The sequence below is a fragment of the Silene latifolia genome, chromosome 3, assembly GCF_048544455.1.
Source record: "Silene latifolia isolate original U9 population chromosome 3, ASM4854445v1, whole genome shotgun sequence".
Classification (NCBI taxonomy): domain Eukaryota; kingdom Viridiplantae; phylum Streptophyta; class Magnoliopsida; order Caryophyllales; family Caryophyllaceae; genus Silene; species Silene latifolia.
Window position 1 is genome coordinate 26,212,638 of NC_133528.1, and position 72,089 is coordinate 26,284,726.

Consider the following 72,089-nt stretch of genomic DNA (forward strand, 5'->3'; position numbering starts at 1 on the left):
CAATAAAGTCAAATACTCCGTTATAGTTAGACCTGTACTCGGATCCGGCTGGCCAGGGGGCAAGCCGGGCTATTTTGGTCAGACCCGTCCCATGTCAGGAGGGAGGGGTGGGATTGGCCGGGCCGGGCTGGCAAGCCTAACCTAAAATTACTTTTTTTTCCTAGAATAGATGGGCCAGGGCGGGTCGGGCTGAGAAAATGGAACCCGGGTCAGTCAGGTCAGGGGAAGGGCGGGTCGGGGGTGGGCCGAGCTGGCCCGTGCTGTTGGCCAACTCTAGTAATAGTTACGCTTATTAGAGTACTAGTGTACTTCCCGCGCAATGCTATATGAAAAGTTTTTACCTTTACAGTATCATTTATACAGACGATCTCCTGAGATATTTCAATAACATGGAAAATATATGAAAAGTTATTGAGAGACCGTCTCCCACTAAATTAGTGGGAGACACAACATGGAAAATAAAAATTAAATAACACCCTCCCCTCATCATGTGAGACGTCTCTCAATAACGCTATTTGATAGAAAGTAAATCGACGTCTTATTTATTTTATATCACCTCATTGCATTTTGATTTCATAAAAAAAAAAAAAAAAAATTAATCGGCAAAAACTAATCGAAAGAATTGGTAATGTCATGAAATGTGTATTTTAATGATTTTATTTTCTAATTCTCAAACCATATTTTAAATCAATTAAAAAAATTATAGTTTATTATAAGGATAATGGCTTAATGAAATAAATACTCCGTATTTGTTTGTTTCCTTATTTAAGTATATATAGGGAGAACTTTTCATAGGTTTTATTCTCTTAGTATATAGGGAGATATTAATGAGCTAATTAAGGAAAGAATTACACCATTAATTCTCTAAGTGTGGTAATTATGAGAAATTAACAATCAATAAACATAAATTTTTGTTTTAAACGTACATATCCGTTTTAAATAATAAAGTCAAATAAGTGGATGACATAAAAATAAAATAAAATAGAAGGCCTAGTAAGTGATAGACTCTTTGTCTAGATGCGATTAAACCCTTCTCATTTTAACACTATTCTTTCAATAAATTTGTTCTCATTTGTATTTTCTTTTCAACTTCCTCCCCCTACCTGCCACCACCGCCAACCACCACCCCTGCCGTCACTACGTCATCACCGTTGCCCCACCTCCTTCTCCGTATCACCGCCCCTTCCCCCCTCTGCCTAGTCCAACCCACCTCTCGCACTACCCCTTTCCTACCGCATTATCCCTATTCTGCCCCCGCTGCTCGCCGACCACCACCCCTCCTCGACCACCATATCGTCGCCCATCGGCCACCGCCCTTCCCTTTGCGTCTCCGCCACCTACCCTCCCCTTTTGCTGCCACCAATTAAAACCCTCTATAAAATATCTCTCAAATTATGTGATGTTATTAAATTGATACAATAAATTGATGTTTACAAAGTTTAAAATGGAATTATGATTTGACTAATATGAGATCTAAGAAGTATAGTTGATGAATTTTACTAAGAATTTATTTGATTAATTTTTGAGAGGGGGTAAAAGAGAGATTTATTTACAAGAGTAAATGATGGAAAACTTATGGAAAAAAGTTCATGAATAAGTAAATCCCGTATATGAAATAGCAACTACGAAAAATAGAATGCCTAGTAAATGATAAACTATTTGTCTAGGTGCTGTTAAACTCGCACTAATGCACTGAATCACATCATAACTCTTCTCATTCACCTATATAAGGTAAAATTAACACGTTTTATACTTAAGACAAATATAACCCATTTAAGAGAGACGAATGCCCTATTCTTTACGGCTTTTTTATAAATGAATCGAATCGAATGTAATGAATCGAATCGAATCGATCGAGTGAATCGAACTAAAGCTGATTGGAGCTTAACTGAACCAAAATAATAATAATAATAATAATAATAATAATAATAATAATAATAATAATAATAATAATATTATTATTATTATTATTATTATTATTATTATTATTATTATTATTATTATTATTATTATTATTATTATTATTATTATTATTATTATTATTATTATTAATACTATTACATTAATATTATTTCTATTATTATTATTATAAGAAGAAGAAGAAGAAGAAGAATATTACTAATAATATATATATATATATATATGTATATATACAAATAATTATACTAGTTTGAGTATTTAGGTAGTCACCACAAACCACCTTCTATCTTAATTAGATGGAATAATGGAGCACCAATTTGCTAAATTGTTGTTCAAAGCCTAGCACGTGTAAGTATCATACTAATTTGAGTGATTCGGTAGCCACAAGAACCACCATCAATCCTAATTTAATTAATTAATTAAATAAAAGTTAGCAAACCCTAATTTTATCTTTAACAAACAAATAAATTTTTAATGATTAATTAAAAATCAACAAATAATATTAATAATTGATAAAAAAGTAAAAAACTTTATTAATTGTTAAATTGGAATCAATCTTTTGAGTCATTTGAGCTGATGGGGCATATTCTGCACCCGCTGACCGAGTCAACATATTGAGCAAGGTCAAAGCTAAATGACAGCAAGTCAACGTATTAAACAGCCTAACCGACCAAGCCTGTCGGCCTGTCACTTGGGTCTCGGTCTCGGCAACTAGCCGGCCGAGAGGCATATCCGCGTACTCACATCCAGTCCCCTCGGCATGGAGTCAACCAGGCCAGCCGGCCTGCCAGGGGTCCCTCGGCCGAGGGTAGAACAGTCTTTCCACCTGCTAGCCACTTGGCCACTACGTGACAAAAGGTGAAAGTCTATAAATACTCCACTTCTCTCATTGAGAAAAGGATCCCAAAAACTAACCGAAAATCTGGTATAAACTTTCTTATCTCTCTACAATATACTTGGCCAAGTTAACACACAACTTAATCTCTTTAAGTTTACTGACTTGAGCGTCGGAGTGAGTACGCTCGGTACCAAGCCGAGCCCTCAGTTTGTTCATCTTTACAGGAGAGACCGAAAGGAAGAGACAAGCAAAAAGACGTCATTCATCAAGCTTACGTGGTCACAAATCCTGCTCCGGAATTACACCCGGAACAATTGGCGCCGTCTGTGGGAATAGATACTAAAAGCTAGTCACCTCCCTTACAAAAAAAAACAAAACAAAACAAAACAAAACCATTCAAAGAGCTAAGAAGATGTCAAAACAACAAGAAATAATTGTGAGTGACGAAACTGCATTCTACCAGGATGACGCGTTCCCTAATTCTGAGATCGGGCAGTCCCCCACCGGCCGAGTCATTGAGCCGGTGAAGTACGGGATGCCAAGAGAGCCAGAAATGCCGCTGCCGACCGGCCAAGTCACTGTCATGGGACATGTGGTCGATGCGGCCAAATTGAAGCTGTTCCTGGACCTGATGGGTGGTACGCCGGTTACCCCTGTCACGATGACAGGGGCGGCAGCGCCTCCACAGGTAACCAGGGCCCATAAAGTGACTCCGAACAACTTGATCGGAGTATTACAAGGAGTTGGGCATGCTAGGACGCCGGCGGAGCCCGTGGTGCCAGTGGCAGACCAAAGTCCTTCCCCCACTCGCGGGAGGACAGCGTCGCCGCGGCAACAACGAGACCCGCCCCGAAGAAATGAAAGAAGTCCGACTCTCCAAAGTCGGACAACAAGAAGCCCTTCCCGCCAGACGGAGAGAAGCCGGACTAAGGTTGCGAGGAGCCGATCGCCGCGTGTCATTCGACACGTGGTCAGACAGCCCCTCAGTGCCTATGTCCTCGAAGTCTCTGTGCCGACTAAACTAAAGCTGCCGCCCCTATCATACAAAGGGGATAGCGACCCAACCGACCATGCCGAGGCTTTCGAGTCGTACATGTCGGTATGGGAACAACTTGATGAGGTATGGTGCCGAGTCTTCCCAACAACCCTTCATGGGATGGCCCAGAGTTGGTACAAGGGGCTACCTAATGGCTCGGTATACTGCTATGCCGACCTGAGAGACAACTTCATAGCCCAGTATGCTTGCAACAAGAGAAAGGCCGTGGAGACATCAGATCTCCTCACTATCCGACAGGGGGAGGACGAGTCCCTCCGGAGCTACGTGAAGAGGTTCGACGCAAAAGTTCAGCAGATCCGTGAGCTGAACACCGAACTGGCGGCCTTCGCACTGATGAAAGGCCTCCCGAAAGGCGAGTTCAAAAACGAGCTGATCAAATGCGAGGACCTCAACCTAGACACCGCCAGAAAAATGGCCGACTGAGCCGTAAAGGTGGAGGACTATCACAAGACCTGGGTAGGCCACAGCGAATCTGGACACCCAGAGAGGAAGAGCCGCCGGGAGAACGTTGATGAAGGTCGCCGTGACATGAATCGGTCACGGCCTGAGAGATTTAATAGGAAACAGAACTTGGTGGGCGCCGGGGGGAGTTCGGGACCATACACCCAGAAGCCGTACAACAGTCTCACCCCCCTGGTCAAATCACCGGCCGAGGTCTTTGCCCTAAGCAAGAATGAAGGGCAGAAATGGGCAAGGCCCCCCAAGGCGAGGGGGGACGGCGACCTTAGCCAGTTTTGCGATTACCACGGCCAAGCCGGCCATAAGACCGACAACTGTCGGCATCTGAGGAACGCCATCGAGGAGCTAATCCGAAAGGGGGCCCTCAGCAAGTATGTAGCTGGAGGCCCAGAAACAAGCTCCGACGGGGCGAATAGAAAATCAGTATTCCAGCGTACGGGAGTGATCCAGGTTGTCATCGGGGGGAACGAGAACGGTGGGTCAGCTAATGGGCACAAACGACACCTGAATGAGCTATACCAAGCCATCAACTTTGTGCCCAAAACAGCGATCCCCGCTTCCACAATCCCCGATATAACCATTGGGAAGAAGGACTACGAGGGAGTCGTCGCTCCGCACAACGACCCGCTTGTAGTCCACCTAGACATAGCCAACCACTTGGTCAAAAGGTGCCTAATTGACACAGGCGCCTACACAAACATCATGTTCAGGGAGTGCTTTCTCAATCTTGGTCTGAAGATTGAAGACCTGAGCCCCTGCACCAACCCGCTATCTGACTTCTCGGGGCCGGCCTGGTACCCCCGGGGTCAATCGGGATCGCCGGTGATGTTTGGCCAAGCCGATGCGCCAAGAATGTTTTATACGAGTTCGTGGTCATTGATGGTTCGTCTCCGCCTACAATGTTCTCATAGGCCGAGTCACTTTGAGCGAGGTCGATGCAGTGATGTCCATCCGGGCCCTGACATTGATGTATGTCTCGGACCGGGGGAAAGCGCAAAAGCTCGTCTCAAAGGACGAAAGAGACGAAATTGTCAATGTCCAAGTATCTGCCAGAGGGTGCAACATGCAATCCCTCAAAGTTGCGAAAAAATCAGAGAAAGGGAAGAGCCCATCCTTACAGCAGGAGGGTGATCCGATACACACCAACGTCGGCATGGTCGAAGGAGCCGAGACCGAGGAAGTGGAAATTGACCCAGGGCGCACCGTAATCGCGTCGGTGTCGGCCGGAGCCAAAATTCGAGCCGATCTCCTAGACCCGCCGAGGAAGAACAAAGATGTCTTCGCCTACTCGGCGGCCGAGATGCCAGGCGTGAGCCGGGAGGTGATCGTTCACAAGCTGAACGTACTCTCCACCGCTCGCCCTGTCAAGCAGAAGATGAGGAACTCCTCGGCTGAGAAGGATGAGGCCATCAAAGCCGAAGTAGACAAACTATTAGAGGCGGGCTTTATCATGCCTTGTACTTACCCTGAGTGGCTAGCAAATGTTGTAATGGTGAGGAAGTCATCAGGGGCGTGGAGGATGTGTGTTGATTTTACCAATCTTAATAAAGCGTGCCCTAAAGATTGTTATCCCTTGCCTCGAATAGATAGTTTAATTGACGCAACGGCAGGCTACACCATGCTAAGCATGCTAGACGCCTTCTCAGGGTATCATCAGGTGTTTATGGCCGAAGAAGACATGCCTAAGTGCGCATTCATCACCGGTAACGTCACATACATGTATAAAATGATGCCGTTCGGTTTGAAGAACGCTGGCGCAACTTACACTAGGCTGGTGGACAAAGTGTTTCAAGATCAAAAAGGGCGAAACATCGAGGCTTACGTCGACGATGCTATTGTAAAAAGCAAGTCTGACAGCGAGAACTTGGCCGATTTGAGCGAGACATTTTGTTCACTAAGGAAATATAAGATGAAGCTTAACCCAATGAAATGCAACTTCGGTGTCCGGGCCGGCAAGTTCCTCGGCGTGCTTGTCAGCGCCAGGGGAATTGATGCCAATCCAGAGAAAGTCCAAGCAATACTAGACCTGCCGGAGCCGAGGAATCGAAAAGAGGTTATGATGCTGACCGGGAGGATGGCGGCTCTCGCCCGCTTCATCTCTCGGTCGGCCGACAAGAGCACCCCATTCTTTAAAGTACTGAAGGGGAATAAAGACTTTAGCTGGGGGGAGAAACAGAGCACGGCTTTCAAGCAACTGAAAGCCCACCTTCTAACTCTCCCGACCCTGTCCAGGCCGACGCTCGGGGAGACGCTATATCTATACTTAGCAATTACCTCGGCCACGGTCAGTGCCGTAATCGTCAGGGAAGAAAACAAGCAGCAACACCCAATTTACTTTATCAGCCATACACTGCTGGCCGCCGAAAGAAATTACCCACTGATCGAAAAAGCAGCCCTCGCCGTAGTCATTGCCGCAAGGAAGCTGAAACCCTACTTCGACGCGCATCCCGTGACGGTCTTAACCGACCAGCCATTGGAGAAAGAAAAATTCGAATTTCTGGCAGACTTATCAAATGGGCAGTGGAGCTCTCCGGCTTTGGCATCCAGTACAAACCGAGGCCTTCGATAAAGGGGCAAGCACTTGCAGACTTCCTAGCCGAGTGCACATATCAAGAAGAATCACATCCCGGGGTGTGGGAAGTATACACCGACGGGTCCTCCACGGCGAACAGCTCAGGAGCCGGCATCCTTATCACCAGCCCTAACGGGGACGCGTTTGAGTACGCCTTGAAGTTTACCTTCCCGACCTCAAACAACGAATCCGAATATGAGGCGTTGATAACTGGAGTCGAGTTAGCTAGAGTTGCCGGGGCGGAACATATTGTGTTGAAGACAGATTCACTCCTAGTGACTAATCAAATCAGAGGAGAGTATGAGGCTCGAGACGACGGGATGGTAAGGTACCTGGAAAGGGTAAAAGCTGACACCGCAAAGTTGAAATCTTTCCAAATACAGTGCATCCCCAGGTATGAGAACAACCGAGCCGACGCTCTCTCAAAACTTTCCAGTTCAAGCATCAAGAATGTCAGTCGAACCGTGCTGGTGGATATCAGGAATGCTAAAAACATCACTGAGACCGTCGGCATGGTGGGCGACATCGAAGCCGAGACGACGTGGATGACTCCGATAATGAAATACAAACTAACAAAAGAGTTACCGGAGGACCGCAGTCTCTCTCAGAAGATAAGAAGGATCGCCGCAAGGTACTTGGTGTTTGAAGGAGAACTATACAGAAGGTCCGTGATAAGACCACTTTTGAAATGTGTCGGCCCAGCCGACGCGGAGCTCATACTGACAGAGATTCACGAAGGCATCTGCGGACATCACATGGGGGCGAGAACGTTAGCCCACAAAGCTCTCCGAGCCGGCTACTTCTGGCCTACTATGCTGAAAGATTCCAGAGCAAGGACCAAAAAGTGCAAGAATTGTCAGATGCATGCTCCGGTAATACATGCACCTTCCCGAGACCTACAACCGGTACTTAGTCCCCTACCATTTGCACAATGGGGGATGGATTTACTAGGACCATTTCCGACGGCCTCCGGAGGAAGGAAGTACCTGATCGTCGCCGTTGACTACTTCACCAAATGGGTCGAGGCTGTCGCGGTACCTGCCAAGACCACGGCGGCCGTAAGAAAGGTGATTTGGGAGAACATCATAACTCGTTTTGGGTTACCCCAAGTCATGGTATTTGACCACGGCCGAGAGTTTTGGAGTGACATGGTGATGAACTGGCTGGAAGAGCTCGGTATCAAATTCGCATACTCCTCCGTCTGCCACCCTCAGAGCAACGGCCAGGCGGAGGCAGCTAATAAAACAATATTGAACGGGCTGAAAAAGAAGGTTGAAGATCTAAAGGGAAGATGGGCTGATGAACTACCCGGCGTCCTGTGGTCCCTTCGAACCACGGAGAAAGAAGCAACGGGGTACAGTCCATTCCACCTAGTCTATGGGGCAAGTCGTCCGCAATTGAAGCGGCGATGCCGACATTCGTAACGCAAACTTTTGACCCGATCGAAAATGAGGAAGGCCGAGAGCCTCCTAGACTGGTCGAAGAAAGTCGAGACACGGCACGGCTCAACTTGGCAGTGTATCAAAACCGAATGAGAAGAGCATACAACCGTAGGGTCCACAAAAGGGAATTAAGAGTAGGAGATCTAGTCCTAAGAAAGTCGGCCGCAACAAACAAAGGGAACATCCATGGTAAAATGACGGCTAACTGGGAAGGACCCTACAAAGTGGTTGAAGAAATGAGGCCGGGGACATACCGGCTAACAGACATGTAGGGAGTGCCTCTAATGAGCCACTGGAACACAAACAACCTTAGAAAATACTTCATATAGCGGCGGAGGTGTCCGAGACCGTTGTGGGCACCCCAACGCGTGATTATATCTAATGAAGAGTGATCCAAGTTTTCCATCAAAATGAAGAGTCCCCTCCGTAGTCGTACCAAGGTAGACGTCACGGCCAAAGCCGGGCAGTCACCGCAATGACAGTTGATACTCGCGAAAGCGACCAACATGCTTAGTAGACGCCAACCGGGCAGTCACTACCAGTGCAGTTGATACTCGCAAAAGCGACCAACATGCTTAGGAACGTATAAGTACAGTTGAGAAACGCAAATCTGACCGCCTCGGCCCATCCGGGAGTGGCAAAGGAAGCGATCAATATGTCTACAGATACGAACGCTGTCGAGCCGTAACCTCGATTGTCTCGGCCAAAGCCGGGAGTGACGGGGATACAACGACCGATACACTAACATGTTCACAACGGCAGTTGGGAAGCGTAAATCTAACCGCCTCGGCTAAGACCGGGAGTGGAGGAGGAAGCGACCGACATGCCAACATGTTTAAAAACATGTTTACAACAGCGGTTGGGAAGCGCAAATCTGACCGCCTCGGCTAAGACCGGGAGTGGAGGAGGAAGCGACCGACATGCCAACATGTTTAAAAAAAAAAAACGTTTAAGTACAGTTGAGATACGCATTCTAACTACCTCGGCCAAGCCGAAGGTAAAAACGAAAAAAAAGCGCTCAATATGTTTAAGAACGTAAGGAGACAACTGAATGGAGGATTGAGATCAAAGCCCCGGCCAAGCCGAGGGCAGATAAACAGACTTTATTAAAAACGTTTACAAGTAAGACAAGAAAAAGTCGACGGCCGTCCCCATAGGGATAGCCTAAACACAACCTACCAAAGTTTAACAAAAACAAAAGGTACAACAAAAGATTACAGACATAAGACTTGAAGCGCCAAAAGGATGGCAGGGAGGAAAGGCTCAATAGTTGGCCCCCGAACAGCTGAAGCTGTCAGAAGGGCCGGGTGAATTTGGTGACGACCGCCCGTCTCCCTATGCTGTTCTTTGCTCGCCACCGGCAGCAGAGCAAGCATCACCAACGGTGGGCGGCCCAGAGGAAAGCTTGGCAGCTTCACTTGCCTTTGCCCTCTCAGCCTCCTCTCTGGCCTCCTTCACCTTAGCATCCCGGGCCGCCTTCTCCGCAGCCTCCTGAGTGGCCTTCGCCGCCTTCGCCTCATCCGCGGCCTTGGCCTCCGCAGCAGCGGCCTTCTCATCCAGAAGCCGATCAAACTCTTGCCATGGGAAGGAGCCTTCAGGAACGAGCTCTTTAATTGCATCCCTGGTACCATCTTCAGCTTGGTCCCGGTACTGGGCACACATATCAGGGATGATGACGGTCTTCAGCGTCTCAATGTCCTTCTCCCTCTGAGTAAGGATAGCCTTGGTGTTCTTATGCTCCTTCGCCTCAGCCGAATGCAGAGTCTTCCATTTCTCCTTCTGCTCAACCACGACCTTATAGCCGCCCTCAAATTTTTCTTTCTCCCCCCGCAGCTTAGCGGCGTCAGCCTCCGCATCCTCAGCCTTAGCTCTCTCGGCCAGGACCGCCTTCTCAGCGTCCTCCCTAAGCTTTCGCTCGGCGAGGAAGTCCTTCATGGCGGCCTGGAAGTCCTCCTTCGACTTCTCGGCCTCCTTCTTAGCAGCGGCAAGCTCGAGCCTAAGCCGTTCAAGCGCAGGGGTAGCTCGAGCCATGACCTTTTCTTGCTCCATAATATGAGCGCCGGCTAGTTCAGCCCACTTCACCAGCCTCTTGGACAACCTTATGCCTTCCGCCGTAAGCTGAGCGGGGGAAACCTTCTGGGATGAGGAGTCGGCGGTGACATTTTTATCGCCCGTCCGCACAGGCTGCTTCTCCAACTGCCGTTCAGTGAGAACGACAGCCGGCGACGGCTGATCTACAAAAAATCCAGACAAAGCATCCATGTCAACATTCATTGACATGTCAGAAAGCCTGTCATCAGGAATGCCCAATGAACCTGCTAAATCCGAGCCGTGGGTTAGATCCGTACCAGTCTTAGCCTTCTTGGGCAGAGGGCCGGCTGGCCCCTTTTCTTTCCCGGCCTCGGTAACAGCAGCAGCGGCAGGCGTTGCCTCTTTTCACTTATTCGAAGGAGGAGGACCCTCCACAACGGTGACCTCCTCTTCAACATCAACGACCACCTGCTCCTTTTGGATTACGGGGATTGAAGATTGAGCTGAAGTTGACGCCGTTGCCGCCGTAGACGTTGTCTTTGGTCTCCGGCGCGGCACGTTACCAGCAATCTGCGCTTGAGCCGCCGCCACATCCATTGCCTTCAACTGATACTCCATAAGTTCGTGAGGGGCCGGTCTGCGATCACGTGGCGCGACCTTAGGATGCAGCTCAACAACTCTCCCGTTCTCGTCAAGTCCCAACCTCTTGAGGACGGAAACAGGCAGTTCCCGGCCAAATCGGTCTGCAAAAGAAATGAAGCAGGAGTTAAGCAAAAGAAATAAACCAAGGCTCAAATACAGAAACATAAAAAACAAAGATGTGCCTCATACCGACCCCACTCACCCTGGCTGAGGGCCGGTATGAGGCCGACGTGGCAAAGCAGCTCATCCTGAAGAACGATATGCGTCGGGGGCATCCATCCCTTCGGCGTGCCATCCTTCTCAGCCTCAAACAGCCTCATTGCCCGCGTTTCGTCCTCATTAAGATAGACCTTCAAGGCGTCCATCTTAAGCTTATTCCGGGAGACATATCTGTCATGCTCCCCTTGATTCTCACACCGCAAATTGACGCGACTCTGAAAGGACCGGGGCAGCGGATAGTCCTCCGGAACCTCGACGTATACCCACCGCCCCTTCCAGTCCTTGCAAGATGTCAACTTGGAAACGGTAACATAACCCGCCTCGGTCTGTATGTTGTACCACCCCGTGCCACCTAGGGTAGTCTGCCGAAGATGGTGGAGCCGACGGAAGAGGTTCACCGTTGGGGCCTCCCCTTTAAAAAGACATAACCATACAAAGCCAACAATCGTCCTGACGGCCAACGGATGCAGTTGAGCCACGACGACATTCATGGCTTTAATTATGGCCACGACGTATTCATTAAGAGGAAATCGGAGCCCATACTCCAGATGTCTGATGTACACGCCGATACAGCCCTCGGGAGGGCAACAGACCGCCTGACCATCCTCAGGGATAACAATTCTATACCCCCTGCCGAAGGAGTAATGGTCTTCAAAAAGATCAGGACCGGAGCAACTAGCGAACTTATTCGACCAAGCACGATCAGGATTGATCGAGCAGGCATCGCCGTGCCACGAGAAGCGCGGCCTCTCTACGCCAGAATGGGTCCTTTCCTCATCATCATCATCATCATCAATACCCTCCATAAATTTCTCATCAATTTCAGGAGAAGGCGACAAGCGCCCCCCAAACCCTATCGGGGTGACAACCAAAGTGGCTCTGTTCATCGGGACGCGACGGTTCGCCCCGGCGCAGAGGTATCTTGGGTTGAGCATCGTGAGAAGACATGGTGACAACAATTAATCAACAAGTAAAAAGTTGGAAAAAAGTTGTTTGTTTACCTTGAAAAAGTGTTACGCCGAGTAACGCTTTGAAGACTAGAGAGAAATTTCTTGAAAAAAAAGCGGAGAGAGGAAATTTTTGAGAAAATGAAGTTTGATGGCCAAAAAAGGGGCACACTGCTCTATTTATAGAGCAAAGCCCATGAAGCGGACCAATCAGGGCAAAGCCCATGAAACGTCCACCAATCAATGCCAAGCCATGTGTCAGGCATGCAGCCACGGAATGTCAATCGACATACAGTTACTAATCTTCTTCGACACGCTCCTTGGTATCTACTTGCCACCGGCCAGCTGATCAACCAAGCTTGGCAGCACCGGCCGGGGACAATCAAAAGCACACGGCACTCTCAACCTTGGTCTCGGCCAGCGCCATTCTTCTTTTCCACATCGGACGTCCATTACACAACCATGTGGAGGGGGGATATGGTACGGCCTGAACAGAACCAAGCCGAGGAAGAAGAAGCCGAGGAAGAGGTTCAACATGCGCAGAATACGCTCAACACTCATTGAAGGTCCATACCACGGCATAGACTACGCTGGGGGCAAATTAATGGGGCATATTCTGCACCCGCTGACCGAGTCAACATATTGAGCAAGGTCAAAGCTAAATGATAGCAAGTCAACGTATTAAACAGCCTAACCGACCAAGCCTGTCGGCCTGTCACTTGGGTCTCGGTCTCGGCAACTAGCTGGCCGAGAGGCATATCCGCGTACTCACATCCAGTCCCCTCGGCATGGAGTCAACCAGGCCAGCCGGCCTGCCAGGGGTCCCTCGGCCGAGGGTAGAACAGTCTTTCCACCTGCTAGCCACTTGGCCACTACGTGACAAAAGGTGAAAGTCTATAAATACTCCACTTCTCTCATTGAGAAAAGGATCCCAAAAACTAACCGAAAATCTGGTATAAACTCCCTTATCTCTCTACAATATACTTGGCCAAGTTAACACACAACTTAATCTCTTTAAGTTTACTGACTTGAGCGTCGGAGTGAGTACGCTCGTTACCAAGCCGAGCCCTCAGTTTGTTCATCTTTACAGGAGAGACCGAAAGGAAGAGACAAGCAAAAAGACGTCATTCATCAAGCTTACGTGGTCACAAATCCTGCTCCGGAATTACACCCGGAACATGAGCAATTAGAATAAGTTTTAGGAAAAATGATGATTTAAGAGTTCATTTGGTTGGGTTTTAGGTAAAAAAAAGGGTACTAAATGAAATGTTTAATAAAAAATGTATGTGAAAAAATAAAGTTCGTATTTGAAAAAAAAATACATATTTATAATAAAAGTAATAATAGTAATATTTTAATAATAATATTAGTTTATTAAAATTAATAGTAGTAATGTTATTAATAATGATATTATAATTAATTAATTTCATATTCATATTAATAAGAGTATTAGTAGTTGTATTATTTATATTAATATCGATATTATTGATTTTAGTAATCACAATATTCAAAATAATAATAATAATAATAATAATAATAATAATAATAATAATAATAATAATAATAATAATAATAATAATAATAATAATAATAATAATAATAATAATAATAATAATTGTGACGATTAATTAATTAATAAAAATATAATAATATTGGTATAATAGTTTTAATCTAATAATAATTAATAAATAAATATTAAAATATTAATAAAATCTATAAATTTAAAATAAGTAGAAATAAAATGTGATGAACTTAGTGGGGCTGAACTGAACTGAATGGAGCTGAGCTAAACTGAATAGAGCTGAGCTGAGCTGAAGTGAGGAGAAAATAAGCCAGAAAGAACAGGGTCGAACTAATTGTTGGAGTAAAGGAAAGCAGTAACAATGTAAAGCAAAGGAGATCAGAAGAATATAACCCGATTTGTAGTGACGTGGTATGAGGGCCACTACGTTGAAAACTATATTCCGGTACGACCGTGGCGGCGATCAGCAATTGACCGGTAGTTCCCCAATGATTTACACTACTGCACTCAGGCACGCCCACTCGAGACTGAGAGCATTGGAACGATGTAATATCTTTAGTTCTTTACCTAGAAATAATATAAGATGAGAAGTAGAGAAAGAAAAGAGGAGAGTGCAAGTGCTCTACTCAAACCCGAGCCCGACCCGGCTCGGTGCGCGCGCGTGTGTTTAAACCCAAACCCAGTGGCCTAATATTCCCAACAAGAACAGGGACAGGGCCGAACTAATTGTTGGAGTAAAGGAATTGCATTAACAATTCCCGATTTGTAAATATCGTCGACGTTTTAGTAAATATCGTCGACTTTTTCATTCCAAAAGACGATAATGCCCTTTGCATAATTACACTATTTTCTCTCTCTAAACAATTTTCTCTCAAATTCTACTAAAAACCAACTACATTTCGATCTCTCATTGCATTAAACCAATTAAAAGATGTTAGAAATTAACGCACATCGACTAGAAAACTTAAATAAATTTAAAAAATCGGCAAATAAACGTATTAAACACGTTTTTTTTTTTATTTATAAAAATGAACTAGCTCATGAACTAAATGTTGAGATTCAACAATCGACCATGAACCAAACGTTGAAAACCAACGTTGGCCGTGGTCCAAACATGGGAAACCAACATTGGCCGTGGTCCAAACGTTGGAATCCCACGTTTGGCCACGAAGATTTTTTTTTTTTTTTTCAAAAAGGTTAAAAAAAAAAAATTCTCCGTGGCAAAACATGGGATTCCAACGTTTGGACCACGGCCAACGTTGGTTTCCCACGTTTGGACCACGACAAACGTTGGTTTCCAATGTTTGGTCCATGGCAGAACGTTAGATCTCAAAGTTTGGTCCATGGTTCAACTTTGGGGGTACAAATTTCAGATTTACGCAGAAAAATTGCAATGTTGTTATTACTAAGTCAATACGTGACGTCAATCAATTATTGAATAAATTTAACGGTGCGCAAACAAAAAATAATTAACCAAATAATAAAGCGATTAAGTTGTTTAAGTATCGGTGATTCAAGATCCGTCGTGTTGTTAATTGTTGTTTTTTTTTTTTAATTTAGTTGAAGTTGAGAGGAAATTATTTAGAGAGAGAAAGTGTTGGATGAGTAAAAGGGCAGTTATCGTCTTTTTTTCTAAAAAAAAAAACGTCATCGATATTTACTAAAACGTCGTCGATATAAATCAGCCCCCTAACAATTTGAAAACCATATCGCCGACTCGAGACTGAGAGCATTGGAACGATGTAATATCTTTACCCAGAAATACTATAAGATGAGAAGTAGAGAAAGAAGAGAGGAGAGTGCAGGTGCTCTACTCAAACCCGAGCTCGGCCCGGCCCGATGCGCGTGCGTGTGTTTAAACCCAAACCCACTGGCCTAATACTCGCAACAAGAACAGGGAACAGGGCCGAACTAATTGTTGGAGTAAAGGAATGACATTAACAATTTGAAAACCATATTCCGTTACGACCGTGGTGGCAATCAGCAATTGACCATAAGTTCCCCAAGAATTTATATGCACTCTGAGAGCATTGAAACGCGCACGTGTTTGAACCCAAACCTACTGGCCTAATACTCCTAATAAAAACCTCCTTAGTCCACACAATTAACCAATGGAAGACACTAGTCAATATAAACTGACCAAGGAAACCAAAACTCACCGATCTTATATATATATATATATATATATATATATATATATATATATATATATATATATATATATATATATATATATATATATATATATATATATATATATATATATATATATATATATATATATATAGGGTCGGGATCCGGTGAGAACCTATAATATAATGAGAACCATGAGAACCAATAAAACATTAAGGACCATTGGATCATACACGATCCAATGACTGGGATTAGTCAAGTATTTGTACAATCAGAGTCATAGAAAACTTTAGACGCTCTCCATTATCACAAACTACACACTTCTCTCTCTCCTCATTCGACCACCGAGCATCTCCAGTTTCTCCGTTGCCGACCACCGCACCTCTACAGTTTAACCGTTGCCGACCACCGCGTTTCTCTAGTTTCTCCGTTGCAGGCCACCGCGTTTCTCCTATTTTGTTGTCATCAACCACTGAAATATTCCTCCTTTACCACCATTGACAGAGGTAAATTTTAGGTCCAAATTTATTCAACTTTGTGCGCTATAAGACATTATTTCCAACATTATTGCAGTATCACAATGATTTTGTGCCAAATTTCTTTGATTGTTTCGATATTAACCTAAGCTGGTGCAATTTTTAATTATTTTGAGTGATATGCAGTAAATTAGGGTTCATAAACAATACAATCTGGATATTAGACCGTATTTAATATTGTTTGTAATTATTAGTCCTCATTTTTTCTTCATGTGATAATGTCTCTGGTTGGGGTGGTGTTGCGGTAAGCAGGCCAATGACGCAAGGTTGTAGCTGTGGAAGATAGATCAGACATATTAGTTATTTTGCTATTCTCTTTGCGGGTTTATACTGAATTTTACGGATTTATTTTGTAGCAAAGAATGTAGATTTTAGAAAGTTGAACCTCTGACCTACTATGTGTGCATAGAATGTACCTGAAGACATTAACTTGTTAGTAATTGCTAATTCACTTTTATTTCGATCTGAATTTTGCATACTAGTTTCCAAAAATTGGTTCCTTTGAATGTTGGACTGTACTGGGAGCAATGAATAACATGCCTATTCCAACCTGAACCCATTCCGGAAAGCTGTAGCTGCCCGCCTTCTCTCCAATTTCCAGGACATCTACTCTTGAACAGTCCATATCAAAACTAAATAAACTAAACCATGATTTAATCTGGAAAAACTAGAGCTAAAAGGAGTATATGGTGAAGAAAAGAAGTATGTGATTAAAGAAATATATCGGTCTGGTGTGGTTGTTGGGGGGCAGTGTGTGGTATGTGGTTAAGTCACTGAGTGGTAGTGGTGGGTTTGGGTTTGGGTTTGGGTTGGGTGTGGGTTGCGTATACATAAAATTTGATGGTAGATACACAATTTAGTATTTCAGATACAAGTTGATTTGTGTACGTGGAGGCCTAACTTGTAAATCTAGAGTATTAAAGTGTGTATGTGCGTGGTTTGTGAAGGTTCGTACCGTAACTTCATGTGATTTTGACTTAGAGTTTTAGCAAGTTATATTTAATTTTTCATTATGTTGACTTAGAGCACCACTGAGCGCACCTACAGGATGAGTAGGCCCATCAAGAGTTGATGTGGGGAGGGACACTTGCTTATTGTCATTTAGTATGACAATCAAATTAGAATCTAGAAATCCTGCATTGTTTAACGCTTCGTATGCTTGTCCTGCACTCATGGCCCCGTCTCCAATTACAGCAACGACCGTGTTATTTCTTCCTAATAGATCTCTACCAACCACCATTCCTGCATATTCAGTTCCTTTGCATTCAATTACCAAGAACGTTGTATTTCGTGATCGAATGTTTTATTATTACTTCGTAGTAGCTTAGCTCGTAAACTTATCAGAGTGATTTTTTTTAGGAATACACAATAGTGCCACAGTTTTACGATAAATTTTTTACTCCGTATTTGATTTTGTGCGGTCTCTAGGATCTATTTTAACGCGAGATGAATAGGGTACAGATATATATAGTTTACCAAGGGCAGCAGAAATGCTAGTAGAGCTATGGTCGGTACCAAAAGCATCATGAATACTTTCATCTCTCTTTGGAAATCCAGCTAGCCCGGACGTCTTCCTTATAGTGTGCATCTTGAATCTTCTTCCAGTAAGAATTTTGTGAGCGTATGCCTGCAATTTTTTTTAATTATCGTCATTACCGCTTCTACATTACGAATACTTACATTTTACTAATTTTGAAAGCCAATTAGCTTAAACGGCAGAGCATTGTGCAATGCACAAGATGTGGGTTCAACTCCCACATTGGCTAGCAAATACCGGTGTTTCTTTTACATTCTTTTACATTGTAATTGCCAAGGACTGGTAGTTTCTATGCATAAGCCTAAAATGCCTTGAAAAGGCCGATAAATATATTAAATCCCCTTCACAGACATTTTCCTTGTTTCATGCACATAGAACCTTATTCCATGCACATAGAACCTTATTTCATGCACATATAATCAAAATTAATGTCCTTAACCAACAATAATTAGTAATATAATATAACCAACTGGTGCAACTGAAGAACTTTTTAATGCACATAGAACCTTATTTCATGCATATAGAACCGTATTTCATACACTTATAATCTTATTTCATACCCATTAAAATTAATGTCCCTAACCAATTGTAATTAGTATCATAATAAGAACTTTTCCATGCACATATAACCTTATTTCATGCACATAGAACCTTATTTCATGCACATATAATGAAAATTAATGTCCTTAACCAACAATAATTAGTAACATAATATAACCAACTAGTGCAACTGAAGAACTTTTTAATGCACATAAAACCTTATTTCATGCATATAGAACCTTATTTCATGCACTTATAATCTTATTTCACGGCCATGTAAAATTAATGTCCTTAACCAACAGTAATTAGTATCATAATAAGAACTTTTTCATGCACATAGAACCTTATTTCATGCACATATAACACTTATTTCATGCATGTACACACGATGACTATCCTAAAATCACGGGATTTTTTATTTATTAGGTTATATGGGATTCGAACCCATACCTTTGTGCAAAATAAGCACATCGCTCTACCATTGAGCTAATAACCTTTACAATACGCTATAAATAAGTTAAGTAGTCAAGTAACCATATCACTATATCAGTATGATGAAAAGACATCAGAGTATCATATGTTGCATGGTCTTCCAAGTCCTGAATTAAGTCCATCCCTGTACTGTCAAAGATTAAATTAGGTAGCGGTTAGCCAGTGAAATGGAGATGTAATCACACAGAAGAGATAAGCGTCACTGCGGAGGGCATCAACAACATAGTTAAGCCAATCTAAAAATGTGATGTCGTAGAGTGAGACAAATATTATAGACAGATTTTTTAGCACAAAATTTACTTGCATAGGGAGCATAACCAGACGAGTTTAAACCCTTTCCCTTATGATGGAAACGAGTTTAAATTAGGGTGAATAACTAAAAAAGACAGAGTCTTCCATCTAGCCATGGAAGCAAGCCAAGAAGCCCAAGAATACAAAAGTCATGCGTCAAACTTAACACGAAATTTAGGAACCATCAAAGACATTACTTACCTCGCAAAGTGAATGCCACGCTTCTCAGTTCTCACCCACAAAGTAGCTTCATAGACCGCTTGGCGAGACTTGATGTGATGCGTGTCAGTCAGTGTACTCCTGGCTTCGCCTAAATGGCAGTGGATTTGTAAAGTTCCTGATTAATTGATTGGAAATGTGGCCTTTGATAGAAACACGTCCGGTAAGGAGTATCAGACAAAAAGCATAACCAGCAGAAAAGAAAATATCTAATTCAGGAGATAGTGAAAGCATGTTTGAGCTTATACAGGTAGTGCCTGTCAGCCCCCAATCCCATACACCACTTCACCTCTCAATCTGTGGTACTAAATCTCAATTTGAGTTTGAGACTTTTGATACTTGGAATTAGAGGTCGCGTCATTCTGTGGCCAATACTGCCTCAAAATTCAATCTTGGTAACCTAAATAACCCAGTTTCAGTATCAAAATTACTGCCTCAAAATTCAATCCCGATGGTCCAACCACTTGTGCCTAAGAAAAATTGGTGAACTAACCAGCTTAAAAGAAAAGTTAAAGTAGCAAATGTATTCATACTACAGAACAAAATAATCCCTCTCTAACCAAACAAAAAAGTTGGTCAACTAAGTTACTAACTATGGCGTTAATCCGTATTACATAACAGGGTTGTCCACTTATCCCAAAGCGAAGAGGTCTTAATTTAACGGTCAAGACAAATATATTGTAGACGAAAGGTTGCGAATATGTATCCTTCATTCAATTTATATTGTATTCTGTTAGCCTTTCATCTCACTTGATAACATATAGCTAGTGGGGAGCTTCACCGAATTACAAGCTCTCCACAGAATAATTGAAAATAAATTAGCATTGAGAATGACTCAGCAAAAGAAAACAGTTCTTTTTCAAAATTACACGCAAGAGAATTGGTTGAGATAAGAACATAGAATGGCGTTGAACAAAACGAAAAACCCAAAGACTTGAGATAGGTCCTTAGGAGTTCGAGGCGGGTGAAACCCCACTTACCTCTCAAATTTTCGCGCAAGTTGGCCGAGGGAAATGAGGTGGTGCCATGGTGCTATCAAACGGTACAGAGACTTGGTGCATCTCACATCCATCGTATAGAGACCATTAAAATTATGGACCGTACATAAAACATGTGAAAGGTGCCCAATAAGACTACGAAACTAAGAATTTGCCATAGAAGAACAATGAAGTAGCTAAATTAGAGAAATTTCTGGAAATTCAATCCCTATTTTCATGATTTCGACCAATTTACGTAATTTCCCAAATTCCTTAACCCTAATTTCTCAGTTTCCTCAATCTAATTCACGAAAACCCTAATTTCACAAACATAATTCATCATTACCAATTTAACACATTAAGCAAGCCTAAATTCAACTAATTTAATCAACAAATAAAAAAATTACAAAGTGAAAAAGCTATAAACCTTAATTTCGGCAAAAATTAATCATCAATCTCGAAAATTTACCTCATAGAATTATCAGGATCCATTGCTGGAAGAAGCGTGGAAGATTTTGATCGGAATATTTTGCGACGATCGAACGCGCAGAGAAAGCAGGAGCTAGATCTTGAAAGATTTGATGTTGAAGAGAGAGAAAAAAATATGAGAGGGAAATAAAATTTGGAAAAATGAACGAGCTTTAAGGTTTGGGGGTGCGACGTGTTTAATCAATGTGCATCTCACCGTGAAATTTTATTTCAGTCTAAGGGCTGTGAGTGGTTCTCATGGTTCTCATTATCTTGATGGTTCTCACAGGATCCCGAATCTATATATATATATATATATATATATATATATATATATATATATATATATATATATATATATATATATATATATATATATATATATATATATATATATATAGAGAGAGAGAGAGAGAGAGAGAGAGAGAGAGAGATAGAGAGAGAGAGAGCAAGGTTCAAATGAGTCCCTAACTTTTTTTGAGTCCATGAGTCCTTCTCTTAGCCACACAGACTTGAAGTTACACGGGATTGCCTTGAAGTTACACGGGATTGTATTGAAGTTCTGAAGGTAGATATGAAGTTAAAGTTACACTTTTCCAAATTGAAGTTACATGGCCAAATTGGAATTATATAATGTGTTTTTGAATATGTTAATTTGAATTGATACAATTTTAAATCAAATTTATATAACTTTAGTCCAATTTCATGTAACTTTAGTCCTTTAGGGTGTAACTTTAACCAATGACGATGTAACCTTATTCTAATATAGTCCATTTGAGCTATTAATTTGAATTGATACAATTTCAAGTGAAATTTATATAACTTTAGTCAAATTTTATGTAACTTTAGTCCTTTAGGGTATAACTTTAACCCTTGAAGATGTAACTTTATTTTAATATAGTCCATCTTAGCAATTAATTTGAATTAATAAAATTTTAGTACAAAATTTATGTAACTTTAATTCTATACAGCTGCAACTTTAATCCTTCAAGGTATAACTTTAATCTCCACAACCACCAACAACCACGCCACCACCACCATTACCGCCACCTCCTCTCTCCTTCACCATTGGCCACCACCACACACCCCCACGTATCACCACCAAGCATCCCCAACCGCACTACCTCCACCCTTTCTCCACCTGACCACCAGCCGAATCCCCCATGTCCACCTCCTTCAACCGCAACAATAAATAATAATAAACACTTTGTTTCTCAGATCTGAGAAAAAAAAGATAAAGGAACAAAAAGGGGAGGGAGGCAGTAAAAAGTGGTCGACAAAAGGTGGTGGATAGGCGGTAGATATGAAAAAAAGGAGAAAAGAAAAGGTGGTGCGCGTGGTGGTGTAAAAAAAAAAAAAAAAAAAAAAAAAAAAAAAAAAAAAGAGAATGGAGGCGGTGGTGCATCGCGGTAGAAGGTGGTGGTTGTTGTTGTCGGTAAAGGTGGTTATTGTTGATGGAGAAGGAGGAAGGAGGTGTTTGCGGTGGTTATTGTTATCGGTGAAAGTGGGTGGTGGGAGTGGTGTTCTCAGGTGGTGATGTCGGGAGGCAAGGTAGTGTTGTCGGGAGGCAGGGGTGTTGGTGGCTAAGAGAAGGATGGCCGGTGGTTGTAGTTGTGGTCGGCGCTGGTGTTGGTGAGTGTGGGGATGTGGCCGGCGCTGGTTTTGGTGAGTGAGGGGAAGTGATTTTTTATTTGGGTTTTTATTATTTTGTTGTGTATGAATGAGAGGAAGTTAGAGAGAATTAGTGAGAGGAGGTGGCCGGCGTTGGTTTCGGTGAGTGAGGGGAGGTGATTTTTTATTTGGGTTTTTTTATTTTGTTGTGTATGAATGAGAGGAAGTTAGAGAGAATTCTGATAGAGAGAGAGGAAAGATGTGAGAATGAGAAAATGGGACTGATTTTTTTTCCTTTTAAAGTCTCATTTTTGGCCACATATTTTGTTGTAATCTTAGCCTTTCATCCTTCTATTTAGATCTAATCTGGACCCTTTATTTCCCTCATCCAAAGGCTTGGATGAGGACTTATGGACTCACATACACTAAGAGGACTCTAATGATCCTTACACTATATATATATATATATATATATATATATATATATATATATATATATATATATATATATATATATATATATATATATATATATATATATATATATAGGCGGGATCTCGTGAGTTTGTTTCTTATGGTGAGTTGTGAGTTTGGAAATCTCAGCCATTGGATAAGTGGAAATAGAAGGCTGAGATTAAATCTCCGTAATAATAATAAATAGAACGCTGTCACTGACCAAAAAAAAATCAAATACCCACTTCTCTCTGACTTATCTCTAAACCAAGAAAAATCCAAAAACAAACCCCAAAATCATGCGATTAAACCATAAGAATTGCAGTTTAATTATTATAGAATCAAATCAATACAAATTCCAATTATGTCAAATTTGTTTTTGATGCATCGGATCAAACAATCAAAGCAAAATCACTAAATCAACACAAAAATAGTTCTAATACTAATTGTAATCCGTATTTATATTAGAGCTCGCATCTGGGCTGCTGCGTTGATTGTTTTATTGGAGGTTAATGAAGTGACGGTGGCAACCATGGTGGGTTGGTTTCGATTCCGACTTAGGTGATTTCCAATTGGGTCGGATCAATTTTCAGTCTAACAAAGCTTTAGTCGGATCGGGTTGTCACTTGGTGTCATATCGGGTTGTCACACGGTGTCATATCTGGGTTTCCAGTTTTTATTACTAAGCATTTAGAGAAAAAAGATGTTGCAGGATTTGGGCCATATCTGATTTTCAGTTTGCATCTTGGTCATTCTGGCTTGGTAAGTTTGCTATGTCTAGGTGTGAGGAGATAATGGGCAATGATAAGCATTTTGCTATTTTACCCTGAATAGTCTTAAATTCATAGTGCGGATGGAAAACAATGGAATTAATGAATTAGTGATTGAATTAATGAATTAATGGAGTTTGATCCGTATTCATCCTACTTTGTTGAGTGGATCCCCAACAATGTGAAATCAAGTGTGTGTGATATCCCGCCAACAGGTCTTAAGATGGCTTCCACATTTGTAGGGAACTCGACATCTATCCAGGAGATGTTCAGGAGGGTGAGCGAACAGTTTACAGCAATGTTCAGGCGTAAGGCTTTCGTGCATTGGTACACTGGAGAAGAAATGGACGAGATGGAGTTCACGGAAGCAAAATAACAGTAGAATAACAGGAGGGTGAGAGTAAAAAAATCAAAGTAGTAAAAAAAAATCAAAGTAGTAAAAAAATCAAAGTGACACCGGAATAGCATCACAATAACAGTAAAATAACAGTAGAATAACAGCACAATAACACGTGGTAAAAAAAAAAGGAAAAAAATCAAAGTGGCGCCGGAATAACATCACAATAACACCATAATAACAGCACAATAAGAGTAAAAAAAATCAAAGTAGTAAAAAAAATTAAAGTAGTAAAAAAAATCAAAGTGATACCGAAATAACATCACAATATGTTGAGAATAAGAAAGTAGAATAACAAAGACAATAACACGTGGTAAAAAAAAAAAAAAAAAATCAAAGTCGTAAAAAAATTCACAAAGAATGAGAGAATAACATCACAATAACAAATGAATAACAATAACAGCACAATAACATGGTAAAAAAAAAAGAGAAAAAAAACATCAAAATCGTTAAAAAAATCAAAGTAACAGCAAAATAACATCACAATAACATCGAAATAACAATAACAGCACAATAACATGGTAAAAAAAAAAAAGAGAAAAAAACATCAAAATCGTTAAAAAAAATCAAAGTAACAGCAGAATAACATCACAATAACATCGGAATAACAATAACAGCATAATAACATGTGGTAAAAAAAAAAGAGAGAAAAAAATCAAAGTCGTAAAAAAAATCTAGGTAAAAAAAAGCACAATAATAGCATAATAACACGAGGTAAAAAATAAGAGTAAAAAAAATTTCAAGTAAAAAAAAAATCCGGTACAAAAAGAAAAAGGAAAAAAGGTAACATAAAGAGTAAATTAAAGAAAAACATAAGAGAAAACAAAAATCAAAGTGGTAAAAAAAAAAGCATAATAACACGAGGTAAAAAAAAGAAAAAAAAAATTAAAGTAAAAAAAAAAGTAACATTAGAAAAAAGAGAAAATAAGTAAATGACAATGGTTTTATATGACATGTAAGATTTGATCTTGGCCACTCATCTCTAATTTAATCTAATGGCTGAGATTCCCCCAACTCACAACTCACCATAAGAACCAAAATCACCAAATCCAATCTCTCTCTCTCTCTCTCTCTCTCTCTCTCTCTCTCTCTCTCTCTCTCTATATATATATATATATATATATATATATATATATATATATATAGGGTCGGGGTCAGGTGCGAACTAAAGTTCAGTACGAACCGTACGAACTAACCCTCCTATAAAACAGTCGACATTCTCATCAGTTCTTCGTTTCTCTTTCCGACATCATTAATGCGATAAAAAATTCTCATCTTGATTTCTTCGTTTCTCTTTCCGACACCATTGCTGCGCATCAATCAAACTCCATTATTGCACCTCTGAATACAAATTCAAGGTTAGTTTTAATTCAGATTTTGAAATAAATCCAATTTAAAAATTTAGGGTTTGCTTAAAAATTTAACTTGATTAGTTTTTTTATTTAAGATGGTATTTTGTCATTTTGATTCTAGATTTGTTGGTTCATTACTTGATTAAGATTATTGTGATCGAAAAATTAGAGTTTATTTGTTGATAGAACCATCTGATTTTAGTAATAATCTAACAAGAACGATTTTTTTATTTCAGATGGTAATAATTGAAGAAGAAGATTCGGTAATGGCAGAAGTTATAGGTAACTACTGCTGCATGTTATTTGTATGAATGTGTATGTATGTAGATGTTTGAATGTGTCTTCAAATCTTGTTTTTTACATATAATTTCAAGGGGGAAAGTATCGTGATACATTATTTTATTGTTGCTGCTAATTGAGACCCAAAATAAGTTGCTTTCAAAAGTTATGTGTATCTAGGTAGTTGAGGATGTGTTTCTGTCAATATTAAAAAATGTATGATTGTAAATTTGGAGGCAGTATTACTTTGATGACGACGCTGTGTTTGCAACATCTGTCAAAAAGAAAAATGTATTCTGAGTTTCCGTATTGATCGACTTAGATATTAAGGCCTTGTTTTGATTTTGAGATTCTGTTTGGAAGATCTGTTGTAGTTGATTTGACGATCCTGGGTTTCTGTTTGTAAGCAATGACTATCAATAATAGTCTAAAAAGTGTATACAGCCACCTGAAGGTGTGTTTGTAGAAGCATTTAAAACTGTATCTAGCTACCCTTAGATACCGTAGAGGGAATGAGATGAAAATAGGGAAATAAACAAAAGGTAACAAAGTGTATATAGCTTCACAAATGAGTGTATATAACTAGGTAAACGGTTGTATGTAACTTGACAAAATAAATTCCGGCTTCCACTACCTAGGATTTTGGGATTATGTTTGATTCCAGAATTCTTTTTGATTCCTATCTTCTTGCTTATAATGTAAACTCAGTTCTTTTCATTAGATCAAAGAAACACCTCGTCTTATTTAAGATACACACACTTTGTGGAGTCACTAGTTACACATCTTCGGGCAGCTACATACACTGTTCTGCTAGCTAGTTAGACTGACCTTAGTTCTGAGATACACGACTTTTGGCAGTTGCATACACTTTTCTAAACTGCTAGACACACATATTTGATCAGCTACATACACTGTTTTGATGTGATAGATCCACACCTACACTTTGTGGAATCACTAGTTACACATCTTCGGGCTGCTACAAACACTGTTCTACTGGCTAGTTAGACTGACCTTAGTTCTGAGATACACGACTTTTGGCAGTTGCATACACTTTTCTAAACTGCTAGACACACATATTTGATCAGCTACATACACTGTTTTGAGTTGCTAGTTAAACATCTCAGTTCCTATTTTCTGTGCAGACATTGTACAAGTTACTAATGTGCAAGCGTCTTCAAGTAATTCACAAGGAAATCAATTACTTGTCACTAATGTACCAGGTATTAAATTGTAGCTTTTAATTAATTAATGTATTGTCTAAGAAGATTGTGTAGGTTGTAACAGATAAAATTAAAATCATTTCCTTTTTTTTTGTTGTAGCCACCCCAGAAGTTGATTTCGATAATCAAATAGTGGGATTGCCAAGATGTTCAGCAGAATTAAAACCAGCATTGTGGATGAAATTTGCAACTTTGGAAGAAGGCATACATTTTTATGAGGAATATGCCAAGGTCTGTGGGTTTCTTACTAGGTTAGACTCAACAAAATTAGTTGATGGGATAGTTACACACAAGTGGTGCGTGTGTAATAAACAAGGCAAAAGTAACTACAAGGGTACAAAAAGGAAGATGACCCTTACGCGAATTGGTTGTCAGGCTAAGGTTAGTTTTAGAAGAATTCAAACGGGTGAATATGAGATTTATGATTTTGTTGAGGTTCACTCACATGCTATGAATACGCCAACAACTATGATACATTTGAAACCATGTAGGGATTTAAACTTGGTTCACAAAAAAATGATAATGGATAATGCCCATGTAAACCATGGTCATGTGCAAACATTTAGGATGTTCAAACAGTATGTGAAGGGATACAAAAATGTGGGTGCTTCTTTACAAGATTTCAAAAAATTTTCAAGGGATGTGAAGAAATACATCAAAGAATATGATGCCCAGATGTTAATAGAGAACTTCATGCAAAAAAAGGCTATGTCTCCATCTTTCTATTTTGACTTTGATGTGGACGATCAAAGCAGAATAACTAAGCTTTTCTGGGCAGATCCAATATCAATTAAAAATTATGCCCTTTTTGGTGATGCTGTTTCTGTTGATGCCACTTATAACTTCAACCAATATAAAATGGTGTTTGTCCCTTTCACGGGTGTTGATAACCATAAAGGTTGCGTTACTTTTGCAGCGGGTTTGATACGAAACGAAAATGCAGAATCATTTTCGTGGTTGTTTCAAAATTTTGTAACGGCTATGGGTGATCGCTATCCTATTACTATAATAACTGATCAATGTAGAGGCATCAAAAAAGCTGTTAAAGGTGTGTTTGGTGACAAAACACGCCACCGACTGTGTATGTGGCATATAATGAAGAAGTTGCCTGACAAGGTTGGTCCATCGATTTCCCAAGCCACGACTTTTTTGAAGGAAATAAACTCAGTTGTTTGGGATGTAGAAATCACTCCAGAAGATTTTGAATCGAAATGGAATTCGATAATTTCCTCATATGAGCTTTGTGATAACAAGTGGTTGAAGAAAATGTTTAAGCACCGTGCTCTTTGGATTCATGCTTACATTAGAGACACATATTTGGGTGGGATTTTGCGCACAACATCAAGGTCAGAGTCTGAAAATAGCTTCTTTGGAAACTTCACCAACCCACATGTCACACTTGTCGAGTTTTGGATGCGTTTCCAAACAGCAATGGATGCTCAGAGATGGAAATATTCTAAGGTAATGGCTGGTGATAAGAACTGTTATCCAAATTTGACAACCCCTCTCCTTTTAGAAAAGCAAGCTTCTGAATTTTACACAATCGTTATATTCTATATTTTCCAAGTAGAAGTCCAAGCAGCATACTACACTTGTGGCCATTTACCATCACCAAATGCAACTGGTGCGAATGGTAATATTTCAATAATTGATCGTGAGAAAGACAAGGAATACAAAATTGATTTAAGTGATAATAAGTTTTCTTGTTCTTGTAAGATGTTTGAAAGAATTGGGATACTCTGTAGGCACATTTTATGGGTGTTGAAAGATAGGGGATTTGATCATATACCTAAAGAGTATTTAGCACTTAGATGGAGCAAATCTGCAACCTCCCACCCTCTTTCTACTGTTGTTGGAAAAATCTGTACTAGCCGATTGTGTGTCAATCGAAAGTCGCTTAACAATATAAGTGAATTATGGTCGGAGGTATTTAATGCAGTCTCACTTGTTGAGGATAATGAGGAACATTCTGATGCGCTATTTCAATTGCTCCGGAGTTTCAATGAAAAGTTGATTATTTCAGTTAAGTCAGGCAAGTCAAAAGATAAGAAAGCTGAGATTGAGATGCTTCTTGGGTCAAAAATTCCAACTGAAGTTACGGTTTTACCACCAGAGAAGTGCAAGAATAAGGGATCGGGGAAGAGGATAACATCAAACAAGGAAAAGGCAGTCTTGGAAAATGCAAAGCCTCTGAGGAAATGCCGTGCTTGCGGTGAAATGAGTAACCATGATAGTAGAAATTGCCCGAGTCGACTCCCTTGAAACTGAATTCAGTGGGTTTTTGGTTTACGTGGCATTTGTAGATATCACTCAAAAAAGTTTATTATGTTTTGTAATGTTATGTACTCACTTAAAACCCGATGTCAGTGGGTTTTTGGTTTATGCGGTTTATGTAAAGACTAGTTTATGTGGTTTATGTAAAGACTGGTTTATGTGGTTTATGTAAAGACTGGTTTTTACGCTGCGATTTTTTCTTGTTTTTATACGACTATGGATTCACGGAGTATAGAGGGTGTTCGTGTATACATTGTATTCAAATAGGGAGGTGGGCTGACTAGAGTGTATGTAGCTAACGGAAGAAGTGTAACTAGCAGTGCAACAAAGTGTATATAGCCAACTGAGAAGGTGAAATTAGCAGTTCAAAACTGCTCGAGTATATGATTTTGAAAAATTGAGAAAGCCAAAAGTTAGGATGCAACATCATTTCAATGAACTCTTGAACATCAAATTACTCCAACCAAATCACTTATTTGTTTTTTTAGGCTGCCGTTTTTTTTTCTTTTCTTTTTTTTTTCTAATTATGGACTCGTGGAGTGTAACTACTAGTCCGGAAAAGTGTATGGTCACAATGCGTCATTGTATACTTGTGTATAAATTTAGTCTTAAATTTAGTCTTAAAATTTTCATATTCTTAGATGAAAAAATGGACAAAAAGTTCTGAATTCTCCTACAAAGATGGCGTTTGTATCGAACGTCCTTTTCTAAACAATTGAAGGAGTGTATCTAGCAGTTCAAACAAGTGTAGCTAGCAGTCCAAGCAAGTGTATCTAACTTCCAAGAGATGTTTAAAATTATTTCCTTTGAATCGTTACAAACTTAGTCAATTAGTATTATGCCATACACTATCAACAAATTATCCATGTTTCAAGTAAGAAATACTAGACATAGTCACCCCGACTTAATCAACCTCTTCAAACTACAAACCACTATTGCAAGGAAAATAAAAAAGTGAACTGATGCCGAATCCTTTGAAATGAGGCTTGATCCAATAATCTTCATCATCATCCATTGTGAAAAATCGCCTGGAGATTAAAAAAAGAATGACATGAGGTTGAATTATTTTAAAGCAACATATGGATGTATAAGGTGTATGTAGTGACAGACTATAGTGTATGTAGCCATCTGAATGAGTGTATCTAGCGGTTCAAAAAACGTAATGTAGCCAATCTGAAGAGGTGTATCTAGAAATTTAAAAAAGTATATGTACCAACCTGAAGGAGTGTATCTAGAAGTTAAAAAAACTGTATCAACCTGAACGACTCCTAAGATGACAAATCAAACATATAAAAATACAGAAAAAGGATACCTGAGAAGTGTTTTTCTCCCATTTTATCAGGCGCAACATAATTTGTCGTCGATAAGCAATCAAGTCCTGCAAAACAAAAAAAAAGGCAGAAATTTAAAATAAAATGGCAGCCCGAAAAGAAGTACGTATCCTCCAACAGGGTCCAAGCATTGTTAAAACATGGGACACAATGGCAGAAATTGAAGATAAAATGGCAGAAATTTAAGATAAAATATATATGAATTATCAAGTCCATTAAACTCACTTTGTAATGTTTCTTGTCCGTCCACAAATCTGTATTGAACATTGCACCTTCCAGAAACTTCATGACATATACTCCGCAGTCAAAACTATTCAAACAACATATGATGTTGAAAAGGATATTAAAATAATTAACATTAAGCAAAAATAACATAAAAATATAGAACAAACTAACGTGTTTGCTTGCTGAGGTACATCCTTGACTTCAGTAGGAAACAAACTGATGGCCTTGACGCGCTTGTAGCCATTGGTGCTGGGTATCTGATTTGCAACATTGACTATCTGTGAACAACAAACAATCAACAAAAATACATGTATGAATATCTTAGATTGTGACTTCTAGACTGAATTAAAATAAAGAATGACGACCATACAATATCCTCCACATAAGTATTATATTCCTCCACAGCTTTCTTATCATTTTTCCTATATTTCTTGAGAGAGTCCAAAATATAGTTCTTCTCCTCCTTGAGATCGGACACACAAGCTAACCAATGGTTATCATCTTTCCCGATTGTGAAAAAAACCTACATAAAAAAAAAAAAAAATGTGAGTTGCTCCATAGGTAAGTAACTAGGATATGCATGGTAATTAGTATTTTATGTATATATTATCACAGTTTGGACATTAGTAAATTTACCTTCTCAACAGTTGCTCCATCTTTTGGCGTGTAGTGCATCTTAAGATGAGGGCACCAAACAAAGTTTACCTCGTTAACCATTAATTGTGGCTTAGCATACTGACAAATTAAAAAAAAAGTTACTAAACTATTATTCCTCACAAAAATGAAGTAAATAAGGGAAAAATAAAAAATAAATTCAAAATGTAGTACTTAAATACCTACCCTCACAGTTGAAGGCAAGTACAAAATATCTGGTCGATTATATGTACACATCACACCAAACATGTCAATCACCTACAAATGTAAATAGTGTTACAAATTTTTGATCACCTATCTGGTCGATTAAATGAAAAATGTTTATATACTAACCGTATCCCTTATCCAATGACGATTTTGCAAACTTTTCATTGCTTTTCGGCAAACATTCATCCATTCTGTGGCCACGATAATCTCATCCAAATACCTACAAACCAATACAATTAGCACAACTTCTAAGAACAAAAATCAAACAAATATGTAAAAAAGTTTAGAAATTACTTGTCATCCTTGCGGGCATTGATTACCCGAGCCAATATTTCTGTGTCTAACAACTGACATTGACGTGTATCCTTGGTGGCACCTCTGGAATTCTTTCTTGGATTTTGGAAGTCTTGATTACCAGCAAAAGACAACAACTCATAGCATGCCCTTGTACCAAAAACCTTAACTTGGTTGTTCTACAAACAAGGAACATGAACATTGATTTATACTACTCCTATACATACAAGTAAATAAATAAGGAAAAGCATTGTAAAGCAGCTTACATCTTGGAGTCCCAAAACACAAGTCCTTCTTTCTCCTTTGTATTTCTCCAACAACCGCATGAGGTAAATTCCTGAATCACTTCCATTACCAAGATTTGATCTCAGAATAATCTCCTCTGGCTTCATGTCACGGACATCTACTATAGACGGCATTTTCTTGAGCAAGCATTTAATAACAAAGTCTTTCTGCATATGACATATAAATTCAAACATTTCTCAAAAATGCAAATAATATTAATATCGTATGATAGCATCAACAAAACAAGTAGGCTGAAATGCGCATACCGTAGGCTCAATACTTGGTGCAAAATTTACCATCTCTGGCCTCATCAAATGCAAGATTTCCAACTTCTTTGTTAGGAAGTTGAAACATATTGCAAATGGCTTCTCAGAAACTATAGGTACAAAGATCTGCAATTGTATAATATTTGTTCTTAAAAAATGTCTATATCAGAAAACCGTACGAGAAGGTTAGCAAAATGTAAATACTTACCAAAGATGCCCCCGTAAAATTGTCATCAATTTGACAACTTACTTCAGTAGATAGTGGGAGATACAACCTAGAAGGTGAAAAATGTGCTCTAATTGTTTCACATTTATTCAACACGCAACACCAGGCATGTATCACTTGTTTAGGCACTATATCACCTGATACTAGCATCTTCAAATTTGCTCGAGTAACTGAAATGTCTGTGCCAATTTTGAATAGGATCTCACTGCATACATAATGGTTCAGTCAAAATGAAATGAGAAAATAAATTAAGAAAAAGTAATGACTGTATCTACCTAACTATAAATATGAATTGAAGAATTGTTTGGAATGTATCTAGCAAGAAATTTGAAGTACCGTACAAACCTGTCATCGGAAAATTCTGAAAATACATAGTCCGGTGCTTCTCTCTCATTTTTATTCACCTTGCCGTCAAGTCTGATACTTCTTTGAAGAAAAGGAGATCGAAAAGCTCATGTCTGAACTCTAACCCTCTTAGCCCTTGTTGGTTCATCTGGGGGCAAAGAAAAAAGTGGTACAACTTCAAGTGGCTCCACATTTACATTTATATTTAAAGCATCATCAACGATCTTTTGCAAAACATCTTCTTGTGATTCTGAGCTAAGAACTAGTGGGAATTCAGGTGGGGTCAAGGGATCAGGTGATGGACACACAGGAGGAGTAAACACTGGTGGGGAGTCGTGTCTAAGCCTTGGCGATCGACGAAATGAGGTTGAAGCTTGTGCTGTTTTCTCAACATTTAACGGTTCAAACTCCTCCTTTTGTGACTCAGATTCCACAAGAATAGGAGAAGTTGACTTTGACAATTTTTCGGACGGAACAGATTCTGCTTTCTTCAGACGCACCATGATGGAATCCACAAGGTTAGCAGATTTTGCTTTCTTTACAACGTTTTCATCTACAATGTGTAAACCATCATCATGTCCTTTTTTAACAACTTCTTCTTCTGATTCTGAGCTTAGTAGTTTGAATGAAGGTGGTGTAAAAGCTGATGGGGAGTGGTGTGTAAACCTTGGTGATCGACGGATTGAGTTTGAAGCTTCTGCTCTTTTCTCAAAATTCAGCGGTTCAAACAACTCCTTTTGTGACTGAGAGTCCAGAAGGATAGGAGAACTTGACTTTGGCAAGTCTGGAGCTGGAGTCTTGGAATCTAAAAGGTTATCTGATTTTGATTTCTTCAGAACATTATTCTCCATATGTTCATCTGCAATGTGTAAACCATCATCGTGTAACTTTTTCTCAACAGCTTGTTGTGGTTCTGAACTTTGAAGTTTGCATGAAGGGGACTGGTGTGTAAACCTTGGTGATCGACGGAACGAAGTTGAAGCTTTAGCTATTTTATCAATATTCAACGGTTGACACAACTCCTCTTGTGACTGGCAGAAACCGATAGGAGATTTCCCTTTCTTGTTAACATTACTTTGAATATTAACCGGCCGTTTTCCCAAGGCAGTTTCTAATTTAACAACAGCTGCCCACAACTCATCTTCAGATTCAAATGACTGGCCATTTAGCTTAGACCATGGATTAGATTTCTGACTGTCATGTTCATCTGAATTAGAAACTGCTTCCTTCTCTTTATCTTTTTCAGTGTCATCTGTTGGTTGTGATGAAGGGCAGCATGCACCAAAAGCTTCATCCATTAAAGCTAGATGTTGTAAAAGTTTAGAGTCAGGGTGAACAACTTTGGCTGCTTCCAAAGAATTTGTGAACATTGCATAAGAATCTGCAAGAATAGTTGCAGATTCTGCCAGAACCTTGATATCATTTATCTGCTTACTATCAGTCTCACCCGCCTTTGAGGAAGTCTTCAGTTCATCACCAGACTTCTGTTTTTGCTGATTAGAAGACTCAGGCACTGCTGATGGAACAATGAAACTTATTTCCTTTACTTATCCCTTGACAATCCGAAGAAGAACAGCTCCTGTTCCAAACCCATCTTGCATCTCATTCTTAAGCCTCTCTGAAATTTTCACTTTTGTCCAGTTGGCTAGGGTGGGGAAGACGCGAGGAACTGAGAAAAATTTGTAGCACACTCTATCTAAATAACAAAAGACAAAAACCATGATGGGACCTCCAAACCAATCATTCTTCGAAACTCTCCACGAGTCAACACTTTCAATAAACTGTTTTCTGGTAAACCCACTCCAGTTTAACGTTTGAAGAGATGAAACATCCTTAAGACATTTCAGGACTCGAAGGCTTGCAAGGGTCCCCTTTACACCCACAAGAAAAGTAGAAACAACAAATACAATGAAGTTCCTTTTAAACTGCTCCCCGCCCTCCTTTTGCGTGATAAGCAGACTAAGGATGTACTTAGTCTCCACTGTGCCCGGCTCTTTATCAAATTGTTTCATCCAACTACTCTTCAACTCAAGAAAATCCTTACTCTTATCATTTAAGGAAGCTATTTGGACTTCATTTCCACTGATTGGAATACCGGTCGTCAAATGAATATCTTCGTCTGTTATATGAAACTGACCTTTCATGTAAGAGCAAGACACAGAATTGAAGCGGGTAACAAGCCAATGACCAAGAGCACCCGGCGCCATATCTGTCTTGAGAGTGTGAAGGCCTCCAAATCCCATGTCTTTAATATCAGATACTTGTTTCTCACTTAAACCACTGTTGATAAATGACATCAGCATTTTAGGAGACATACGAGTCCGTAGAAAACACTGTCCACCACCATCATCATCATTTCTCTTCCTTTTAGTAGTTCTCTTACTTAGTTTTGTCTCAGTAATAGCTTGTTCTTTGCTTGTACTCGCACCATGATTGCTGATTGTTAAATCCATCATTTCTGTATATGTAAAACAAGAGATTAGTGTTGTAGGTAAACTTGCTTTTCCACAAAAAAACAGGTTGAGAGGGGAAACAAAGAAATAGCTCTAACAAAAAGTCAATGTAGCTGCCCAAAGACGTGCATCAAGTAAGTGGCTGAAGTGTAACTTAGTTGTGTATCTAGCAGTTTAGTAAAGTGTATGTGAATGCCCAAAGTCGTGTATCCCGCAACTAATTTCTTTATCTTGTATGTAGCTGCCCTAAGATGTGTAACTAGCAGCTCAAAACAGTGTATGTAGCTGATCAAATATGTGTGACTAGCAGTTTAGAAAAGTGTATGCAACTGCCAAAAGTCGTGTGTCTCAGAACTAAGGTCAGTCTAACTAGCCAGCAGAACAGTGTATGTAGCAGCCCAAAGATGTGTAACTAGTGATTCCACCAAGTGTATGTATATTAAAACAGATCAACAAAGTAAAGGCTATCTAGCCAACTTTATCTTGTAGGTGTGGATCTATCACATCAAAACAGTGTATGCAGCTGATCAAATATGTGTATCTAGCAGTTTAGAAAAGTGTATGCAACTGCCAAAAGTCGTGTATCTCAGAACTAAGGTCAGTCTAACTAGCCAGCAGAACAGTGTATGTAGCAGCCCGAAGATGTGTAACTAGTGACTCCACAAAGTGTGTGTGTCTTAAAACAGATCGACATAGTAAAGGCTATCTAGCCAACTTTATCTTGTAGGTGTGTATCTATCAGATCAAAACAGTGTATGTAGCTGATCAAAGATGTGTGCCTAGTTATTAACTAAAGCGGAACTCGCTAGTAATGGAGAGGGGAGAAAGTGTATCTAGCTAGCTGAATATGTGTGTCTAGCAACATAAAAAAGTGTATCTAGTTAAGGGGGGCAGAATACAAAAATAAAAGAAGGGGTGTCGGGTATCCTAAAAAATGTAACAAAATAAAATTGTAACAAGAGACGGAAGTATAACAGATATAAAAGTAAATGAAAACTCATAAGTAAAGAACATTACATTTGCTAATACAGAACAAGTTCATAGAAAAAGTGAACCATTCCATATTGAAAATAAAGTACAGGGATTACATGAAATTTTATATTATCCAAAATGTTAAACTAAGAAGGTTGACAGTACATCGGATTATAAATAATAAACAAGTAGACAGTTACCTAAAGGGCCACGTTAAAACCTTAACATGTAAAACCCTAATTACAACAGTGGGAACACATGAGCTATATATACAACATCAAAGGCAAATCAAGAAAAGATATATTTTCACGAGTGACTAGTAAGTCGGCAGCAATGCCAATGGCTCTATCTCGTTCCTCACTAGAAACAGCTAAAGCATGCAATGACTCATTCACTTTGCCGCGTGCAACATCATCAAGAACATTAAGATGAGTACTCTGAGATGGAATTTTTGCTTGCTGAAAATTCACTAAGAATTTGGCAATCATATCCTCCGTCAAGAAACATTTGCATGTTTGGAAGACTATTCTAGGACCCCTACGAATAATCCGAACACCATTCACATCATTTATGTCTACAGTAAGCCAATATGCCATGCTAACACCAGGTGCACTTGGGTGTATCAGAAACAGTTGAACCCAAGTTCGACATACGAGCGCCATATGTGCTTTATCTTCATGAAGATCAATTTTGGAGAATATTTTATGCATAAGATCTTGATTATTAAACACAGAATGATATGCTTGAATTGATAGTGACGGCCAGTCCCTATAACTTCCTTTAACGGAGAAAAACAGAAACCCATAGCTGATTGTTTTTCACGGACATAAAGGGCACGAAAGGACTGTTGATCCTCATCAAGAAGATTGACAACACAACCATTGCACCAAGTTGTCATACTTGAATATGAAACAACTGAAAATAGAACTATTAGTGACACAAAAAATTATGAAAATGTGTGTAAGCGATGAATATCAATAAATGGACTAAAAGTGTATATAACTATGTAAAGGATTGTACGTAGCTTGAGAAAATAAATTCAGGGGTTTGTATATAGACGACGCTTTTGGTTTTGGTTCATTCAGACAAAGTTAAATTACATTGTCCATCTTGGCCAATATGGTCTTACAACTTAGAGGAATACAAAAAACAAATGCAAAAAGAATTAAAACCAACATTGTGGTTGAAATTTGCTAATTAGTTGTGTATCTAGCAGTTTAGGGAAGTGTATGTGAATGCCCAAAGTCGTGTATCCCGCAACTAATTTCTTTATCTTGTATGTAGCTGCCCTAAGATGTGTAACTAGCATCTCAAAACAGTGTATGTAGCTGATAAAATATGTGTGGCTAGCAGTTTAGAAAAGTGTATGCAACTGCCAAAAGTCGTGTATCTCAGAACTAAGGTTAGTCTAACTAGCCGGTGATAAAGTGTATGTAGCAGCCCGAAGATGTGTAACTAGTGATTCCACAAAGTGTATGTATCTTAACACAGATGAACAGAGTAAAGGCTATCTAGCCAACTGTATCTTGTAGGTGTGTATCTATCAGATCAAGGTGTATCTAGCTTGAGAATTGAGTGTATATAACTATGTAAAGGATTGTATCTAGCTTGAGAAAATAAATTCAGGGATTTGTATATAGACGACGCTTTTGGTTTTGGTTCATTCAGTCAAAGGTAAATTACATTGTCCATCTTGGCCAATATGTTCTCACAACATAGAGGAATACAAAAAACAAATGCAAAAAGAAAAGTAAAGCAAAAAATCGACAGTGTAAGCGATGTCTAACAAATGACAAAGTAAAGTGTATATAGCCAGCTGAAGGTGTGTTTCTAAAAGCATTTTAAACTGTATCTACGTACCCCAAGACACAATACAGAGAATGGGATGAAATCTGAGGAAATATACAAGTTAACAGGGTGTATCTTCAGTAACGAATGAGTGTATATGACAACATAAACGATTCTATGTAGCTTGACAAGATAAAATCAGGGTTTCACTACCTAGGTTCCCAGCAATCAGATTTTGGAAAATACTCGGAACTTAAATTGTATCAACAATGCACAACAATAAAGGATTGAACAGTTGTACCAACTAATACCTTGTGAAAATGAGAATTTAACATTATTAGAGTAATGAAAAAGGGAAAAATAATCACAACTGCAATTGAACAATGAAAATCGGGAAAAATTAGGGTTGCAAAAGGGGGAAACATACATTAAGGATCGAAGAAAGCTATGCCGTCACCGTCGCATAACAGACGTAGAGCCGTCACCGTCGAATGTCAGTCGAAGATCCGTCGCCGTCGTAGTTAGTTAGGAGAGAGAGTGAAAATGATTAATCAAGCAATTAACTAGTTAGGAGAGAGAGTGAGGGTGTCTAAATCTGATAGAGTAGGGGGTTGGGATTTTTAGTTCGCACAGTTCGCACCGAACTTTAGGTTCGCACAGGATCCTATTTATATATATATATATATATATATATATATATATATATATATAACTGGGTTGAAGCGATGTGGATGCGCCACGTATCAACCCAGCATTAAATACAAGTATACATTACAGCTGAACATTAAATATAAATATAATAAATGCTATATAAATCTCAGCAAAGTCTTAATTAGAGTTTAATAAATGTATTATAAAATTAAATATAACAATTACGGAGATTTGATTTTAAATTTAAAAGAATTTTTGATAAAAATTCTAAAATGTAAATAAATACATTTATTCCGAAAAATGCATTCATATGAGTATAATTTTTATTACATTTATTGAAATATTTTGATATGTAGAGATGATTAAAGTGAGTGTCTCATAATATTTTACATTTACGTAAAAAAAATATTTTGAGAAAATTATAAAACTTAGACTATTAAATCCATTTAAAAAATATATTTGAAAGAGTCATTGTATTTATTAAAAATAGAACTTAAAAAAAACTACTAAGAGATATGTTTTTATAGTGTGGAATGAAAAAAATTATAATACGAGAAGTTGAATACATATGATCGAGATTTTGGTTGATTTATATAGTGTGATAACGAGTATGTGTACGAGTTTTTATGTACAGAGTGATCGCGAGTACATTTGAATAATCAAAACAAAAATAATAATTATTAAGTAATATAGTATTATAAACGACATGAAAAAGTAGAAAACACTTCACAATTTTCTTTAATATCTTCAATTAAATATGCATACGTCAAATATAAAATATTGATTATGACTAACTAAAATATTTTACTTTTAGTTAAATATTTTATATGTTATCTTTTAAATATTTTGAAGTTAAACCTCAAAAAATAATATTTGAGAAAGTTTAGCCTATTTTATTTATAGGTAAACTCTTAAACATCATTATATATAGTTGTTTAAAAAAGTAAAAGGTGCAAATTTATTAGAGATATGTTTGATACATAGCACATGCAAGACACAATCAAAACATTTAAATAAGTTGAGTTTGGACCCTATATATTTGATACATAAATATCACATACACTTTATACATACAAAATTAAAAATTACATAAAATTTTATTCACATAATTTTGAACAATTTTAATTGATTTTGAACATAACGTATCAAGAAATGATATGATTTGAGAAATTATTGTTGATTGTTGCATTATTCGAATAAATTTTATTTTAATTAATATGATATTTGAGCAGTCACAAATTTATTTATAAAACGTTGATCATGCATAATTAATTATAACTTATTAGTTTTAATTAAAATAGTATTTATTTTATTTTAAAACATTGAAGTTAAACCTAAAAGAATCAGTTTGAGAAAAAATAATTTATTTTTATTTATATGTAAAAATATTAAAGCTTATATATAAATTATATTATTTTTCATCAATTATAATAAATAAAATTATAAAACAGGCCGCGCGAAGCGCGGGATACTATCTAGTGTGAGACAAAGTTGGGAAACTTGGATAAACCAAGTTGGCTTTACAACCATCATTTCCAACAATAGTAAAACTAAGTATGATTAATGGGCCATAGATAATTGGGCATGTTAATTTAAATAACAAATTCATAACCCAAATGCATAAAGAAGATCCAGTCGAACTTCCTTAAACCCTTCATTTGCCGAATATATAAGTTTCACACCATACAGGCATACATTGCTTAAAACCCTAGAATCACTTGTTGCTCCCCTTCCACCTACGAAACCCTTGTAATCCGCCTAACCTATCAGATCCATCTGCCGTCTTTGAGATCCTCCGTCTCATTTTCGTGTCTCGTCTCCTGTCTCATTACTTTTATCTTACTTCACATCGGAGGGATAATGGGACACAAGACGGAACACAAAATGGGACTGAGAATCCGCTCTCCTTCAACATTGGCTATCTGGTTCAAACTCTAGATCTTGTTTTTATGTCTACATCATGCCGCCAAAACTACCCTTCCCCATATTTTTCATAAATTTTGTGATTTTATTGATTCTTTATCTTAGTTTAATTAATTGGTTTAAACTGTGATTTAGCGCTGTACATTTTGATGGTTGTTTAATGTGCTTAACTATTTTTATAAAATTACTCCCTCTGTCCCAATCATTTGTTTAGTTTCGATTAAAACATCCCTCACTAAAAAGGTAAACAAATGAATGAAACGGAGAGAGCATATTGTAGTTGGTGAACATGATGAGCTTGCGTGGTTGCTTTAATGATTACAGATGCAAGTTTCAGTTTTTGTTAATGAAAGATTGCGATGTTAAATTTTTATAGAAGATTTTTTTATGCACATTGTATTGGTTGAATGATTGTTGTTCAAGGCCTTCATAATCCCGGATAAAAGTATCTGTTTTTACCCGATTCATGGGAGGCCAAGAAAAGCATTGGCAGTTCGCTGATGACGCCTTCTTGTTTCAAGGCGTTCTAATAGTAGCTTTCCAAACATTTACTTGTAGTTCCGTATAAGCCATAATTTTGCCATGATGTATTGTGCAAGATATGCAATAATCTTGTTCTTCTTTTACATATGCTGTCACGTTTAATGTGATGGGGTTGATTGAAGTTGTCGTAGATGAGTATTTAAAGAGGTGCTTTTTTTGGATTAATGTGAAACTTATTAGCATCATCTACTTTGTTTATGAACACGTTTGTTGAATTGAAAATGTACAGACCTAGTAATAGGATTGTGGTCTAAGGTGCCCATTGTATTGGTTGCATGAGTGTTGTTCAAGGCCTTCATAATCCCGGATAAAAGTTCCTGTTTTTATCTGATTCATGGGAGGCCAATAAAGGTATTGGCAGTTCGCTGATGACGCCTTCTTGTTTCAAGGTGTTCTAATAGTAGCTTGCCAGACATTTACTTGCAGTTCAGCAAAGTATCAAGCAATTTTTTGGCATCTTTATTTCGAAATGTATAGACCTGCTACTGGGCTTGGTCTAAAGTGCAAAATCTTCGTAAAGAAGCACTCTACTTCTGAACCGACTCCTCATTGAGGATTTTCAGGAACCACCATTTAAGTGTATTGATTAAACTCATTTAGGGGTCGTTTGGTTCAAAGTATCGGAATGGATTCGAATGGATTGCTATACTATAGAGGTATAGAGTTATAACCCCATACTTTCTCACAAGTGTTTGGTTCCATTTGGAATGGATTGAGTATAGTTATACGGTGGAATGGATTTCGAAACTTGGAACATACATGGGTATGGGATTCCAAGGGGTTCGAATGGAGTTAGAATCCATTGGGTATCTAACTCCATCCCAAAACCCTCCAACCAAACACTAAAATGTATTGAATCCATTCCAAAAGTTCCAACCAAACACCCCCTTAGTTTCAAATTTTCAATTGGAGTATTTTTGTCTTAAAAAATGGTGAATTAAAAGACGTCTCAAACTTCTGTGAACCTAACCCTGATTTAAGACCCGTCTCAAACTTCTTGTCTCCTTCCCGTCTTGCACTCCCCCCCTCTCTATTCTATTCATAGTTTTTACTTAATTTACAAAAGTCTTAATATCTTAGCCTTATTTTGTTTTCAACTTTTTGTTCTTGTATTTTATGGAAGGTTATGGATGAATGTGATGATAGTTGATATAGAGATGATTATGGGATTTATTAATCAATTTCCATCATGTGATGTCTCTGCTACGTTCTTACTGATTCATCCTCTTCCTTTTTCTATCGCATCCTTTTTTCTTTTCTTTTATTTCGCTTTCTTCATTTTTTTATATATTTTTTTTTCTTCTGTTTGATTTGATTTATCGGAGAAAGCAATTTGTTTAGAGTTTAGACCTATAAGCTAAACAAAAAGGGAAATTCAAAATTTGTATTTCTGTCCTAAAAAATGGTGAATTAAAAGAGTCTCAAACTTTCTGTGATCCTAACCCCGTTTTGTGATCCTAACCCCGTTTTAAGACCTGTCTAACCCTATCCATATGAGTCAACCCATTTTACAGTTCTAATTGGAATAAACATACAAACGAGCCAAACGAGTGTTATATGTGATGGGCCCTGAATTTAGGGTTTAGAACTAAAACCCAAGCCTTAATCCACGCTCTTCACCTTATTTAATCCCATCATTATTCATTTGTTCTTGCCTTGTTCTTGTCTTGCACTCTTCCCATCTCTCTGTTAATAATTTTAACTTAATTTACAAAAGCCTTAATATCTTAGCCTCATTCTATTCTTCAACTTTTTGTTCTTGTATGTTATGGAAGGTTAAGGATGAATGTGATGATAGTTGATATAGAGATGATTATGGGATTTATTAATCAAATTCCATCATGTGATTTCTCTGCTACGTTCTTACTGATTCATCCTCTTCCTTTTTCTATCTCCTTTTTTTCTTTTCTTTTATTTTGCTTTCTTCATTTTTTTATATATTTTTTTCGTCTATTTTATTTGATTTATCGGAGAAAGCAATTTGTTCTTAGAAAATAACAGAGGATGGAATAGTTTACTACTTGGGTTCAATTAGGATTCTCTTTCATTTTCTCCTATCTCCTTTTCTTTTTAGCAGCCTAAAACTACTATTTTTTCATGGAAGTATATCGTTGTGGACATTATGAGCTTACCTTTATGGTTGAGTCTTGCAGATACAAGTTTCAGTTTTTTTGTAATGTTTGATTATGTGGTTGTATTTTTCTTTTACTGAAAATCTTATGTATGTGCATTGTATTTGTTTGATGAGTGGTTGAGCAAGGCCTTCATAATCCCGGATAAAAGATTCTGTTTTTATCTGATTCATGGGAGGCCAAGAAAGGCATTGGCAGTTCGCTGATGACACCTTCTTGTTTCAAGGTGCTCTAATAGTAGCTTTCCAGACATTTACTTGTAGTTCAGCATGAAGCAAAATTTTGGCATGATTTATTGTGCCCGTCTTTGTTATTTTTCAAGTTCTTGTGTAAGATGTGCAATAATCTCGGCTAGTGCGCTTCAGTGGATGGACTGTGTTATCATCTAGGGTTTACCAAAAGTTAATCTAGCGGACTCTGATGTGCGTCCCATGGTAGTATACTAGTATTCATTTGCAGCATTGTTAGGAAGATGTTCTATGGTGAGTTGGTGACGGCTTTAAGTGTGGCTCTCAATACATCTAGGAACGTATGTCATCTTTTCTTCACGCATTTTATGTTGTACACGTGTTTTTACTCGTCCCCTAGTTGGATTTTTTTTTGTTTTTTTTTTGCATCAGTTTCAGACTTTCAGGTAGCTTGTGGGTACTCGAATATACAGCAGACTTCTTGAGTTCTTGGCATGATCTTGGAAGATAGAGTACTGTTGTTTGTTGTAACTTGTTACTAACAGGCACCGCGGGCTGTGTTTGCGAGGCATAGAAGTACAGCTCTCTGTTTCAATGTATATATGAGGAAAGAACTTGAATGTTGTGGTTTCAATCTGTGTTTTCCTTTTTATGAATATTGTTCATGCGAAACTTTTGTGTTTTACAATCAAATTAACTAAAGCCGCTCAATTTGGTTTCACCCCAATAGAGTTCAACACAACTCCCTCAAATACTTTGACAAAACAAGTTGTGCCATTCATATTGGTTTGATCTTTAATCGGGTAAATGATGAATGATTTAGTTCCATTGAGTGTCACAACTCAAAACAATACGATCGAACACAAATTCCTGCTTGGAATTAATCTCCCCGTCAACTACTTGTAAGAATGAAAAAATAGTCACAGGGCTCTGCGATTCTACATTTCAAGATCCGCCCGTACATTTAATTTAAAAGGCATAAAAACTAAAGTTTAATGCTAAGTCTTGCTTGTGAGTCTGTGACACAACTCTCCTATAGGACCGTCCTATATCATAGGACTGGCCCAAAAGGAGAAAAGCCCAAAAATATTATTTAATTTAATTTATATTTTAATTTTAGTTTAATAACACGATATTTTATGTTAAAAACTAACATATTTAAACATACAAGTTATTAATATTAAATTTTAGTTTATCAAAATAATTTTTTTTTTTTTTACAATTCTATTAACTAATTTTTTGGGGCTTTTGGTTATTTGATTAAAAAAGGGAGTTATAAGTTAATTGTTTGGGCTTTTGAGATATGGGCTGGTCTTATGCTATAAGACAGTCTTATATAACAATTTAAGCCCTTTCCCACTTGCCCTCCCACATTCACTTTCTTTTTTGTTGAAAAAATATAATTTTAAGAAAGGTTTCAATCTGTAGTATGTTGTATGTACATAAATATTTTAAAGCATTATTTCTAACGATAAAAGATTGAGGACTTTATCTATGTCGGCCTAGACCGCGACTCCATGTAGTATGTACATAAATATTTTGCAAAATAAATACGAAATTACTTTTTCACATGAGATATGCTCAGTATAGGATTAACAATCTCTTGTGCCCACGTTAGTGTGAAACAAGATATCATCATCCTAGAATTTATTACTTGGAGTTGAAATCTTACAATATCTAGAAACTAACAAAAGTACTTAACAAATGATCTTGTGCACCTTCTTTAGAATAATCGCAAAAGAATGCTTTGAATTGACGAAGGTAGTACCATAGTGTAGTAAAACCATTTGCAGGCTACATAAAGTTGTGAACTATGATCCGAACTTAATTTAAAGGGGAATAATAACGTCAAAGAGTTAATATAATTGTACTATAAGATATGTAAAATAAACAATTCATTTTGATCTAACAGTTAGTCTTACTGAAGACGGGTCGGAGCAAGTGACGGGTAATATCACTCACAAAACAGATAGGGGGGACAAGGTGGGGGCACCCCCATGTGCTTCCCTCTCTCCTCTATTTGGGTCATTTGTGAGAGGAAATGGTATTTGTCACTCCAAAGTGACGGATACGTGCCGTCTTCAATGAGATTTTGTGTTGATCTAAATCAAACACAAAAATGACACTACATATGGGTGTCTATATGACCACCCAATTTGAATGGTTTGTGCTAAGATGGTCTTTAAACTTTAAAGTGATCATCAATTCATCACTAATAAATCAACAAAAACTAGCTTTTATCCGTGGAAAAATAGAAATACTTGGGTGTACAAAAAATTACTTTCTACAAAATAGAAAAATCATAAAACCCTTCTTAAAATAATGCATAAAAAATAAGGAAATCATTAAAATGAGTTTTTGTTGAAAAGAATTATAACTACAGGTATATGCTTGTACGTTGTTTTCCTTTTTAGCTTTTGTTTAAAACTAGATTTTATGCCCGTGTATTGCACGGGTTTCAAATTTGTCTTTCCTCTAATTGTTTGAACCTTTTAATACTATATCATTTTAAACGGAGTTCACAGTCACAAATTAACTAAATGGTAAACATGGTAAATGATACGTAAAAGTTGTATTTCAATTACTCAAATAAGGTACTCCGTATAATGTTTCCTAATTTTCGGTGATTAAAACTCTCATTGTTAAACTACTCCATTTTGAGTAGTCATTTGCTTTTAGTCCAAACTCTAATTAAACTTTAAGTCAAATAATTATGTCAAAGGGTTAACAATTTCGACTAATTGATCTCCTTTCATCATTTATCCAACAATAGACCCAAAACATACACAAATGCATTCATTTTAGAGGATTTTAATCAAATAAATCCCCAAATGAAAAATGAAAATTTACTGCAGAGTAAAAAACAATTGCACACATAAAATAGGCAAGCACAAGCAATTAACGAAAAGCTAATCTATACTCCGTATGTTATAAGTAATACGGTTAATTACACTGTTAAGAATTAACAACTTACAAAAGAAAAGAAAACAATTCAACCAAACCCATTGAGCTTGCATATTATATTTTGCATTGTTGCAGTGCTCCACCTAATTTACTTCTGTCAATATTTTTCTGAAATTAGACAAACATAAATAAAACTCAATTCAAACGTAATTAGATAACTAAAAAACATAAAACAAATGAATGATAATGAAAATACACGAACAAACTTGCTAATACGTTGGAATACTAATCTTATAAGATAGTCTTTGGAAAATGAAAGGGCGCCATGGGTGACACTCAATTTGGGCGCTATCCGGTGGCGTCCTATCACTATCCATAGTCTTTTAGTCTAAGTGGACGTTAATTTGTTTATAAAATATCAAAATCATACATAGCAATTATGATAGCCAGTATGCTCAAATGCACAAATAATAGACTACTCCGTATTTGATTGTTATAGAGAATAGATAAACGTAAAAATTGACGGGTATTTATATATATATAAGAAAAGACCTTAATAATCTGATTAGCTCTCCAAGTTCTATCACTAAATCCACACAGTGATACTACCTGAGTACCTGCATAAAGTAGAATAACCATTAGAAGTAATAAACAAAAAAACAATTCAAACAAAAAGAACTATTGATCATAAATAATAAATCACTTTGGCAAGAAAAGAAAAAAAAATGACAATAACGTAAACAAAAGAATATATACATACATAATACACATGAAAAAGATGGGAGAAGTCGTGTGTATATATACAACATAATAGTAGTAATTTTTTCATAAATTAGAGTTTGTTTGATCTTAGGAGATTCAAAATAAAGATAAAGATATTTTTTTTATTAATGGAGTATCATATTGCGGATTAATTAGTATCCAATTAATGCCCTACTTTGACTGTACTACATGCGCTATGCAAATAAAACTCTATTTAAAAGAATATATTGTAAATTTAATTTAATTGAAAAAATAATTTAAATTGAAAAAATAATTAAAATTTATTTAGGTGTTTTAAAAAATTTGGAGACTATCACGTGCTTTGAAAAAAGCCTCTTTTATATATATACACATTGATTGTTAAAACGAATTAACCACTTTAAATTAAAGTCGCTAAGTGCGCTTAATGACTAAATTAAAGTCGCTAAGTGCACAAAAATTAGGCCTAGCCCATAGAGCCTAAATCAAAGCCTAAAGCTCTTGAAATTCTTATCAAAGCCCAAAAAGCTTAGCAAATCATCCAAAATGGCTAAGGTAGGGCTCGACTTCACGAGTAGCCAAGGTCAGGATCCGTACCAAGCCGAGGCTGTGGATTTCAACCATGACTCACCTCCGAATTACCGCTCCATGCTAGGTTAGTACTCTTAGTAGTACGATGAGGGCCACGTGGATGCCTCACGTGTACATCCTTGGCCGGTACTTTTGACTCTTATAAATAGCACTAGAATTCACAATTCACCTTTTAAAGGTATCTAATCTCTTAATTCTAAAAGTACTTTGTCTCACTACAACTGTCAGCTAAGGATAACTCCTCAAGAGTACTCCAGCTGGGACTCAAGTGAGAACCAAGGACAGACCTAGGCATCAAAGTGGCTTTCCTCGGAACCGCCCGAGGCTAGGTTTACTTCTCTGTTTCAGGACCAAGCCGAGAGGAAGAAAGCAGGTCCAAGGACATAAGGAACATTGACGTGGGACCAAACTTAGCACAACTCTAAATCACCCATTAATCTTGTGTAATTTGTATGAACCTTTGAGTACATTTTTGCCAAGAACAACATCTAAAAACAAAAACAAAAAATTGAAACAAATCACCTCGTCTATCAGCGCTTTTAATAACCCGTATCCCGTAAATCTTAAAATTTAATTTTTTTTCTAGTCTTTAAAGTTTAAACTATTGAGCAGCCTTAACTGAGAGAGCTTATGAAAATAAAACTGATATAGCAAAGATTCCAAATGGCTTTGCTTAAATATAAGGGATAATTCTCATAGTACCCCTAAAATTTGCATGTTTTCCCCAAACGCCTCTACTTTTCTAAAAAATTACTTGAACTCCCCATATCTCTTAGTCACAATTTCGTAATGCCGCGATTCCATTTTTAAAATCGTAGATCTCACAAAGACAATCGTTTTGAAAAAAAACTTCATTTTCTGCATATGTGATCCAAAATAAAAGCCGGTCAAAGTTTCTTAAACGAATAAATGTTGACAAGTCGTAACTCCGTTCTAAGATATCAGAAAAATACGATTTTTTGTTCAAATTGAACATCTTGTAAAGACGTTCCACTTAGGAAAAAAAATCGCGATTTTTTGATCTCGTATCTAAGAGATATGACCAATCAAAGTTTTGTGACAAAAGTAGGGGTATTAGGAAAAAAAGTGCAAGCCTCAAAGGTATCATGGGAGTTATCCTTTTTTTTTGAGGAAAAAATCCCCGAAGGACATTACTTCTTTAACGATAAATAAAAAAAGCAGCCGAGTTTGCATACGCTGGTAAGCCATCAGACCATAAGACTTTACCACCGACTTGAGGCACATCATGGGCTACACAATTGTTCAAACGACTCGTAAAAGACCAAATAACTGACTCAAACTCATTACAAAGCAAAAATATATCAACAATAATAAGCGAAAAAATACTCCTTCCAGCAACTTGTAAGCAATCGCTCTCCACCATCACCTTCCTGTGTCCTTGCACTAACGCTTCTTGAATACCGTCTAAGACCGCTAGCGCCTCCGCAATACGTGGCTCGCATTCGACTTCTTGAGCAATCGACAAGCCCCACAAGACCACCCCACTATCATCTCGGCACACTACTCCCGTACCAACAGCTTCCCCTTCCTTTACACGGGCATCAACATTAACCTTCACATACCCCTCCTCCGGTGGCCTCCAACCCTTCGCAACCTGCCCCCCACCTCACCCTTCCCCTTCTCGCCATTTCTTGCCCAAGCAGCCCCCCCCATCAGCTCATGGAGCACATCTTCCACCCGCTTCACCATTCTCTCCGGATTAACACTCACACCATCGAAGGCAACTTTATTTCGGTGCTCCCAAAGTACCCAACACCCCATCATAAATTTGCTGCACTCCTCCACATCCATCTCATGCCACCTTTCCTCAATCCATTCCCGAACCTTTCCCCTACCGCCCTCCTCCTCGCACGACAACCCCAACCCATCCCACACCCACTCCGCCACCCCGCAATCCCAGAACAAATGGAGACAAGACTCATTAAAAGAACAACAAAAATAAGAAGGAGAAGACTCACCTTTTACTCGAGAAGCAATATTGTCCATAGTTGCCAGTGCTCCGCTACACAATTGTTAGAAGAAAAGCTTGACACGAGGCCACACAGGAACTTTCCAGAGTCGATTCCACAGCCACCGCTCCCTTTCCCACTCCGAAGGCCCACACATAGCCCCCGACTCACCAGCTAAAGCCTTATAAGCCGACTTAACAAAGTACTCTCCATCCTTCTCCAAACCCCAAAACCATGTATCCCTCGTAGCATTCGGGCTAAGCCGAATGCTAAGAACACGCTTCTTCTTAAACAGAAGCAACAACAAATCTAGTTTTCCCACGCCTCATCCCCCTCCATTCGGTACCATCAAATCCGCCACAACCATTCCTTTATTTCCCACTCCACACGGCGTGATCACCTTCCCCGTTTGGGTCCCAGGAAGCCAAGCTTGACCCCACACCCTCGTGTCACGTCCATCACCAAGTCTTCGTCTCATATCACGATCAAGAACATCTTGAGCTTCTAAAGTACCTCTCCACGTATAGCTTGGGCAATAGCCCAACTCAGCTCCCATAAAATCAACATGAGAATAGTATTTTACCTTCATAAGTCTAGACCATAAGCAGGTGTGATCAGCCATCATCCTCCATGCTTGCTTACCCGAAAGAGCCCTAATAAACAACTCAAAATCACGGAAACCTAAGCCTCCTTCACACTTAGAACGACACAACTTCCTTCAAGCAACCCAGAAAATACCCTGTCGCCCTTCCTAATGACCCCACCAAAACCGAGACATCATCGATCGAAGTTCATTGCAAAAATTTGTCGGTATTTTAAACACACTCATCACATAGGTGGAGTGAAATGACCACAGTCTTTATAAGAACCTCCTTACAAGCCCTCGACAAAATTTTTCCGCGCCATCCTTGCAATCTTTTAGTGAGTTTCTCTCGAAGAATATCGGTTATCACCTTCAATTCTTAGGTCTCTTTATGACCACCGACAACCCCAAATAACGCTCATGCACTTCAACTTCCGCCACCCCCAGTGTTTCAGCCACCCTACTCCTTTCATTTCTCGGCACCCTCTTGCTAAACGAGATCATAATCTTGTCTAAATTCTCTAACTGACTGGACGCCCCTTCATAGGCTCTCAAGATGGAGATCAACCTCAGCCTAAAGCACATTAGCTCGCACAAAAAAGATACTGTCATCAGCAAAAAAAAGATGCGAAATAGCAGGCGCGCTACTAGTCACCCGTAAGCCATGGATAGCTTCCTGTTCAATCACCCTCCTCATAAAATTAGACAAGGTTTCCTCACATAAAATAAATGAATAAATAAGGTGACAACGGATCACCTTGACATAAACATCTCTCCGGACGAAACACCTCTGAGGGTACCCATTAATCAACACCGAGAAGGTCACATTGGAAACACACTGTATAACCATATTCATCCAACCCCGATCAAAACCCATGGTAGCCAGAACTCGTCTCAGAAACGCCCATTCGACCCTATCATAGGCCTTCACCATATCCAGCTTCACCGCCATGTAACCGTCCGTTTGTCTCAAATTTTTCATATGGTGAAACATTTCAAATGTAACTAGGACATTATCAGTAATTAATTGTCCATGGGTAGCACTCTGATTTTCCGACACAATTTCACCCAGAAAAACCTTCAGTCTATTTGCCAGAACTTTAGAAACAAGCTTGTAAACAACGTTACATAAACTGATAGGCCTGAAATCACGTATCTTATCTGGTGCCTTTTTCTTTGGAATTAAAACAATATTAGTCATATTGAAATCATTAGGAGCCAATTCACCACGAAGAATTCCCAAAAAGACTAATAAAATAAAGCATTCATACCGTCTGGACCCGGCACCTTGAGAGGGTGCATCTGGTTCAAGGTCTCTACCACCTCCTCCTCCCTATATTCCGCTCGTAAACCTACATTCATACGGTCCGTCACACGTCCCTCTAAACCTTGAAGCATCTTATCGAAATCCGCAGGGTGAGACGACGTAAAAATCTCACGAAAATATTTGTTAGCCACGTCAGCCACCGCTTTATTCCCAGTCCTCTCCACTCTCTCATCATCAACAAGCTTACCGATATAATTCTTCTTCTTTCTTTTCTCAGCCCTCATATGGAAAAACTTTGTATTACGATCCCCATCTCGCAACCACAAAGCTCTCGACCTTTGCCTCCAGTATTGTTCCTCTTGACGCCTAAGATCAGCCACCTCAGCAATTATTTTCTTCCGTTTCCGAACCTCTTCATTTGAACGATTACCTTCAGTCAGGCGGACATGCTGCTTCCGTTTCCGTTCCATCTCAAACCTAATCCTCTTAATACTAGTTTTCTTCCATTTTTTCAGTTCCCAAGCACACGCCTTTATCGCTTCACCTAGGTCCCCATGTCCCCTCTCCACCCCTCACACAACAACCTCCTCACATCCCTCCTCCCCAATCCATCTTTGTTCAAACTTGAAGCACCGTTTCGGCCCATAACTCCCAACTTAACTATTAAAGACAAGTCTAGTCAGGGCATGATCAGACCATTCCCGTTCGAGATGAATAAGCCTCGCATAAGGAAACAACTCTAGCCACGATCCCGTACACATAGCACGATCCATCATAGTTTGCCTGCTATCTTCTCCCGCCTGCCTGTTATCCCAAGTTTGATAGCCTTCCCACCTAACATCCTAAAGACCACAATCATCCACCGCTGCTTGGAAATTGTTCATTTGCCACTGCGCTCCTCCCCCCTTTGATCTTATTAGCAAATAAAATCTTATTATAATCACCAATACAGAGCCAAGGAAGAGTTGATGGACTCCTCAGAAGACGAAGTAACTTCCAAGACAAGTGCCTATCATCAACAACCAACCACCTATAAAAACCAGTGACCCTCTACTCCTTATCCCCTTCATGAACAATGAAATCTATATGATGCACAAAAGTCGACTTGAAAGTACAGTCAACCTCCTTCCTCTACAGAAAAGCGAGACCTCCCGACCTTCCCATACTATCCACCTCCATTCCATAATAACCGTTCAATCTCTCCCTTACCCTCTTCATTTCGCGACCACACAATTTTGTCTCACATAAAAATAGCATAGCCGGGCTTCCCCTCGTACAGGATCACGAAGGGCAGTAACAGCGTCGGGGTCGCCCAATCCCTGGTAATTAAGACTTAGGAGATTCATTTGGCCTGGCAGGGTGAGCAACCTCAACCTCCGCCTCAGGTATTAAGACGCCCCTCATCTATGGTAACCTTCGCCTTTTACCTCCCACATCACTTGTATCTCCCTCCCTCGTACGTTTCCCTAAATCAAATGACACCAACACCAAACTCGCCTCCCTCGCCAACCGCTTCACCCCTGACCCATGAAGCCCCTCACACCTCACTGTGGTAGCTTCAGCCGAGCTCTCCTTCACATTATAAAGCCTCCCCTCCTCATCTGTTTCCATCCCGCATACCCCCTCCTTTCCCCTCACCCCTCACCCCTCTCCCAATAATCCCAACACCGTACCAGCACCCCCGATTCCCCATACTCTACCCATCTTATGCCTTCTCTCCCTCAACTCCTACATCTTTTCCCTGGCAGCACTTGTGGGAAATATCAGTATATTTCATCAAGAAAATTCGGATTATAACGAAATTATGAAATATGAAATTACGAGTCATAAACGAAATTGCATAAACAAAAGAATAGAGATTAGAATTAACCTCCGGTCCTAGCAATTTGGCCTAAGAACAAATATCGAGATCGATATTCTCCTAATCATTGCACCCAAGATACTCCGAGAAATGCCTTTTTCTTGCTAGAAAAGAACCCTAATTTCTAATAATTTTAGGGTAGTTTTTAGGGTTTTTTGATGAGAGTGTTTTTGTGAAAAATCAAGTGAGAAAAATGACTCCCCTCTATCCCTTTTAACCGTGTAAAAGGAGTAAAAAAAAGGGAAGATATTTTTCTTCTTTTTCTCTTCCTTAAACCGAGTAACCAACAACCAAAATAAGGAGAAAATCTTTTTGTCTTAGGTTATTGTCAAATTGTATAATATGTGTATATTTATCAATTGTCATTTATGTCGTCACGTATTTAATAAGTCCACACACAACAGTTTGTAGTCGATTTATTAATACCGGTCTGACATCATTTATTATGACAATTTCGTATAATATATACATTAACTATAAATATCGCATATTTATAATTTGCTAATTAAATATAACCGTTTACGTTTAATTACGAATTAACATCTTAATTCGTTTAAGCTAACATTATATACATTAATTAAATATAACAGTTTATATTCAATTTACGAATTAACAATTAATTCGTCTCAGCTGATATTATTTAATTGTATTAAATGATCGACTCATCATCACATTGACTAACCTTTTAGTCAAATACATGGACTAACCTTTTAGTCATATAAGGCATCAATGTGATTATATTTTCATATAATCACATCTCTCAAACACATCTTTTAGGTGTGACTTTTAGGGACCAGTTGATCACCGCCATCAGTATGATAATAACGTCAAACTTCTAGCAAGCCAACCGTTATTAGTAAACGTTAATCAACTGATAAAATACTAAGTATACCCTGTGAACCTATAAGAGATTTATACACGTTATCACACTAACTATGGAGGACACTAGCTCCAACAGCACTCCTCTATTCCCTCCTAATACGAGCTTCACTTTTTTTTTCTGCTCCAAAGCAATTGATTGAAGCTTGTCAATCATTTCAAATGTCCGCTTCTCTTTCAGACTTCTTTTCAGCATTGAATTGGGCATTCAAATCTCTTCTCGCCTTACCCCTATATCATTAGTAGTTTTAGTAATCTTCCATAGAGAAGCACATAACCATTCCCTAAACATGAGCTCGTCTTCCTCATATGGCCCGTCCCTCACAATCCTTTTCCCCGAGTCCAAGTATACCACACCCGTAGCAGTAAATAGGCGACCTTTATGTGGACCAAGCCACCCGCGCCGCGCGCACCCGCAGCGTGCACCCGCGCGTTGGTTAGATTTCGAGGCGGCGACACTTTTCCCACGGAACTTTGGTTGGACAAAGCACATCATGGGCCGTTACCGATTTGAAAGGCATTGAAACCGGTGAAAGGTTTGAGCAAGCCTGCATTTGTGGAGGCGCCACCAATTTTTATGGAAAATTGGAACCGTTTGAATATTTCATGTCATGTCAAGACACAAAGTAGTGACATGAACACTAAGAAATTCATTACCTTTAGCATTCTATGTCTAGAATGACTCTCACGATGCCAATGAACACGGATGCTCACAGATATCCGAGTAAAGGGTGAGGGTACGTATTAGGAAACTCTTTATTTGAACACCTAATCCTGTCCGCCTCGATAGCGCCCTCTACTAATGATTAGGGAAGTTATTTATATTCGATATGTTGTCAATTGTATGCATGCTATGCAACAAACATGTTTTAAACCTAGCATGTGAATATATACTATGTCGGTTGACAAGCAATTTAGCACTCAATTGGGGGTCAAAGTTGGAATTTAGGTTGATTTACATGTGAAAAGGACAGATAAATAAATAAATCATACAAGAACGATATGAAATAAATATGAAAATACAATTACAATAAATTACATGATATGAATAAATTACATCGACTATTTAATTTACATCATAAACGTGCTCAAAAGAGATTTTAGAAGTAAAAGAAAATAAATAAAACGAAAGGAATAAGATAATTGAAGTTTGAAATATAGGAATATGCCGGAAATATGGCGATAATACGGATAATAGTTAATTAAAAGCCTAAAAGAAAGCCTACGTCAAGACGAGAAAGAGTTCAGAGACATAACCCAACTTAGAACAGGCGCAGCATCCAGTGCGTACTCTAGAAGAGGTGTATCAGTTTATGCGGCTGTTCTCGAATTGGATTCTAACCATGAAAGTTGAACTCGTGTTTCACTTATCGTTCGTTGGTTGATTTTAGGTTCGATTATTAGCATATGACTCAAAATAGGTGATTTAGTTAAATTATATGCGTACAAGGACCGTCATAAAGCGATAAAAGGACAAGTTAAATAAGATATAAATGTGGTTTACAAACACGATACGTATACGATGTCGGAAACGAAAAGGTTGAAACTTGAGGTAAGGTTAGTATAGAAAATAGAAACCATAAAATGATGAATCAAAACGAGCCCAAAAGACTTGATATGAACGAATCGAATCTCTTAAAATCCGGTTTTGAATAGATGACGAAAAACCACAAGTATCGATTATAAGGGATCTAATGTCGAAAATATTGAAAAGGATTTGATAGAAAAAAGGGTAATAAAAATAATTTGTTGAAGAAAAGGAAAGAAAATGAAAGAACAAAAGAAACGAAATTTGCAGGAAACCCGAGGAAGAAGAAGAAGTGCAGCAACTGACGGCAGCCTCCTGGAAGAGGTGCAGCAGATGATGCGGCCTTTCCAGAAGACGCATCGGTTGATGCGATTCTTCCCCACGCCAGATCTCTGCTGATTTCGTAAAAAAGGTTTTAAAAGACAATTTTGAAAGCATTTTCGAGCAAATTTACAATATAAATTCTTACATTAATATCTACAAATAAACAAAAGAGAATAAAATTGGTATTTTACACCCTCAGACTTACATGTTTGACGAAGCGAGATTAACTAAGTTGTCGTTAGTGATTGCTCGACTTGATGTAGGATTGAAAGTGCCCTCTTTGGGAGGATTTAGAACGATTTATTAAGTTGATTAAGTGTTGTTGGTCAAGTGGGTTAGTCTATGCAATGTGACTGGTACTCAGAATGATCTGAGCTTACGTGGTCGAGTAAATCAAGCACGTAGGCGTCGAAAAGCAAGTGCGCGGTCTTAGAATGCAAAGGGAGAAGAGAAGGGCGGACACTCGCATGAAAAATATGTGAGGCGGAGGCCTCTATTTATACTAATCACGAGGAGGAATTTAGGAAAAAGTCGGACTAGGAAAGAAATCCGGAAAGATTTTGGAAACTGGGGAAAAATCAGCCTAGAAAGAGGCGCAACAGGAACTACGAACTTTCCAAGAGGCGCAGCTCCTACTGCGTCATCTTTTGAGGCCTTTCCTCCTCAGCAAGAAAGATTTTCGCGGTTTAATTTAGGAATTAGGGAAGATGTATGCTTTCTTATTCCGTAAAGAAGATATTTTCGATATTTAATCATTAAAAATAAATACTTAGGAATAAAACTCTCTAGAACATTCCGACTCGGCTTAAGACGGTTTTAGAAAACGGAAACGGTTTTTGAGCCGGACTCCAAATGTACTCTAATTACTATCAAAACGACCGTATCGGCGCTTAGATGACGACGATGAGGTTGACTCGACTGTTTGAGCTATTACTTGTCGACGAACTTACGAAATGTCATAAATCGCTCCGCGTGATTAACATTCTGTCCAATCATCACTGGGTGGTTGACGAAAGGTGTAGAAACGAGGTATCTATAAAGCCCCCACTTTGACTGAGGCTTGGACAAGGCAAAAGTCAAAAGTATAGACCTCAGGTAAATCAAAGATTATAACCTGAAGACTATGGCGACGCGAGGCGGCTTAAGAGGACTGAGCCAAGGACCTGTTGTCGGGAACATTTTCGAGTATGTCGACTATCGGCGAGGGTTTTTTAAAGTCCATTAGACTACGTGGGAAAGCTCGCCAGCCATAAGAAGAAACCATACCTGAGGTGTAGGTGAATTGGAACTTCATAGGGATTAAACATCTGATGCCGACAGCAGGACGTTAGAAGAAACCGCTGGGACAAAGGCAGAGCGTTATGGGCACCGCCGGGAGAACATTAAAGAATATGGCTGGAACGTTATGAGAACCGCTAGGAGAACAATTTGCTTGAAAAAGTTGCGGCAGGACTTTACGTTGAACCGCCGAAAAAAAAATTAATCAACTTTGTAAATAGCAGGACGTTATGGGCACTGCTGGAGAAGAAGGCATGAATGTTATGGGCACCGCCTAAAGAATTTGCTTGCGTCGTCTCAAGCGAATTTTACTTTGGTCGAGATGCTAATGGGCTGTATAACGGCAATGAACTCTTGCTGGAGAATAAAATGTTGCAACTTGCTGGGGAAAATGTAGGCCCGGGAGAAGAAAAATTCTCGAAAGGAACATAAGGAATAAAAATACCCGCAAAACACCACGAGAAAGGTAGAGCACGGGGTCGGGGCTCGCAAATAACGATCTCGTAACGACTTGATAACAAGAAGTGCTGTAAAGTCTGCTAGAGAAAAGGCGCAGCAGGAGAAGGGCCTTAGGAAGAGGCGCAACATTTGTTGCGTTATCTCCGAGCCTGTCTATACCTGAGTAAAACAGAAACTGAGCGCGAGTTTCATACTTCATTCAAAACAATAACTTTCGTCTTCTAAACACAAAACCACCCAAAATCCCAACCAAATTTCGTCAAAACTTGATAAAAATCCGCCACAAATCATGAGGAATCTAGGTATGTATCCCGTCTTTGCTTTTAATTTGCATTTGTGCTTGAATTTGGGGTAGAAAATTAGGGTTTTTGATGCCTAAAATCTCGAAAAATTGGGGATTTTGCCTCAAATGGATTCGCCCCTTGAAATTGACATTAGAAATGCGTAATTGAACATGCTAGGAGCATAAACATGTATCCATTTCGAATTTTCGTTGAGTATTGATGAATTGAGAGCGAAATAAGACGATCTTTGCTAAAATGCTTCAAAAGGCTCGAACATGACCTTATACTAGTCGGTTTCAATAAAACATGATGTTTTGGAACCCTAGGATGATGGGTAAACTTGCTATCATGTCGGAATTTCAGTTTGTGACTGGTCCTCCGGGACCGTTTTTGCATGGGATTTAACGAAAGTAACAAAATGCTGTAAAATTTTTGACTCGTAGCCATGACTAAGCTTAAATTAGACACCTTGGAATGTGACTTATCATACTTGTTGACTTTATTTAGAATAGTGAAAGAGTAGCTTGGAAAAAGCACCCTAAAACGGCATCTAAACGCCTTTGTTTGCACCTTTTGCAAAGGATATACCTTCTAGTTCGGGTAGAGACCCCATGGATATGGACTTCGACCCTCGCTCGGCTCTTGTGGTTCACACAGGAGTTGTAGATAAGGTTGAGGAAGAGGAAGAGGTGCCTAGGAGGACCAACATGATGAGGAGGGGGCGTCAGCTTGCGCAGGCGCCTGAGTGGGTTGAGAAATTGGATGGCCGACATCTCATTTGGGCAGCGGAGAGCCATTTGTCGTATCATACGGCAAGAAGTATGGTAATCTTTCAACATGGCCTTGTATTGCGCCATTTCTTTTTTATTTCATCTGCTTTACTTCGCTTAGAAGCTAAAAACCTTTCAAAATGCAGGAGGCTGGCAGCATGAGGTTGTTCTCCGGATATACGACCATGATGGAGGCTTTAGAGAAGTTGTCAGAGGAGAAGAAGGCAATCACTGAGCTTGGGGCCTTTGGAGCTTTAGTGAGGGGCTAGCGCGAGATCAGGAGGAAGAAGATTCAGGCTAACATGTGCCTGATGCGAGCCTTCCTGGATCGCTTCTGGGACACGACCTCGACTTTCCATATGCCTTTTGGAGAGATCGGGGTCACCTTAGAGGACTACGACATGATCTGCGGCTTGTCTTGCAGAGTGGAGCCGATGGTGTGGCCTGCGACGGCCATGAGAGTGGACTCAATAGAGGCCAGAGATTTGATCGGCTGGAACCTTGCTAGGACTGTGGCTAGGGTACTCGGCCTAGTTCCGAGTTATTACATAAAAGATTATTTTGATGGTAAGGTTCCAGCGAGAGTGCAGATGACCGAGGGTGGTGGTATGGTGCCTCCTCCACCGTGCACAGCTGAGCAGCGGACCCGTTTCTGGCTCTGGTGTTTTCTGTCTTCGATTTACTTCGGAGATAAGGGGGAGAGGCTGTCGACGAAGCTTCTTCCATTTTTTGCTGACTTGAGTAGCCTAGGCCGCCTGGACTGGGTTACTCCTAGTTTTGCGGTCCTCACTCGGTACATGAGAGCCATGGTTCATCTCGAGCTGATGGAGAAGGGGACTTCTCCTGCTACTGTCGGTCCAAGTCTCATTTTGGAGGTATGAACCTTCCTTTATATTTCTTATTTTAGAGTTATGAAATTAGAAATGGATAAAATGACAGATTAATTATAAATTAAGCATCATTTAGAAATAAATATGAAATGAATAAAATGAAAGATCATTTTGAAATAAAATATGAAAGATCATTTGAAAATAAAATTTGAAATGAAAAAACATTTTTGATTGAAATAACCCCTTCTTTTCTAGACGTGAGTGTACTCGTACTTCCCCAACTTTGCTCCTACGAGGGCTACAGACGTGGCGAGAGAGTACCCTGTGGTGAGAGACTGGATCGTGTTCCGGCAGAAGAGCCAGCGGTCTTTTTACGACACCTGTAGAAGGGGTGTCAATGCTTGCAGCTAGACAGTGTAAGTACTCTGCCTTGTATTTACTTTTTATTTGCTTTTTCTCGATTGATAGTGATCATATGAATGACACATGATAACCACTTAGTGGGTGCCGAGACCCTAGGAGGATTACTCTGGCGCTCCAGCCTTCGTGGCCGATGTTCTCCGGCCTATGAGCTCGAGTAGGTTGCTTCTTACGACGCCCATGGGACATGTGTGATACTTGGGCGAGCATTTGGCTCGGTAGTGTCTCCGTGACGTCTTCGCGGTTCCCATCGGTCCTCCATGGACGATGTTTAGGGAGCCTTCAGAGGCTGAGAGGGTGGCTGACTTGGCAGGAGCGAGTGGTGACACTCTCTTTCTTCGCGACCTCGTGTACTCGGAGTTCGTGCAGAGGAGATTGGCGTACTGGCCGATCGTGGTGAGTATACTTTCTACTTAGCCGCTTGAAATGATAGCGTCCTTTGAAAGTAGCTTAGAAATGACAAATTTGATTCGGCAGGAGATCGATGTGGCGGGGATCAAGCCCCCAACTTTCTCTGAGACGCTGGAGTACGCGGGTCCAGCTGGTACGGCGGTGTCTATGGAGATCCCGTCCTTCCCCGAGGCGGTGACAGAGGCTGGACTCGACGAGTAGAAGCATGTCGTGAGGAGGGCAAGCCCCCCAGTTTAGTCTGTCTTACCTCTTTTGATGATCGTTTAAGAACATGATAATAAACCTTGTTTTTGAAAATGAAAATGCAGGTGGCACCATCGAGGCACGCGGAGCTGTGGAGGATGGCCAACCGACTGTGAGCGACGGCTCTTGAGGCACTTTCAGGTGGCTCGGGACGGTAGGTATGAACCTTCCTTTCTTCCTTTCTTGATAAACATGAGCGTTTTGAGGTACCTTTAGGGCTTTACCTTTCTATATTCTGTCATTTACCTACTCTCTTTCTTTTTAGAGGGAGCGTGAGTTGGAGCAGTCGCGATAGAAGACGGCCCGCCTGTCGAGGGAGCTCGAGGTTCGGGATGCTGACATCGCCATTCTTAAGGCGATGGTGGCAGACTTGAGGGGTCATTTGGCTGGTCGTCATAGCTAGACTTGTATATTTGTACATTCGTACTTTGCTTTCGGGCAAGAGCTCGAATTTTGGTGTATATATTTACATTTTGCTGTGTATATATGATGGCTTGTGAGCCTTTTAGTGCTGCTGGGTGTAAACTCTATCGTTCCTGCAGGTTAGCTTGGAAACAGATTTGGCATATCGACGGTTTACGCCGTCATGCTGCCGAAATTCACGTAGAAATCGCAAGCAAAACACATGTAGCAAATTAAAATTGGCCTAAACGGCATAAAGTGCAACTTGACCAAGTCGAAAATATAGAAATAAAAGTTAAAAAAAAAAGAGTGCCCTATAGTAAGCAAAAATGACTCGACGCGCGACGGACGGCGGGAGTGCTTCCCCCTAAAAAAAAGAAAATAAATGAAATGTGTAAGTTTAAAAAGTAAAATAAAAATGTGGTGAGAGGAGGGAGCGAAATGATTCCCCAAAAATGAAATGAAATGAGTAAGTGTTTTTGTGTGATGAAATGTGAAATGACGATGTCGTCTCGAAAAGTGAACCCGCGTTGAAATAGGATTCCGTAGCAAAACAGGACTAGAAATTTGGTATGGAAACAAAATTTTTCAATTCACCAAATAAATTCCTATAGGAATAGGAAATATTAACTAAACCGGGAATAGGAAAGATCCTCCGCGGAAATTAGCAGAAAACAGAACTCGGGAAGAGGTGAAGCAGGAGCTGCGACACTTCCAAAGGGCGCAACAGTTGGTGCGTCGTCTCTTGAGCTTGTCTCTTCCTAAGTAGAATTAGGAAAGGCTGAATAGTATAAATAGAAGCCTCGGGTTAGCTTCTATTCTCACAATTTTCCCTTCTATTAGTCCGTAGCTCATCAAATACATAAAATCTCTCTCAAAAAATATATTTGCAAAAAAAATGGATGCCTTTGAATCTCGACTCAAAGAATGGACGAACGAGTTTTCGAACGTGGAGAAGCATGACATGGGTGCTTTTAACTTTGGTTCGATCATCAATTTTAAGCAAGTAAAAGTGGTTAGACCGTTCCTTGATGCTTGTCTTGAATATTGGGACCCCGATTTTCATATATTTGCCTTTCCTGGAGGTGAAATATGTCCTTTTCCCGAGGAATTTGCAGTGGTTGGAGGGTGGGATGTAGAAAGTCTTCCGGCTTTACCATCTAACTCCCAAGGATATAAGAATAAATTTAGGGACCTTTTAGGACTGACTAAGGTTGAGGTGGATTGACTTGTGACCTATAGGGGTGTAAGAATGTTCGACCTTGTAGACCGTTTCATAGATAGGGAAGACCCTACCATTTCCTATGCGGCGAGGCGTAGAGCCTTTGGATTTTGCCTTCTTCACTGCTTTGTCTTAAAAGGCCACGTTGATACGGAAATGAGAGGTGACCCGCGATTCTTGTGTATTATCGAGCAAATGGAACTGCGCAAGAGCCCACATTGCTTGGTATTAGGAGAGACCATCTTAGGGTTGGATAACCGAAAGGCGAACTGTGAGCTCCCCTATCTAGGGAGTCATATCATTTTACAGGTAAAAACGACCCTGTTCTTTTCTTTTTTTTGGGCTCTTTTTCTTCGTTCGTTCGTGCGCCCTTTTCTTTTCTTTTTTTTTTCGTTGTTTTTTTGTTGGCCGTGGGTCTGATGTGTCGTATTTTCATATTATTTTCACCCCTCTTTTAGCTCGATTTTACATGACAATTGCACTTTATAAAGTGATTTTATGAGCTAATTCCGCGTTCTAGGTGTTTTGCATGCATTATTGTGTTTTTGTAGAAAATGAATCAATTATCGGCCTTTTCCTATCATTTTGGCACTCATCGAGGATCACGAGGCTACTTGAGACGAGTCTTGGCCATGAAAGGTCGTTTTGGGAAGACTCTTGCAACCCGAGGAAGAAAGAATGAAGATTGCTTGCTAGTTGAATGAAGAAATGGAGCTATGTTGGAGTTCTAGTGAAGATTTGGATATTTCGAGCAACCACAAGCATATAATTTACTATATTTTATATACTTATTTTCCATAATTTTACATTGATTTAAGCATTATAGTGTATTTTAATAATAAATTCCTTCCTAGAACATTTTACTGCAATTATATAATTATTTGTAGGAAGGAGCTATTTTGATGCTGATATTAGCTAAAACAGCTAAGCGAGGCGATGAATAAAAAATGGCAAACAATTAAGGACTTCAAGCTCAGATTCAAAATCTCCAAGTCCACAAAATAAAAGCAAAGCCGTCCAAAATAAAATGAAAGCCAAGTATTGAATAATGTTGACAAGACCATCATTTTACAAGTGATAAAATAAAGAAGCATATTCGGAGAAGTTGATGCATTGAACATCAAGTCTTGAAGAATTCAATTTGATGATGTTACATTGAAGGATTTTTACGAGGAAAACGCATGCCAACATTTACATGGGTGAAGAGTTATTCTGATAATTACAACATGAAACATCTCAAATTAATCCTTTAATTCATGAAACATTCTTTATTTGAAGAAACTTCATGCACTAAAATCACAAACCGTAGGAATAATTTTATATGTAATGCATTTACATTAATTATTTGTTCTAAACGTACATGTATAATTAAATTTGAAAGCTCAAATTATCGCCTATATAATTGAGGTGATTTGCTTTTGAGAAGGGACGAAAACATAGAGACATAGACAACAAACAATAAAATAATTAGTTCCATATTAAATTCTATTCATTCTCTCATTATTTACATCAATTATCTTTATTATATTCTAATATTGGTTATGCTATTATTTGACCAGTTTATATATTGTTACATGTTCATCTTTATTCATCTTATTGTTGTTAGTCTACTCGTAATTATGTGTGAGTAGTTTCTTAATCAAGGGGAGGGCAAGTCATGTTTGATTAGCCATTTACACATGTTGAATTAGAGACTTATATTATCAAATTGTTGCTTATAATACATGCTGTTTCATATTGTTAATCTTTGATTGTTGGCCATAATCTTTGATTAATTTGTTAGTCATTTCTTAAGAGCGAAAGTCGGGAATTGAATTTGGCAAAGTATGTTTTAATAGTTCGATCTAATTTGTGCGAGAGCTCGTTAGTAATCGTTCTATGGTTGGGTAATAGACCAAGAGGAAATTGCTAATAACCTAAACAACATTTGATTTTATGTTCGTCTAATTTGACATCGATTTATGCTAATCTACATGTGTGACCCCATTCCCCCTAGATCCTTATTCATATTTGTTTACAAATTATTTTTCATCATTGCTTTTAATTTAATCAAACCAAACCAAACCAAACCAAATCGTGACCGACCTTGATAGAATTCTATTCATAGCTTGTCATATTGCGTCCACCGTCTCCCTAAGATCGACCCCTACTTCCCTAACTACATTCATTTGTCGTTAGCTAAGCCTAGGGTATTTTATCTTTGTTAGGTACGCGATAAGCCTACCAGGGTCACATAGGACGGATGGATATTAATTTTTGTACCTTTTGTAGATTTGGCTGATGGAGAGATTGCGATTGATCGAGCCCCCAGTTGACGTGCTTGGATATCGATCACGATCGATCGTGATGAGGACAAGACTATACATGGTGAACTTTATTAGAGTGTGCAACTATTGGGAGAACAAGCTAAAGAGCGAAGATGATCCTTTGATTAAAAGGATCGTCCCTTGGTGGCATCTTAGAGCATTGACGAGAGTATCATCCCTTGACCCTACTCGATCTATTCGCGTTCCTGGCTTGGAGTTCATGGGTCAACATATTCCCGGAGAGGTTGATGAGGCAACTGGGCTTGAAGTAAAAGATTCCGTAGCTTGACATCGTACCGTAGACAACTGATGCGTGCATTTCTTATAGTCTTTTTAGGTTTTAATTGCACGCATTTCTATGTATTTTACGTAGTGTTATGCTACAAATATCCTCCGAATCGCATACTTTGGTTTGCTTTGTCTTATTGGCAGGAATGTACCAAAGAAGACGGAATTGAGCCTTTTACTGTCCCTTTAGCGTGCACATAGGAGATGAGTAGATTTGGAGCGGAAATACTTCTGCCTTGGGATGCGTGAAGACGTCTTGGAAGCTAAATCAAACGTCCTATGGCTGATTCAGTAGCAGTTAACTCGGTCGAGAGCTTTTGCTGGCCTATATGCTTGATCGAGACCTTTTGGTTGGTGAACAGTCCTCGATCGAACCCCTGATGTGTTCGATCGACAGGTGCCTTTTTGGTGTTCCTCGATCGATTAGATTTTATACTCGACCGAGAGGGTTTTACTGGGAGTTTTTCGATCGAGCTGTTTCAAAGTGCTCGATCGAGTAGTTTGTTATCTGACGCAAGATTTTATTGCGTAAACCTTATTTACTTAACATCCTAAGTTATCGTATTAGGTCAATAAATATCTCCCCTATATAAAGGAGAGACTTAATTAGGTTTTAGGCATCTTTTTAATCTTTCATTATTCAGTTTTAACGCCTGTTCGACTCTTGCTTTCATTTCCGGATCTTCAATTGTGTAATTCCTTACTCTCTTTAATTCATAGTTTTATTTCCTTTTGCAATCATTTAATTCTCTTGTCTGTTATTTCATCTTTATACCATGTTTAGTATAGTTTTATCTACTGTTGTTAGTTTTATCATCGTCATGAGTAGCTAAATCCCTTGTGCTAGGATATAGGGGAGCCATGGTAATTAAGGAGATTAAGATTGGGTGATTAGGATAGGCTGAATTAGGTTTGTGTTGTTAATCACCGCGTTTAACAACAATTAGCTGCTTGTGTTGACGCATTTAGCTAGTTGATTTGGTACACCTTGACCTGGATCGGAAGATTGGAAGGGTTAAGACCTGCAGTGAACATTAGGGCATTCTAATGAGGGCGGAAGCTAAGTTAGTAATGTTTTAGGGCGAATAGCGGACCAAAAAGATCTTTTCACTACCCTGCAGATCGAGTTTATACCGACCTTTGACCCTAGACTGTATCCCTAGAAAACCATGGTGAGCCGATAATCTTAGCATTTCTCTCCCTTATTTGATTACATCTTACTTTTACAGCGATTTTAGTTTATCTTTTGCTTTTAGTTCTTGTTTTAGTTTAGTACTTCAAACAAACAAACAACCTAGTGACACCGACTTAGACAAATAAACTACAAACAGCCTCCCCGTGAAATACGATATCCGACTTACCTCTGCTACATTAGTTAGAGCCGGTTAGGTTTATTTTTGATAGGGTTGCGAGAACCGTGTCAACAACACTGGCGCATTCCTCCGAGTCTTGTCGCGAATGGGCGCTTCGTTGGGCCCAAAGAAACATGTGGTTTATACCCATTCTACTTGGTTCATTGTGGGTATTGGATTCTGTAACACCCCCATTTATTCAAGAGCCTTTAGCAAGACATTCTCAAGTAAATAAAGGTATTACCATCTCAGTTGCCTGAGGTAGTAAGTATAAAGACAAACAATTACCAAAGTACTTTATGACGATATATTTTTAAAGTGCCTCAAGAGACTTTATTACAAATATCCAATGAGATAAATAATTATTACAAAGTTTGTTAAAACAACTGCAGCGGAAATAAATTAAATAGTGTTTGAATATTAATTAAGGCAATCTCTAAACTCAAGTGATCTCGTCCCAAGCTCCCCTTTAAAGCATCCAACAATTCTCACAAGCTACCTGAGATCAATCTGCTCCCCAATATTTGGTTCATCACAGGTGTTACGAATACATAGTCAACCGCGAGGTTGAGTAGGATAACCAAATAACAATAACAATACAATACGATAAAAGGCTCAAACCAAGACCGTCACACACACGCACACGACTCAACCATGGAACCCATCACACACATCAACCGAACACGCCACACACGACACCACACAGTGTATTTCTCAGGTCCACGGCCACTCCTGTGACACCCCCATACTCCAAGTGCCTTACCAGGACCACTCAGGTATAGGAACGTCACCATCTCGGTTACCCAACGCAATGAATATCATAAAACAATAACGAAACGTACTTCAAAAGTAAATATAATTTAAATGATTACATGTCTCAAGCCAAAATTGTTAAATCAAATACAATCCAAAACCAAACTGTCTACTAGCAAAACTGAATATTAAGGACATTGTCTGACACAGCGGAAGACTCTTCTAATTCCAAGTGATAACTCATCCCAGCTAGCCCAAAAGCATCATATCAAACCTGCTCAACAACTACTCATCATCCCCGAATGGATCACCACAGTTTTACAAAACAAACAACGGGGCCAGTACTAATTACACAACACAATCACGATAAGACAAATGCCAAACAGCTCAATCGTCACATCAAACCTCAAACTCCCTAATCAATCTCCACATAACTGACTACACACTAAAGTGTGTAGTCCTGCTAGAGTACCCATCGCAACAGATACTCCACACCGCCAGTGGGGGACCGCAGCCGTTCCCACCTAAGCCCCGCCCATCTCCATCGAGTGATAAACCCATGTTCATTAATGTGCACATCCCTTCTATGGCGGGTTCCACAGAAGGCGAATCAAGAGCGTGAAGCCACTTCCGCAAGTGACTCCACTCAGCCAGGGACGGACCCCGAAGATCACAGATAGATACAACAACAATCAACGATATTACTCAACAACCGTCACAAACACCAGCAGTATGATAAATCAACAATAACAATATAACCACCACACACATCATGTAATTAATACCGAATAGGGAAACCCTACCTGGAATGCAATCACAGAAACAGACGATCTAGCAGCTGTCTCAAAACCTCTCTTCTACGAACCCTCCTCCTATACACATATTCATACAATTACTACCTCAACCATATAAAACATAAAAGCCCCCAAATCCCCAAATTAGGGTTTAACCAACATCAACCAAATACTATAAAAATGGTACGTAGAACTTACCCTTGACGCAAGGATCACAATGATATAAAGAACAAAGGAAACCGACTCCTCTAGCTCTGGGATTTGTCAATAAAGCGAAAGAACAAAGCAACGTAACTTGAAATCTCTCTTAATTAGTGAATTAGGTTTTGTAAAAGTGTTTAAGGAAGATGACGAAAGTTATTATATATTAATCCGCCTTATTAACAAAACCCGTCAAATAACACCCGATAACCGACTTACTCGATCGAGTAAGACATGTACTCGATCGAGTGCCACTTACTCGATCGAGTGCCAAGGCTACTCGATCGAGTACCCTACAGGCAGACTACTGTTTCGTATACCAAACATACTTACTCGACAAAGTAAGCCCCACTCGATAGAGTACCCACAGACCCATAAAACCGTAGTATTACAGTCTTCCCTCCTTAAAAAGAACTTCGTCTCCGAAGTTTAAACCACAACAAAACAAAACACACTAACACTCTCCCGACATAACAACAAAAACATAACTCAACATAAAAACTCCAACACATACTTACCAACCAAACTCAACCCGACTCAAACAGCTACTAACTATATCAAAGCCAACATAAAAACATGTAAAAACTCTTCGCGACCATCTCCTACCCCCCTAAAAGAAACAAGGTTATGTCCCCGTAACCATACATACCTGATAAAAAAGAGACGGGTAGCGCTCTCTCATGGCCTCTTCCGCCTCCCATGTAGCCTCCTCAACCTCATGATTAGACCAAAGAACCTTAAGCAACACTGTCTCACCATGTATAGTTTTCCTAACCTTCCGGTCAAGGATCTGTTTAGGCACCTCAAGATAAGACAAGGACTCATCCAGCTCTATGTTCTCTACCTCTAACACATGTGACGGATCACTAACATACTTCCGCAGCTGAGACACATGAAACACATTATGTACCCTATCCAAAGCAGACGGTAAAGCTAACCGATAAGCAACCTCTCCAACACGGTCTAAGATCTCATATGGTCCTATGAACTTCTGACTCAACTTCCCTTTCTTACCAAATCTCACGACCCCATGCATAGGAGACACTTTCAAAAGAACCTTGTCCCCAACCTGAAACTCTATATCCCGGCGATGTAGATCTGCATAACTCTTTTGTCGGTCCTGAGCCGCTCTCATCCTCTCTCTGATCAGCTTAATCTGCTCTACCATCTCATGTACCATCTCTGGTCGTAGAACCACTGCCTCAGCACTGTCGTCCCAACAAATCGGACTCCAACATCTCCTCCCATATAAAGCCTCAAATGGCGCCATGCCAATACTGGTGTGATAGCTGTTGTTGTAAGAAAACTCGATCAAATCTAACCTCTGTTCCCAGCTACCACCAAAATCCATAACACAAGCTCGTAACATATCCTCTAGAGTCTTGATTGTCCTCTCTGTCTGACCATCTGTCGCAGGATGAAATGGTGTACTCATCTCTGTCAGATACGATATCTTTAGGCACCCCATGTAATCTCAGCACATTCTTCTGATAAGACATAACTAACTGTGCCTTAGTCCATGTATCTTTCATTGGCACAAAATGAGCTGACTTGGTCAGTCGATCCACTATAACCCATATCATGTTGTTACCCTGTTGAATCTTCGGTAAACCCACAATGAAATCCATAGAAATGGACTCCCACTTCCACTCAGGTACCTCAAGAGACTGAATCTTACCTTGTGGTCGTCGTTTCTCCCCTTTTACTCTCTGACATGTCAAACAACGGGCCACAAACTCAGTTGTTTCTTTCTTCATCCCAGGCCACCAGAAAGTCTTCTTCAAATCCTTGTATAGCTTGTCACCACCTGGATGTACCGAGTATGGTGTGCAATGAGCCTCTGTCATGATCATCTTTTTCAGCTCCTCATAATTAGGGACACACCACCTCCCATCAAACCTCAGACTACCATCTGTATGAATAGAGAATCTAGACACTGTCCCTTTCTCTACTCTAGCTCTCCACTCCACAATCTTGGGATCCAACACCTGTTTACCGCGAATATCATCATAAAGATCAGGCTGCACTGTCAAATCTCCCATGGCATCCCCTTTCTGGATCATATGTATGCCGAACTTCCCAACCTCATCTCTCAACCTCATCAAAGATATAGCTGTGCACAAAGAATGCACACTCTTCCTTCTCAAAGCATCCGCAATCACATTGACTTTCCCTTCATGGTAGACAATATCCATGTCATAATCGCCAATCAACTCCATCCACCTCATTTGTCTCATGCTCAACTCCTTTTGAGTGAAGATGTACTTGAGACTCTTGTGATCTAAAAATACCTTAAAGGTCGCCCCATATAGGTAATGTCTCCATATCTTAAGAGCAAACACAACTGCACCCAACTCCAGATCATGTGTAGGATAATTCTCCTCATAAGGCTTCAATTGCCTAGAAGCATAGGCAATCACTTTCCCATTCTGCATCAACACACAACCCAACCCATTCTTTGAAGCATCTGTATACACTTCAAAGTTCTCACTCCCTTCAGGCAATACTAAGATTGGAGCCGTGGTCAAACGCTCCTTTAATGTTTGTAACGCCGTCTCACAATCTCTCATCCCAACGAAACCTGTTCTCTTTCCTCATCAAAGCTGTCATAGGTCTAGCAATCTTGGAGAAATCTTTCACGAACCGTCGGTAGTACCCAGCTAAACCCAAGAAACTCCTGATCTCAGCTACGTTCTTTGGTGTCTCCCACTTGGTAACTGCCTCAATCTTTGCAGGATCCACAACTACCCCTTCCTTTAAAATCACATGTCCCAGAAAAGCAACTTTCTCCAACCAGAATTCACACTTGGATAACTTTGCATACAACTCATGCTCCCTCAAGGTCTGCAACACGATCCTCAGATGCTCCTCATGCTCCTCCTTAGTCTTAGAAAAGACTAAGATGTCATCTATGAAAACCACCACAAACTTGTCCAAAAACTGGCTGAAGACTCGGTTCATCAAATCCATAAACACAGCTGGTGCATTAGATAACCCAAACGGCATCACCACATACTCATAATGGCCATACCTCGACGTGAAAGCTGTCTTTGGTATGTCCTCCTCTCTAATCTTCACGTGATGATACCCCGACCTCAAGTCAATCTTAGAAAAGAATGCTGCACCACTCAACTGATCAAATAAATCATCTATCCTTGGCAAAGGATACTTGTTCTTCACCGTCACTCTGTTCAATTCCCTGTAATCTATGCACAACCTCAGGCTCCCATCTTTCTTTTTCACAAACAGAACTGGTGCTCCCCATGGTGATACACTAGGTCTAATGTATCCCCTCTCAATCAGATCATCCAACTGCTTCCTTAGCTCCTCCAACTCCTTAGAACCCATCCGGTACGGTGCCTTAGAGATTGGCCCCGTCCCCGGTTTCAGCTCAACACTGAAATCTATCTCCCTCATTGGTGGCAACCCCGGAATCTCCTCTGGAAAGACATCTGAGAACTCTCCTACAACTGGTATCTGCTCAACTATCGAACTCTCCACTCTGTGATCTCTGACATGGCACAAGATCAATGGGCACCCCTTCCTCAGATAGGACTTCAAGGTCACAGCTGCAATCAACTTAACTTTGGGTTTGACAACAAACCCACGATAAGACACACTAATCCCCTTAGGACCTCTCAGCGAAACTTTCTTTTGATGACAATCTATCTTAGCTTTGTACTTTCCCAACCAATCCATCCCGACTATCATCTCAAAACCGTCTAAAGGAAACTCTAGCAAGTTTAC

The 72,089-nt window shown here is 39.4% G+C and overlaps 2 protein-coding genes and 3 non-coding genes across 5 annotated transcripts; 4 read left to right on the forward strand and 1 right to left on the reverse strand.

The window, feature by feature from the left end:
* Nucleotides 1-23,829: 23,829 nt before the first annotated feature.
* Nucleotides 23,830-24,048, reverse strand: LOC141648864 (uncharacterized; the record flags this gene model as incomplete). Its single annotated transcript, XM_074457574.1, has 1 exon — nt 23,830-24,048. A coding segment is annotated over one exon (219 nt), but the record flags the coding sequence as incomplete, so codon positions are not given.
* A 1,643-nt stretch (nt 24,049-25,691) lies between these two features.
* On the forward strand, nt 25,692-29,186 carry LOC141648865 (protein FAR1-RELATED SEQUENCE 5-like). Its single transcript, XM_074457575.1, has 3 exons — nt 25,692-25,707; nt 26,847-26,924; nt 27,025-29,186. The coding sequence occupies exons 1-3, from the start codon at nt 25,692-25,694 to the stop codon at nt 29,184-29,186; spliced, it is 2,256 nt and encodes a 751-aa protein (XP_074313676.1).
* Nucleotides 29,187-41,250: 12,064 nt separating this feature from the next.
* Nucleotides 41,251-41,368, forward strand: LOC141650393 (small nucleolar RNA snoR83). The gene has a single exon (XR_012546431.1). It is a non-coding gene; the product is annotated as a small nucleolar RNA snoR83 (small nucleolar RNA).
* Nucleotides 41,369-41,661: 293 nt separating this feature from the next.
* On the forward strand, nt 41,662-41,779 carry LOC141650391 (small nucleolar RNA snoR83). The gene has a single exon (XR_012546429.1). It is a non-coding gene; the product is annotated as a small nucleolar RNA snoR83 (small nucleolar RNA).
* Nucleotides 41,780-43,630: 1,851 nt separating this feature from the next.
* Nucleotides 43,631-43,748, forward strand: LOC141650390 (small nucleolar RNA snoR83). The gene has a single exon (XR_012546428.1). It is a non-coding gene; the product is annotated as a small nucleolar RNA snoR83 (small nucleolar RNA).
* Nucleotides 43,749-72,089: the final 28,341 nt, after the last annotated feature.

Coding starts and splice junctions, on each gene's coding strand:
- LOC141648865 (XM_074457575.1), top strand. Junction 26,925..27,024: donor ACTTGTCACTAATGTACCAG/GTATTAAATTGT, acceptor TTTTTGTTGTAG/CCACCCCAGAAGTTGATTTC.